The sequence below is a fragment of the Carassius auratus genome, chromosome 39 (genome assembly GCF_003368295.1).
Source record: "Carassius auratus strain Wakin chromosome 39, ASM336829v1, whole genome shotgun sequence".
Classification (NCBI taxonomy): domain Eukaryota; kingdom Metazoa; phylum Chordata; class Actinopteri; order Cypriniformes; family Cyprinidae; genus Carassius; species Carassius auratus.
In genome coordinates this window covers 6779323-6849029 of record NC_039281.1, presented here as the reverse complement: position 1 = coordinate 6849029, position 69707 = coordinate 6779323, and the positions used below count along the sequence as shown (strand labels likewise).

Below are 69707 nucleotides of genomic sequence, written 5' to 3'. Positions count from 1 at the left end.
CAAATGGATGTGTAATTTACAAGACCACTTTAGTGTTTGGAGAGCTGTGCTTGAAAGGATCTTCTGAAAGATGAGGAGTGCAATCACGTATAAACAAAATAGTCTTTGTTGTGAAGGGCGCATAAGTGACAGACCATGATCTTTTGTCAATGAAAATACAACCAAAATGTTTCAGTGTTTCAACCCATTCAATGTTAACACTCGTCATCAAAGAAAGCACAATGACGTACCAGTTCTGAGCACAAAAGCTCACTAATGGCATCACCAGAAGAAGAAAAGCGGATTAACATGAGGCTGTTCAGACTTTAAGTCTCTTTAAAAACCCCAAAACCAAAGCTTTATCTGCACACAATAGCTTTGAACTGACTCTTTTCAGAGGAGAAGCAACTTCAACTCTCAGCCTCAAACACAGCGACTTGTGTTGCCTGCTTAAAAATACGTCATCTACACACACACACACACTTTTTTGGCCAGTTGCAACATTTACGGTGTCTGTTTTCATGCACAAAATGACTAGTTTGTATTGGTCTATGATGCAAGCCTTCATTAACAAAGACTTCCGAAAGGACCTAATAATGTACGACCTTTACTTCTATTTTACTAAAAGGTGCATATTTTCTGTCACTGCACTGTCATTGACGACTGCTTTCAGCTGGCGTGCTGAAAACGCTTTGAACACCACAGGCAAAAACAATAGAGACACCTCCGTGCAAGAATGAGGGGAGTCGGGTGCAAGAATGTAAATAATGAGTTCTCCGCGGTTTGAAGGTGTTGAAAAGCCCTCCTTAAACCTTCCTCAAGGTGCGCTGAGCACCAACCAACCCGAAACCAACCTCAATGTAAAGTGGCAACTTTTTGAAACTTTCAAATCAAAGTGTTTGGTGTTTTCATGTGCGCTCAGTGCTGTCGGTCTGGCATCGTCAGCATGTGTCGCATCACCTCCGTGTCTGGCCAGAACACTGACTGAGACTCCAGCCTCCTGAAGAGATGCATGGGAGACCCTCCGGGGCTTTGGACTCAAACACACACTGGCCTATCCACAGCAAGAAAGCCCCCAACATGAGGAAAAGGGAACCAGATGGCACCCAGATCAGCTTTACTATCATTCCCTTGGCACAAACAAGTTTGGTCTTGTCAGTGCTGTTCTCATTAGAGGCAGGGAGAGGGGCGGCCTATAGACCGAAAGAAAGAGACTGGACCCTTTGGTCTCACCTACAGAATGTGTGTTCCCTGTGACGATGCCTCCATCTACTATTTTAATCTTGATGAAATAAAACACACGCACAAATCATATGCATATATATATATATATATATATATATATATATATATATATATATATATATAATGACATAGTTACATTATTTTATTACATTATGCTTAACATTCTACAGCATTAAAAATCTGATTACACTGTTTAAATGTCTCTCTCTCTCTCTCTCTCTCTCTCTCTCTCAACATATTAAAACATTTCCAATAAAATGACTGAATAAACGTTATTTCATATGTGTGTGTGTGTGTGTGTGACTTAACTGATATTATCTGTTATTATTATAACTATACGCATTATTACATTTTTATTACATTGTTACATTTATTACATTATGCAAACATATTTTAACAAACTTGTATCAAAATAATTATGTTTTTCTTTCATAATGTCCAAGAAAATTATCTAAAATTATATTATAATATGTATGACACATTAATCAAATTTACCTACTGCTGATGACATTGTTTATACGTTTATATATGTCTACACACACGTGTAGTTTGATTACACTTTTCGATGGATTTTTAATTAGAATAAAAATGCTTTCAAGAAATTTGAAAAACAAAGTAACCATTATTATTATTGTTATATAATTACATATTGTGCATATATCTTAACTGCTATTGTATTAGTGCATTATTATGAAATTGTTACATTATTTCACTACGCTACGCTTTGGAATGAAGCCTCTAAAAATGAAAGAGTCTGCTGATGACGGTGTTTATTCTTCTGGAGGATTTGTACTGTAACCTGATCGCACACAAATCTCAGAAAAGTGCATCTGTGTGGCACGGTCACAGTCTGTGAAACGCACCCATAACACAAACCCCTGTTCATGTACAACAGCAGGCCGCTCTGGGATCCTGTTTATCTTGTCCCGCATGACGGATCCGAGGACATGGACACATCTCTTCCCCATTCAGGAAGTATTAGAGTTAAAACCATGGACACATTAGGGCTGAGAGTCTCCTCGATCCTTTCCCAGCCAATCCCCACGGCTGCATTTAGTCTTGTCTAAACAGTAGTTTTCTAGGTTATTGGACACCATCAGTGAGTAGATCGTGTCTGAGTGTAAACAAAGAGGCTCTATCTGAACCCCGGATCTGAGTAATAGTGACAACAACCTCTGACTTGCACCAATTACCTGAGCAATGCCCTTGAGGACTGTGGAGCAGCTCAGGACCCTCTCAACAAATGTAGCTGGGCTTCCCATCACACCCCTCCAAGACCGGCCAGAGATACTGATAGCTGCTTTAACAAATTGCCTGGTAAACAGGACCTCCCAGTATCAGTTACACTGTTTAAAGGACTCTGCGAACAGGGCTATCAAATCTATCATATTATACCTACTACAATTTCATTTTTAACAATAATAATAAATTTTTATGAAGTTTGAAGAAACAATCCCATCTCAAACAATAATCTCACTGAGATGGTGATGCATTTACAAAATGTAAATCAAATTAAAATAAAGCTCTTAAATGAACAAACATTTCAAGGCAGATTTAAAAAAAAAATTGTGAATATAGTTACCTAATAAATCAATGAAGTCCTTTTCCAAATAATTGCTTAAAATATATAAATATACCCATAACAGTATTAAAAATGCTTGCATTTTATTATAGTAATCTTAAGAGATGTAAATGTTTATGAGCCTTATAATAACGAGACACAATAATAGCTGCATGTATAAATTGACCTCATACGAATTTCCACATTAACTAATTCATTTTTATCTCCCGAAATAATTTAATTATTATTCGTTTATTTATATGTTTTAAAAAATACGATGTAAAACTAAAGTGCATCTTTAAGAAGATAGATAAACAAATATTTACAAAATGTTTAAAGAAACAGTAAGATAATGTGGGTGCTTCATTAGATTTTACATATAAAAATTAGATTAGATGTTTAAATTATTAGATTAGATGTTAAAAATCACAACAAGATTTTAACAACAATAATCCTAAATGGCTGATCCAAGTTTAAGTAAAAAACTAATTAACAAGAGGCAGCAGAATTATCTGTATTATCAGTTTATAGCCTACTTAAAAATTATACAACTGCGGTGTTTTAATAGCCTAATTAATTATTTAGTCTAGCATGCTATAATAATAGTGTACATTGATGACTGAGAATATTCCAAACAAACGGAACAAAAACGAATTGTATCGAATGTTCACTTCTTTTTTTAATATGTGATCAAAACAAAGAGCGGTCTTTCGAAATATAACAATTATTATTTTGCAATGCGTGTTTATTGGATAGGCGACTGAGGTAAAAATTGGGCTTCAAATAAAATATTGCACGGCATAATTTTGAGTTTTTTTTTTTTCTCGATAAAATCAATACATTATAATAATAAGAAGAACAATCAAGACAGTGTTAGGAAAAAAGAAAAATGTTAGGTATGACCTGACCCGTGCGCATCACTAAGAAGGCCTATAATATTTTAATAAACCATTTAAATCAATATAGGCTAGGCCTTTGAACAACTGAATACATCCTCATATTTCACTTCAATGTTTCGATATTTTCTCTGCATCTTCAGTCTCCTCCTTACCTTGGAATCGATGTCCCAGATATCTGTTCCTCAGCACCCACGGGTAGAAGTTGAAGGTTTCTCTCTGATGGGGACTGAAGAAGGGCTGTGCGGGGATCTGGAGGTGCCGCAGAGACAGGCCGGGGTTGCTGGAGTGAGTGGCCGGGTCTGTGAACATCATCTCTGGGCTGCTGCTGTACAATGTCCTGCCTGAGTTCTGGAAGCAGCTCCCAAAGGGAGAAGGATGGATGGATTCAGTAAACCTCAGAGCAGTGGGTCTGATGGGCTCCTCCGAGGCAGAACCTGAGGAACTGGAGTCTTTACCAACGAGAGATTCAATGGTGAAGCACTTCTTATTGTGCTGGAACATTGTGATGGGCTATTAAAAAAAATACTCAATATCGAATCAACAAGTAGGTCACTGAAACCGATGCAACCCAGGTTTAAAAAAATAAAAATAAAAAAGATAGCATTTATATAGTCCCTCTACAATCCATAACTTCATACGGTTCCTGTAGTTCCTTAAATTTCTTGGGTTGCAATACACGTCCAATAGCTGCAAGAATGCTGAGTTCTGTCACCAGTTCTGTTCAAATGAATTCAGATCTCATCTGATGCATGTCCTTGTCAGAGCAGAGCTCGCGCACCGTCAGCTGTCTCACATGAAGCAGGCATCAGCTCCTCGGATGCAGGTCGCTGCGAGCTCTTATGATCGATGATCCGTCAGACTGTGGCTTGTCACGAGCCAACTTCAATACCTGCGCGCGGAGCTCCGACGGAGAAGAGCGGTGCGCATGCGCAGATCGGCGTGCACCGCACTCACTCGCTGTCAATTACAGCCATTTTGTGTTGTGTAAAGAAATTCTGGATTTGAAAACAAAACCAAATCTATGAGTTGAGTTGGTTATGCGGTGCTAATCTATTTTGTGAAATAGGAGTGAGCGTGCACGTGAAAGGATTTCATAAAATTTGTTCTGGTGACATTTTTTTTTTTTGTGAATTAATGCTCGCATAATTCGTCACAATATTCATTTATTTACTGTTATCTTATTGTCATATGAAACGTAGCCTACCCGTTTTAATAGAAATATGCCAATTTAAGCTATTTACGTTGATAATTAACTCACGTTTTATCTAAAAAATAAAATAATAGCCTAATAATAATAATAACGAAATATAGCCTATACATATAAAAAAATATTCTGATAGTTTTTATTTGATGATGTACATATTAACGTTTTTTTTTTTTTTTATTTTGAAGTGTAGCCAATTAAAATAAAAGCGCTAACATCGTCAAGTGATAATTAAAGGCTACAAATGGCAAAAATTCGTTGTAGTAAGAAGCAAATAATAATAATAGCTTAACAATAAAAAATAGGCAAATAATAATTGATATCATTAAAATCACTGCCAAATGTCATTATTAGCCTATTGTCATCATTCTATAATTGTCCTTGTTGTTTTATCAATTTATTATTATATTACAAAAATGCTGGGTTGTTTCCAACCAAATTTTGGGTTAAAAATTTAATAAAAAATTTCTATAAAAACTATATTTTACCCAAAGTTCGGTTGAAACAACCCAATGTATTGAGGAAGATCCTTTTATATTACAGTGAAGATCATATTTTTATTATTTAGTTTTATTATGAGGTTTGGATGAACACAAGGAACATTCACTTGTCAGCTAGAGGCCTGCTTGACACATCAATCACTCATTTCTATTCTATGGACAGAAATCATCAGGAGAACTCAGGAATCTGAGCTCATTTAGGGACTTTATGAGGGTGTCTTAATGAAGCAGACACAGATCAAGGGAAGCGGGCACTGATCTCACGGCTTGACATGTCTCGAGTGCCTCTCCTTGTCTCATTTGTCAGTTACAAACGCAATAAGTTGTCGAGAGAGGATGGAGGCTAATGGGGTGGATCAGAGTCTCGGAAACCCTGGACAGATGTCACCCTTTTGAGAAGGAACAATCGTGGCCCGGGAGCCACACAAAAGCCCCCCTGCTCAGGCCTTTCTCAACCCACCCGGCGGAAACCCATGTGAACCACGCAGGGCACAGACCCCATTGAGCCAGTCCCTCAGTCCCTCTGCATATAATTAATAGCTTTCTCTGGCCAATTTTGTCCCCTTTGCCTCAAATACAAATGGCCATTAACATCTATTAATTTCGCCTCTGGCAATTGATTGCAGATTGTGCAGAGCTGAAAGGCTAAAACAGTTGGAGTTTTTGTAAGCACTCTGGGTGTGAAGGCGAGTTAAAATGTGATTATTGTTCCCCTGTCTGGAACTAACTGGTGTTAAACCCTCTTTGAACACGGAGAAGCCAAGATTGGTTATTTTAGTACTCATTAGCTGACTCAGAGAGCCTTCATTAAATGGACGACCATCAATAGCTATTGACTTGAGGAACGTGATGGAAAAATAGCATGTTCATGAATTCAGCTATGCACAATAAAAAATAAAAAATAAATTACCGGACAAAGATACATTACAAAAAGGCTGAATGTGGCTGTCTAATTGAAAATATTCTTAAATTATGTATAGAACTCAAATTAGGAATGTTAATAGACAGCCACAGTAAACTCTTTTGTTATTGCTGAATAAATCATTTGCAGAAATGTTCAAGGACTGTTTTTTTTTTAAACAGAAGATTAAATGTTTTTGATATAATATGGAATAATGTCATTAATTTTGATGCAGTGTTTGGTTTTTAAAAAGAAAAAAAAAGAAAAAGTGATATAAAATATGTGATAACAAAGAGTGCCTTAGTAGACATACCACAATTTGTAAAACAGGACTCACTGTAAAACATGCTTGAGGTTTAATATAATCGTATTAAAAATTTTATGACCAAAATAAATAAATAACACATTCTGCAATGTTTGCATGATGTAGCTAGGCTATTGTTTAATACTGAAGAGAGCTACAGTTACTTATGCAATGGTTTAAGCACACAGTTATTGTTTATTGTGGCACTAGTAATCGAGCATGCAGTCCGTTTATTCAGTAAATTAATTGCAGGTCTCAAAGACCTGGTACAGGCTTTTGTTAATTACAGTATTGAGTGTGAACCAAGCTAAAAGGGCACAGGCAGATGTGTGGTGAGCCTCATACTGTACACATAGCGCCCTCTAGTGTACCAGCCTGCAAAAGACAAAGAGCACGTTCAATTAGCCTACATATATGGACTCTTTAGACATGATAAAACTCGATGGATTGAAAGACATTAAAAAAAAAAAAACAGATGACTAACTTTTTTAAGTCTACAGTCAAAGCGGTTTATGCAGCCCGCCCACGGTCTGCACTATAAAGTAAGATATAATGACTTAAAAATTAAATCAAATTAACAGTGTTGGGCAAGTTACTTTTAAAAAGTAATTAGTTACAGTTACTAGTTACTTCTTCCAAAAAGTAACTAAATTAGTAACTCAGTTACAAATTTTTAAAGTAACTAGTTACTTAAGAAAGTAACTATTGCGTTACTTTCAAGTAAAATTAAATTTTAAATGCTCAAACTTGACCCCACCTCTACCCCTCTTTAAAGGAACTTAAAATACATGTGCATGTTCAATTATTTATGATAAATCTGAATATTATAATGAAATGGACACTTAATACAATACATTATTAACAGAAACATGAAACATTGTACACACATCTAAAAAAAAAAGTTGCTGTGGGACAAAGTTAGACTAGCCTCCAATCAAATGGCATGTATGTAGATATTATGTTTATATAGTGGATCAATGCAAATAACACGATAGATTTTTGGGAACTTTTGATATTTCCTTTTATTGTTTCTTTAATTTCTTGAAGGAAAAAGTAATGTAGGCCTATATACTTCTATTTAGAGAAGGCTACTTTTGGATTATTTGGGCTCGTCGCCATACCTGTCTCTCGTTGACTGACTGGCTTGTGTTGTTCGTTGTGTGTCCTGTCCTGTCCGATGATGGGTCGTTCGCGAATGAGCGTTAGTGATGATGGATCGACTCGTTCGCGAATGAGCTTTTGATGAGTCGTTCGCGATTCGCGAATGAGCCGACTCTAAGAGCCGGCTTTTTTAGTTGAACTTCGGGAGCTGGCTCGCATATCTGAAGAGCCAACTCTATTTTTTCAAATTTAGCCTATAGAAATTAAATAATTATGTAATAAAAATTGAAATATTATAGTCAAAGTCATTTAAAGAGCCGTTTGTGAGCCAAAGAGCCGGCTCTTTTCAGTGAGCTGAGTCAAAAGAGCCGAATTCCCATCACTACTATGCGTGCTTTCGAAAACCCGCCCAACTCTACCTCTGATTGGCTTACAATGAAATTTTACTCTACCTCAGCCAATCGTCAGCATTTATGCGCTTGTCTCGTGCTCTGCCCACTAACCAAGGAAGAACAGTAAAAAAAGTATTTGCCTCTCGCTCAGAGATCTAGTTGGTCTGATGAAAAAAAAAAAACAGCTTCATCATCAGTTATAGTAACGCGCCGCATTTTTTGGCAGTAACGGTAACGGCGTTATTAAGATGAGAAGAGTAATCAATTAGATTACTCGTTACTGGAAAAAGTAATGCCGTTAGTAACGCCGTTATTTATAACGCCGTTATTCCCATCACTGCAAATTAACATGGCGTGCTATCCACATAATGAGTTCAGGTCTAGAGTCTTTATGTCGATTATTAGCCTATAACCTGTTCCAGAGCTTTACTGGGATGAAGTGCTGAGGCAATGAGTTTAATTAGCCTATCTCTGTTCATCTGCTTCTCCCACTTGCCCCGTTTACATTGCCTACTAATACAATCATCTACAACGATAATTTCTCAAATATTTATTACAATACATACTGATAAATAATGTAATATTCACTTTCATGGTATGAGATGATGGGATGCTTTCAACTGATTTCCTACTGAGCTGTCATCAGCTGAACTGCAGTGCTCATAAAATACAGAGTTAAGAGTAGTTCACTTCCAGAACAAAAGTTTACAGATAATGCACTCACCCCCTTGTCATCCAAGATGTCCTTCTTTCTTCAGTTGTAAAGAAATTATGTTTTTTGAGGAAAACGTTTCAGGAATTATCTCCATATAATGGACTTCTATGGTGCTCGCAAATTTGAACTTCCAAATTTTAGTTTCAATGGCCATTCATTTGCATAAAATTTAATTAAGCAACATCTCGTTAAAAAACAGCATCGTAAACTTCATTAACATCACAGCATTGTGGAGCTCATTTATGTACTAATTGCATATACACACATATAACTCGAAATTATTATTTTTTTTCATGTGAAATACTCCCCAAATGGGAACAATCAGCTGTGTAGACTGCAGGCATAACAGCGTGATTGACATTGCTCTGCTGGTGAATGTGAAGTAATAACATGTATTTTAATAAAGACACAGTGATTACAATGGAGTCAAATTCTCTTTATTATGTGTCAAACATGTTCTGTGCATTAACACAGCAGTTTGTTGCCACAGGCACAAGAACAACTTAGTTTGGACAGATTACTGATGCCCAGTTTAATTTCAGGCATTGCCAATAAAAAAAGTATGTTGACTCCGAATTTTATTAACATTTGACTGGAAGATGTTTGCATATAGCTTCATGCCTCCAGGTCATAAGATCTATGTATAATCCTGTGAGCAGAACTTGTAACAGCACTCCATGCATCTGAAACATGGGACAAAATACAACGACTGAAATGAGGAAACCTGTTTTCATATAAATACTGAATAATGTGCAAATACAATCTAAGTTCTCCCTAAATAAATTTAATATACATAATATTGTCCTTTTCAAGACATGACTTTAAATTCAAGCAAAAAAAAAAAAAAAAATTCTGTCAAGACACGGCTGAGCAAATACTCACAATTGCAGTAAGAGAAACACGCCACCTTTTAAGATTATAAAACTCATCATTAAATCAGACATTTGGATGCTCGTACTCGAAATGTTGATGATGCAAACTCAGTGCAGTACCTGACATTTGGCCATAGTTTAGTTAAAAAGTGAGGCAGTGTTCTTCATCATGGATGAAGCCAACAACACTGTCCTATAAAAATAAAACTTAGAGAACAGTTCTCTCCCCACAGTCACATCTTCAAGTTCTTTTGGTCAGCCGATCAGGGTGATTTTTTAAAGTGCACCAGTCACAGAAGGACAATGCATCTCATTCTGGCTTCATGGGTCCTGCTTCAGTACATTAGCTGGACTGGCACCATGGGGTCAGGCTGACGTCACACTCTAGAAAGGTGTTGATGACCGTACACGGAGCTCCACTGATGATCACTTCCTGTCTGGACTCCACCTTGTAGCGGACGTTAGTCAGGCCACCCTCTGGGTCCACCTTAAACTGCTCCTAAAACACATGCAGATATTAATCTAGACATTAGGACAGGGGTCTGCATGACAACGATGTGTCATGATGAGATAGAGATCCACAGATCGAAACAAGAAAACATCTGGCTTTGTTTAGTAAAGTGAAGTTTACTAATATTTTGGAGTGGACAGATCTACCTTGTATTAGTACTGTTTTCCAAAATTCTACAATAATAGCAAAAAGTTGTAAAAACCAAAAAATAAACCTAACTGAAATATGGGAGTTACGTAGTGACCAAAAATGCTCAAAACTGTATAGACTACCGTTCAAAGTTTTGTGGTCGATGAGGTTTTTAACATGTTTTCTGAAAGAAGTCTCTTACGATAAACAGAAATATTGTGAAAAATCACAATTTAAAATAACTTTTTATTTGAATATATTTTAAAACCTCATTTATTTCTGTGAATTCTCAGCATCATTTCTCCAGTCTTCAGTGTCACACGATCCTTCAGAAATCATTCTAACACGCTCACACTGCTAGTCATGTATTATATTGTTTTTATTTTAGATTAACTTATTATTAATATTACTGATAATCAATAACATTAAACAATTTAGCTTGTAAAATAAAAAAATGATAAATGTGCCACCACAGTTTATGTTCGTTTGCTGAATGGCTTCTAAAGTTTTCAGATAAGCAAAATTGAAATCTTTTTTTGAGGAAGGGACATTTATCAAACAATTAATGCATAACTATAATCTGTTAACACTGTTGATTTTCACATGAGGTATATATATATATATATATATATATATTTTAAAAGTACAGTTTTTCTACCTGCTTCTGTGCAGCGATCCGCTTCTGATCTCTCTTCCTCCAGGCTGGATCATGGATGTGTCGAAATGTTTTAGTTCCTGTAGTAATACCCGTTGGCCTAAAAAGCTGCAGATATTTGAATGGTAACAACTAAATGATGTATCGAATGAGAAATATAGTATAAGATTATTTTCAAACATTTCTGTGTACCTTAAGATCAGCAGCTTTCAGTCTCCTGAAAAACTCATCATCTTCTCTTCCCCATCCCCAGAAGCGGTTTGACATCCCATTGCACTCCAGAAAAGAAATGACAAGAGAGTTCAACTTACAAACAAATTCTCTTCAGAAACAGTGATCAGTACTCAGAAGTACTGGGGTTTCTTACCATCTGATAATGTTTCTTGGTGAGCAGCAGGATCCCTCCCACATATGTCTTATAATGATATAAGGGATGAAGCTCCGGCGAGGCCACATGGAAGGGTCCCTCGTTTGGGAAACCATAGTCCAGATCCTCATTTTGAGGCAACAAGTCCACATCATGCATTGCAACATAGTCCGTGTCATTACCGCTTTCCATAAACCCAACGTTAATAAGAGAGGCCCGATTGAAGCTGAAAAGCATGGGTACAAATTATGATACCGCTTTCAGTAAAAAGTATTATATTACACCTTTTATGAAATTCAAAGGGTTAGTTCACCCAAAAATGAAAATCTGCTGTTAATTTACTCTTTCACGTTCATTTTAAGTGATTCATAAAATGCATGTGATATTTGAGAATTAAAAAGTATATCAAGGAATACAAAATGAGTCTACTGATGTCTTATGAAGTGAAACGATCAGTATGTGCAAGAAACTGAAAATTATTTACGACAATCCAAAAGCCTCTGGTTACTCACCGAAAGTGATCCAGTTGGTTTATAATTAGTATTTTATGCCGTATTTTCTTTTTGTTGAGGAAAGTGTGAATGTAAGGGACAAATATAAGCAGTTCTTCAAAGCGCTCTCTGAATGGTACGATGAGGGCCATTTTGTGAGGGCCCCAGGATGGGTCATCAGCAGATGAAGACGGTCTCTCGACGGGACAGGGCTGGTGAGGGAGGTGACTGTACCCAACCGCCTGGCTCATGTCTCCTGAACAAGTCAGCTGCACTAAAAGAAGAGACCCCAAGACAAACAGCATGCAGAGCCCGAAGAGCTTCCAGACGGTGCATTTCCTCGACAGAAAACTGAAAGCATAAATACATTTGTGTAAACTTGACATAACTTCTTTCAAGCACTGAATAAATGGACAACAATAGACTCCCTACAACGAAAAAAAAACAGTGGTCAAGCTTATTGTTAAATTTAAACACTTTTTAAAGACCCCGTTAAATTGCCAGATGTGCACAACTGATGCATTTCCCTTTAAAACATGAGTTAGTGCCAGGATAAATCAGAATTGAAGTGTGTTCACAAATTTCTCCAACACTGTGACCTAATGGGACTGTACCTTTAAGCAGTATTAGTGGGAGGGACATTCATATTCTAGAGAGCATCTGATTGGATAAAACGAATGGGTGCAGGATGAGTCATCAATAATTTCAAGTTAGTTTTCCCAGAAGATAAATACTGTCTGCTAAATGTCATTATAGCTATGATTTCACAGGGCTTTGAAGTACATTATGAGAAACATTATTTAGCCACATAGGTTTACAAACATCCGTTGCTGGTCTTCAAGGACTTCGTGCATCTGTAAACAACTGGTCTTGCTCAATCAGACTTAACCCTATAAAGCCTACAGTATCATATTTGATACATAAAGCCTATTTTTAAGCCTCTCTAAAGTACCAACATGATTAAAGCGTTCCTTAAAAACCTGCTGTACACAATGTACTATAATCTTTCTGTCAAACGACTGATAGTCTAAACATTTTTAGCAAGTAAAAGGCCTTTGGGTGTAATTGTTACAATGTTCCCCTTCAAGTCATGGTGCACATGTCTTTTTGCTGAGAAATCTTTACTGATTGTTTTATGAGACAAACATAAGAATAACATAGGCTTATTGTTATTAATATTTCAAGATGCACATACATTTCTGATTTCTACTGGACTGATGCCACTGAGGTTTATTTGATTATCCATACCACATGTTTTAGGAAAATAAAATAAAAACACAATATAGAGCTTTGATAAAATAAATAAATGAAGGATTTAAATATAATTTTGCTCAGACATTAGATCTAGAGGGACAACAGATGTTTATATGCAAGTAGTCTGATTTATTGTTATATTGATCTAAATGTTTCACATTACAAGCTATAAGAATTTCATCCAACCTTTTTTTTTGTTCATATAAATAACAACTGCACAAAGCTGAATATTTTTGCTAATTTTTGGTTTCTGATTGTCACTTCTGTGTTTTTTGCACCTCATGTTTGAGTTCCACATTCACATTAAATCATACTGCATGAGCCATAAAGCCTGTGATGCATCAAAGATATGCAAACATGTATATGTTTTCTAAAAGTTGCACGTCACGTCGCAATCAACATGTTAACTGTCCGTTCCGCTTTTTGAGCACAGACCTAAAAATTACATTGTGCTACTTAAATTGTTATAAATTCTGAAAGTTTTGGAGCACAGACTTAAGGTTGATCTATTTTTAAACAAGACACTTGGCAGATTTTGTAGAGTGAAAATGTTTTTTTTTTTTTTTAGTTCTGTAAGTTTAAGTTTACAAAAATATAAAATGTCACAATTTTAATATTCATGTTTTATATAATATATAAATATATTACAAAACATGTTAAACTCTAAAACTGCCAGAAAATCAAAACCAAAAATCTGAACAAGTTGTGTTCCAAATTTGAGGATGATATCTCAAAAAACTAGCTTTCAGTAAGAGTCTGTTTGGGCGCAGTACCAAACTTTTCCACTAGATGACTATGAAACTCCTTTAGTAACTACACAATGGCATCAACATTTCCATATATGGTCTGAGTGATCAGAATTTTTTTTTCCATTCTTTTCACAATATTAATGAAGCAGACATCACATTCAAATGGGTTATGGGCAGTATGTCAGTATCTGATCTGAATTCAACCTCCAACAAACACATAAAAACATGCAGCAAGAATCATGTGAGAAAGTGAGTTATAGTTCAAGCTGCAGCAAAAATTTAAAATCTATTGTTTTTCTTTATATTCAAAACATTTTTAGACTTTAAGCTTCCAGATGATATATAGTTTGTCAAGACTGCTTTAGGTTTAAACTAAGATATTACAGTTACAGACATGTAATAACAAGTGGACCAGTGACAGTTAACAGGTTAAATAAATAAGATTATTTCTTATGTCAGGCTTTTCAGGGTTAAAACTCTTCACACTTTTTATCAACACATGCCATCATATACTCACTGAACCTCTCCATGTCTCTGTAACCTTTGACTTTCACCTCTTATGAAACACATGAAAAAAAAGAACCACTCATTCACATTCACACACAAGCTTTTACAAGCCACTTTCTCTATCGGAATTGGATCATATTGAGATAAAACGCACATCTTAGTGGTCACGTGTTCATATGCACGTTATGATGAAAGCGTTTACCTTCTATCATCTTTGAAATACAGCACAGGTTTTCTCCGTGAAGAGTACATCATCTTGCCTTTCTGTGCACACTTCACTGATGCAAACTTGAGTTTGAAACGATGTCAGCTACATATTAAAATCTAATTTCCAATTTGCAACAATGTCTATTGGCTCTTTCCATCACAAATGACTTCCAACTTTAAATCCCATTCTTCCTAGCGGTCGGCTTGAATGATCTCTTTCATAGTAAGTAACCCTATTTCGGGCTTGTTTTGTATGGTTACGTCACTCGTAGCGATACGTAATGATTTTAAAGCAACACATCCGTCTCAATTGTTACTTACAAGCCGCAAATATGTATACTTTTGTAGTTTCCGCTTGTTTTATACTGGTACAAAAGAGAGAGAAATCACACGCTGGCTGCAATCGTCCGTCTTTGAAATACTCCTCTGGAAACAACGTATGGAATAAAGTTCCTATGATTTTCTGACCTGGCCGGTACAATTCATTAAAAGACACGGTCAGAAATATATTAATACAGTTATATGGATGAAACAAAAGTAACCTAAGGGTAGTGGTAAATGTGCAATGAAACAATGCATTTAGAAATATGACTGCGCTAACGAGAAAATGTGATAGGAAGTTCGACTCTTTTCTACGAATCGGTTCTTTCGAACAGTTTATTTTAGTGAACCGTTTAAAATGATTCAATGACTATTTTACGCTTTCGCAGTCACCGACTTTCCAAATTCCCATAGAACATTACACGTATCATAACAGCTTCATAGTAGGCACAAAGCACATATTGCGCAAATAAAGGGTTAAATTTAGTTCCACGTGTTTTAAGTTTGTAAATGACATCTTAAATATGTTTTTAGAAAATAAATAAACTTTGTATTTAAACAATATAATTACCTTCATTAGCGGAATAAAGCAAGTTTTTGCACGTGTAAATAAAATTCGTAGACCAGCTAGGTGATACGATTCAACCGATTCACTGAAAAGATTCGAAAAAAAAGAGTTGATCACTAATCGGACGATGCTGATGTAATTCACATAGACAGTAAAATAAATAAAATTCAGTAATTCAGCTATAACAACACAATAGCTCTTTGCATTGATAGCCTAGTTAGTAAAATAATTATCTTACCTCAAATTAATTTTTTGTTTGAAGTTTAAAATCTTTATGTCTAACGATATCCTCCTGAGAACCATATTTTTTTAAAATTGTATTATTATTATTTATTACATATAGGTTTGAGCATATTAAACAAATGGAGAGAGAGAAAGCATTTTCTAAAATACAGTATTTTATTTTATTTATACAGTATTACCTATATTTTATTTCCTTTGTAGAGGACGCCAAGACTAGGTTACTTGAAAAATAAATAGAAATAACAGACATTTTTTTTATTTCACCAATCAGTTTTTATAGGTTTCAGGCTATTTTTAACATGATTATATTTCCCTAAGAGAGTTAATTTGTTAATTCTGTCAATATCAGTCATATTTAAAGACAAAGGAGAGATAATGTTTATGATCAAACCTCCAAATATTTGATATCCCTAAAAAGCCAAAATTGTGCTCTGTACAGAACACCCAGACTTCAAAATGTAGTCTAAAAATTCACTAAAACATACTAACTGGACAAAATAAAAATGGTGTGAACTAAGTAAATGTTTGTAATGTACTGTATGATGACTAGAAATAGATGTTTCATATCATTAGTCAATATGGCCATGGTGTGTAATTTTAATTCCTCAAATTTCTTATGTTACCCAAACAATTATGTAGACAACGTTGGGGAGAGTGGGAACCTTTATTTCTGAGTGCAATTATTGGGTATATTTCTCACCAACAAATCTTTCCCTCCCTTGTCCCTACATAAAAACTAAACCCATTTCCCTGTAGCTGCTTATAAACTAAAATGACAAAGAAAAAAAGGGTTAAACCATACAAAAGTGATGGCAAAGCAATGCAGTAAACAATAACCAAACAAAACAACATGCAGTCTTCTTTTTTTTTTTTTAAATACAACATTATGACACAGCTCTGGTAACAAAAGGCATGGTACCTTTTTAGATTTACAGTGTAATCTGGGCAGATCAATTTAAGAGTGAATAAATCATTGAAATCAAACATGAGTTCACAACAGGAAAAAATATGTGATAAATATGATCATATTTATGTGCAAGATGTCAACAGTTTTAAAGGAAACTAAGAAAAACAGTAGATAACAGGGATTTAAGCATTCATGGAAAATACAAAACCTTTTGATATTATTTATTTCAATGTGCCAAATACTCATAATTAAACATTTTACCTTTTGATAACTACATTTTGCCATTTATGTATATATAAACGTTTTAAACGTACATATTTATACACAATCACTGAGGTCAACATCAAATTGTAGCTATCAAAAGGGAAGAAGGCCTAATACTAACATGATCTGAGTGTTCTCGACCGCAGTGATGTTCAACCAAAAATAAAACACGGGTACAGAAGAGAAAACATTAACCAATCGTATAAAGAATACAAATTTAAACACCAAGCAACATTCACTCGGAGCAAAACTTTAAATATCATACTAATTACTGCATAACCAAACAACAGAATACATTTACACCTGCCACCAGGATAAACGTTGTTTTCTAACTGTTTAAGCAAATAATCCAAAATCTCATTTATGAAAAAAAAAAGAAATCATGCTTGCAGCCCAGTTTAATAATGTCTTCATCAGCTTTCTGAAACACGTCAAATATTCTTTTAGCAAGTTATGGGGCTATAAAAAAATGGTAAGGCAACCACTATGCATTAATATGCATCAAGTAAACTACTTTTGCTGAGTGTCTATCCCCTCTAAACAGTAACAAACTGTAATGCGTTTCAGAACAGAAACTAGGTTCACATTACATGGGGAGTGGCGCTGAAACGAGCAGCTTAAAACAAATGTCAATGCAGGATAAAAACGGGGCATTTAGGGAGGGAACTGAACTGAGAGCATGTTGACTTTTCAGCAGTCTTGACCACACATGAAGCAGGCCATCTTCAAAATGTTGTGTGTACTGTATCAACTGACAAGCACAACTTTAAAAAAACAACAAAAAAAATTCAAATACAGTTCTATACTAATTTCTTGGCCTCAAAGAAGCTCTTCAGATGTCTCATTTGCCAAAACCCGATGGCCACCAGGATCAGCGTCTGGACGATAGACCACCACAGCACTCTCTGATTGGTGCTCTCGCTGGTCTGTCTGAAGCGCTCCTCACGATACTAAAAGAAGAAAAAGATTCAGATTGGGATCACTCTAGTGCACAGACGACAGAAAACCCCATGTTCAGTCACTGGTGTCGACTCTCATACCCTCTGATAGTTCTGCTCTTTCTGGATCTGATCCACCTGCTCCATCAGCTGTCGCACTCTCAGCTGCAGCTCCGTCAGCTTGTCTTTGGCAGCGATTTCTGCGTAGTTGTTTGCATGCTCGCCAACTTGGATGTCCAAGTGAACACGCTATATTGAAAAGCGAAAGCTTTCTTAATAGGTAGCCAGTCAATATTAGATTGTGCATTACACCATAAATTATATATCTCTAATTATGTTTGAATAAAGACTTACATTTTTCATTCATTAGAATGTGCTGTGTTTAATACTTTTTCTAAGCAAAAACAAGGACTATCATACCTTTTTACCATGATTTACAGCAGTGACCCACTAAAATGTCATTCCGTGTAACAATAGCTCATATTTCAAAAACTGTCAGGCATGTTTAGCGAAAGAATCGTTAGATTAGATCACAATGCAGCCTAAATGCAGCAAACTAATTCATTCTTATTGTAAAAATGTTACCAATCTTCGCCACTATCCTTCAAACCACTAAGCTTTACCCATTTATCAGCAAGTTTTTAATAAATTAAAGTGTAATAAAATGTAGTATGATCACCTCTCCTTCTTTATATTTTAATAAATATAGGTCAGAAGTATGTTGCTTTATTTTTACATAGACATGTGTAGACCATACTTCGTTTTCACAAAAACTATTTGAAAAACTAAAGTAGACACTTTCCTTGAATTAGATACGTTTTCTATGTGTGTTTTTTATAATAATAATTCATATATATATAATTTAATTATTCAAAAAGTTTATGGATTAACACATTCAGTTCCATGCAATAATTTTTTGTAAGTTTGTGTCAAATAAATTTGCAGTGTATTCTCCAATATTTTACTTGTCTCAAAGCATATTTACAAATAAAGTTGAAGTAGACTAGAAGAAGCGATGCACAAAATGAACTCACAAGCATGCCTCCAGCAAACAGAGCAAACTTGGAGGAATTTGAGTGCAAGCAGATCTGATGCTCTCCAGGTGTGTGTGAGGTGAAGATAAACCTGCCCTCAGATCCATACTGGCGGGACAGGATCACCTGAAACAAACGCGCACACACACACAAAAGATAAGCAAATGAGAACATACTGCACATTTATTACAAAACCTTTATTACAAACAGACCTTCTCATCAGGATCTTTCACTTCCACAAACATCCCCAGTCCTTGAGTTGCAGGCAAATACTCTTCTTTCTGCTTGTCATAGAGCTGGGTTCGGTAGTTACCTGGTCAAGACACATTTACAACGTTGGAAGGAAAGAAACAGAAGTCATTTCATAATAATCCAGTGACACAAACACACTTAGCATAGTAAGTTATTATAGAGTAAGGAGTCAAATGCTCTTGGTGTTGCACTACATAATGTCTCTTGGATATTCAGTATATTTAAACATCAGATTGTTGTCTCATAATTCACAGTTTCATCTAATTTAGCTAGTCCAGCATGATGGATCACTGTGGTATTGCCTTAAGAACGTTATTCAATGTTTAAGAAAGGCTTATGAGTTAATATATCTGCTTTCTCAGTCCAGTATGCCTGGTAATGTCTATTAAAATGTTAATTTGTCTAAGTTATGGTAAAGCCAAGAAAAAGCTCTTTTTAACTTTATTTTTGTCTAGTTGAAGTCAAGCTGGTTGCTAACGAGTGAACTCTAAGTTACTTGACAAACCTGCTAGTTAGCATTAGGCTAAGCATTAACGTGCACTACAGGATTGGCTTCTTGTTTCTCCTACTCACCTATGATCATGGTTTCGTCCGGTATTTCTTCTATGAAGCATTTCTTTTCAGTCTCGCCGATATGAAAATACAACGCAGACACGAAACTGTTGTAAATGTTTAACAACAACACCAAATAAACTGTAAACTGCATTCTGATTGCCACCATCTTGACACTGCAGGTGAAACGCTCACTGCGCATGCGCAGCGCCAGTGCCACGTAACCCATCGTCGGCCACCGTCCAATCAGAAAGCGGAAAGTGTGTTCCCGCGGTTGGTCGTGGTCAGTGTAGTTTTTAACTGAGTGAATCGAATCTTTTGAAATTTTTAATATGATTTTAGTTCATCATGGACCCGTCTAAATCGTTACCCAAGCAAGTGACGACATAAATGAGCATTATCTTTGAGCTCACATTCTTCATAAAACGTTTAGAATGTGTTTTTTAACGGTGAACTCTGTTACGGTTTAAGTTGGAATTAGCCCCAAATAGGCCTATGAGTCTGCAAGACGTGTTTTTTAGAGTGTTTGCCACTGTGGTGTTTGCTCATTTGTGATACCTCCATATGACGTTTCCTATCACACGTCAAATTAGAATGTAGCCTATGTAAAACTGACGATGCTTTCCAGATCTTTAGCAGACATCTCGCAGACGTATGTGTGACATGAGCACCACAAAGAGTTTAAGAGTTCATTTGATTTATTTAATTTTCCTATTTTACTGTGAGTTGCATTTTTCGACTGTCAGTCAGGAAGTAAAACTGTAAAAGCTAAGTATTTTCATTAGGCTGGATGAAGAAAGTGAAAAAAATCTATATTTTCAAAAAATTGTTAAACATTTTGTTGACTGAAAAAAAGACTATTATATAAAATTAAGCTAAATTGAAAATTAATTCACATTTTCAGGCAGGAAATCCTTGACGTGTGAGCACACTGATAATTACTTCACACAAATTGTATTTTGAAATGTCTGTAATTTTGCAGGAAATATCTCAGACATGTATATATCAGTGACTAGACATCTGAATATAAATATTACAATACAAACTGGCACTATATTTACTGTATTAAAACTTAAAATTCACCATGCATCATCTTGCAAATGCTTGGAAATAAGTTCACAAGCAGTCTCTGAATCATTTGTGATTTTAATTTTCTTATGTTCTTTTATTTGCCAACTTCCACTTGAATTCTTGCATAACATGACACTACATGTTGAACCAGATGTTGATTTAACCAGTGTTTAAGTCGTTAAAACCATCAAAACAGTCAGTTTAATATACAGTATTCCAGCCATTCTGACCCATCAGCTCTGTTAAAGTGTGCAGAGATGGTCTCATGGCTATGGTTTTGTGACTTTTGAACACCACCCCGATGCAGGAAATACCTTAGCGGCTCAGAGCTCATGGACAAACCGATGTTAATCATGTCGGGCCAACACCAAAACATGATTATTAAGGTCCTGTCAAGGCAAAATGAAAGCAGCTCTCTTGACAGGCGAGTAGTAGACCGGACTGAATCCAGTGAGCAATCATGGGGGAAAAGGGTTGGCAAATACTGTGAAACTTATTTTAAGACAGTCATGACTCATGAGCAGCTCAGGTAGCTTGCTTGGCATCAGTCTGTTGACTCTAGCATGCACAGAGAGCTTTATTAAGAGCCTAGAGGACAACAATATGGCTCTAACATGGAACTTTCTGTCATGAAAAAAGACAGGATGGAGCACATCAATGACGAGCCCTGCGAAGTCCAAAACTGTGAATCTAATCACCACTAATATAGGACAGAAAGAAGAAAGGTGTGATTCTTCAGTTTACCTACATGGTGATTACTCAACACTGTACATATACCTATCCCTTGTGCAAAAAAGATAGAGAGATGATAAATAAAAAGTGGAATGTTGCATGTTAGACATGCAGCTGCCCTTTGATGTTTTTAATAATAAAGACTAATAATGGTAACAAAAAGTGAAAAATTATTCACTGCCCGACACACTTAGCCTGTTGCGGTAACTCTTTTATTATTATATGCTTGTATGTTTTCAAGCTATATTTAGTTCAATTCAAACATTAACGACATGCAACAAATGTATTTGTTATTCATGTGTAATCCCTTAAGTACTTAAAATGAAATTAATAATTAAATACAAATTTGTATTAATGTGTTATTTGAGTAGTGACAGTTTAAGATGTGAGAAGATGCTCATTTAATATTCCATTTACAGTCAACATAGTCCATGTTTTTTTTGTTTTTTTTTACAGTTTAAGATTTTGTTTAGCAAGATGTTTATATAGTTTCACATTTCTACTCACAAAAGTATATTTTGGGATGAAACTGAAGTTTCTTGAGACAAACATACATCTTAATACTGCTTCACAATGTGTATTCGAAAACTATTCGAATTTGTACCTCTTCCTAATATCGACACGTTGTCCAAAAACCTTGTTGATGACACTTTTTTTATTACACTAAAATATTTTGCAGGAGAAATAATTATTTTGGTCCATGAATTTATTTATTTATTTATTTTTTTGGACACTAGTGGTTTAATATAAGTAAATTGGGTCATAAGTGCAAAATAATTTACAAATAAAAAAAGGTACTACAAAAAATGAAAACAATGAAAACTTATATTTAACAAGTCGACTGTTATAACTGCTTTATTTTCTCACCAAAAACACTTTTAGAGTCTCTGCCCATTTAAACGTGAACGTCTTTCAGAAACAGCTGTTAATTAGTGCAATGCGATAATTTCAAACAGACGCGCAAAACATTAACAAAGATTTAAAAAAAAAAAAAAAAAGATGAAAAAAAAGGCTGAACTCGTTACACTGCAGTTATAAAATAACCAATGGTTCAATATTTTCAAAACGCCCATGGTTTAAAAAACAAGGCACAAACATTATCCTGTAGAGAGAAGGGCAATAACTTCAAATATTAACATTGATTTGATCAATTTCAGAGGATACCTTTCATCAGTCCATTAAAAATCCTCTTAAGTAAATCATACAGTTTCATCAGCACTCCAGAGCAGAAACAATGCGTGGATGGAAAAGAAACACAGATAAAGCGTTAAAACAATAAAAAAATAAAACCACCACGGATTTAGAGAATGAAGCTAAATCAAGTGTATAAAGTGTATACACAAAACTGAAAATGTACTACTGTAGTAGTATGCATACTTCAAATCAGAAAGATCAACTTAAAAAAAAAATCGTTTAATTGAAGCCACAAATCCCATTCTTTAGAATCAAAGCAGCATTCCTTCCAGTCGAGCATTTCAGTAACATCCACATGTACACAGCCGTTCAAAATTCACATTAATGCTTTTTTCTTTCGCCTACAATCTCCAGAGTTCTTTGAAATCCTAGTTTTTTAGTAGAACCTCTTGTTCCTCTCTTGACGCTTCTGAAATACCACGGCGCCAACAACGCCACAAACCACGATTCCCAGCAGAGCGCACAGCAGAAGCAGAAACACCTTCCAGCCAGTGAGGGGCGTGCTCCGGAAATTTCCTGTCGGGTCATCAATATTATCTGTTTTGTGGGAGAAGATGTGAACATGAAAAGCATGTGAATAAAAAATCCTCCTGCTAACAGTTTGAATAGGTCAGTGTTGTTACCTTTCGGCGACTTGAGGAGACTGACACTCGGCTCGATCTTCGTCCAGTCCTGGCTGTCCTCCTCAGGAGAGTGCTCCACCATCAGCTGGTACATCTTCATAGAGATGATGTCGTGGTTATCTGCACAGAGCAAACCGTATGAGTGAGGTCTGGCAAGAGGACTATTGTGGACATCTAGGGGAGATTTATTAGTAGCTCTTACCGGAAAGATCTCCTGTGGCTGCAGATGCACCAAAATAGTATCCTGTCGGGAGACGGACGCCTCCAAAATCAATGCACTCTTTCCAATCGTTCCTGTCATCCACATCTATCATAATCTGTGGAAAACACAACATAGCTGTCGCACACTTCTATACAAAAGGACTCGTATCATGAGCATCCACAAAAATGGTCATCACTGCTTCAGTGGCAAAATGAAACGGTCAGTAATCACTAGTATAAAACAATATACAGTTCAAGTATAAATTAAATTGATTCAAAATGATAGTAAAGATATCTTTGTTACAAAAGTTTTCGATTGCAAATAATCTTTCCATGAATGTTCTTCATCAAATAGGATTAATAAATGCTTTTAAAAATATTTTTGTTAGGTGAGAACTATTTTAAAAGTGGAGCCTAATTGTAAAGTTTTTATTTTTTCAGTCTTTAATTTTTTTCAACACCATGTCAGGAGAAATGCCATCTTTAGGGATGCACCGATCATGATTTTTCATGGCCGATTCCGATACAGATTTTTTTACAAGCAAACTTGCAAATTCCGATACGGATTTCAGATTGTTTTTTCTTTAAGCAACAAACAAGAAAGAAGGAAAGTGTGCATAAACAAGATGTTTATTTGGTATTTAATAGGCTAAACTGACTCTTGGCTATTGAAAACAATAACCATAACCATCTGAAATTAACGGCAGTAACTGCACAGTAAGTAGCCTACATTCAATACAAACATAAATGTTTCAGACGTCAGCATTTAGTTTTTAAAATGTGTTGAAACTACATTGAACTGGCCTTAAATAAAAGATTAACTGTAACCATGTGAAATTAAAGGCATTAACATAGTTCTACAATCCAAACAACACAACCAACACACATTCAATAAAATGTTTCTTAACCAGCATTCAGTATTTGTTTTAGTTTTTAAATTTGGTTTTAAATAAAGAAAGGGTCTTTACCTGCGAGACTAAATAAAAGTATGCTATATAAATACATTATTCCAAAATGTTAAAATCAAAGAATGTTGGTGCAAATAAAACAAAGATGCAAAGTATTTCATTCGTCCAATTAAAAAAAAAAATTAGGGTAATGATTCACATCTATATTTGTTTACTTGAGCCAATGAAAAATAAATAACTATTGGCTCAAGTTAAAAAAATATAGATGTGAATCATTACCCTAAAATGTTTTAACTGGATGAATGAAACACTTTTTTTCAGTGTGCTACAGCAGGTGATTTTTAAATCAAATTAAGTCTATTTCATTTTAAGGTAAAATAAAAAATAATCATCCTATACAGAACTGAGGTTTACTTCTGTTTTTCAAATGTGTAAAAAATGTTTCTTAGACTTTCAAAAACTCATTGTATTTGCATTTACAGAGTATCTTACCGTGAGTCTGCCTTTGGAGTATCTAATGGCCAGGTATGTGTCATGATCTTTGTTCCGGATTTCCACAGAGCAGCCTCCCAATTCAGTGGAGCGACCGTCTTTCCCGTGATCGTACGGCAAGGAGCCATTATTCACCATCGCAGAAATATAGGGAAACGAGCGCTAGAGGACCAAAGAATATGAATCAAGTTCATCACATTGACTTCTGCCTATATTTATGACAGAAAAAATTGATGTAAATTACTAAAGGATGGTATTTTGTACCCTTATCCAACTGTTCCTGAATCAGCTTGTGTGAAACAGAATGATCTTAATTCATAAAAGGTCACTGCACTCTACTAAACTCAAAACAATAAGCACTGTATGTACTTTTTATGAAATGCTTCAACGACAAATAATGAATGATGAGGGCAGGGAAATGACTGAACCATATAACGCAGGCAAAACAAAGAAAGCATTGCTTGTAATGTTTGGAAATAAAAAATAAATAAGGGAAGGGATAGTTCAAATAAAAAGACATTCTTCTCTACACCTAGGATTATTTCTCAGTTTGACATCAAATGCATATAATCATATTCAAACTATCCCTTTTAAAGCAGTTTCCACGCAAGGATAAGAGCGATGACCGGAAGCTGCACAAACAAGCCAAAAATCCAGAATTCCCATAAATACTAGCTTTTCTGGAAATGGATTTCTTCATATCTCAGGTTTATCTGACAACGACAAAGCAAAGCTTTCATTCAGATGAAGGTGCAAACACAAACATTTCACATCTCTCAACTCACATCCGGAGCCTCATCGTTAGGGTATGTGTCTATAAAAATGGCCAACCCTTGGAAGTTGGCACTACTGCCAAACACGGTGCCTGCAGAGAAAGAAGGACCCGTGAGTACGGCGCACTTACATCCATTCCTTGCAGATCATTACGGAAGGTATCCACAAAAATAGCCAGGCCTACAAAATGGTCTTGGTTTCCAAATACTGGGCCTAAATGAAAGCATGACACAATCAACCGCAGGGAAGACAGACAGACTTGCAGATGGATCACACTGGACTACACACACATACAGCAGACAGCATTATAACTCATTACATCACATTTCATGAGATGGTCGAGAAAGTGCTTCGAACGGGATCTAAACCTTCAGTTTTCCTTCACAGATTTACCAGTATGTAGCCTGTCTTTCGTGTACCAAATGGCAAAACCATCTCCATGGAGGAGATTCTTTCCTGATCCATGAATTTTAAATTGCACATGCATCTCCCAATCCTTCAGATGGCAGGGCTGCAGAAAGGGGAAAATGAACATTACTCAACTTTAGTTTTGCATTGTTCGGCTTAAGATTTTCAGTTCAGCTTTACTCACCACTGTATTCCAGATGGAGCCCTGTTTGCTCCTCTCATCCGGAGTCAGACGCACATACTGGCTGGTTACTAAAGTGCTTCCCCAAAAGTCCCACTGACTCGATGGACTCGTTCCAACACCTGATGCAAGACACAATGATTAGTCATTTCTGCAAAAAAATGTTTTATAGTGTATTGACACGTTGAGAGCGATGTGAAGCTTATACACACACACACACAATTAATATTTAATGTGTTATTTTAGTGTCATGTGTCTGTATATCGTTTCAGTTTTAATATACAGGCATCCTGCAATACTGGAAACACTGTCAGCATTTTTACACTAAGCTAATTTTATTTTACAGTAAGCTCTACTTTACAGTAAAGTAAATGAAATTAGATTTTTTTTTATTACAGTGCATCTGGAAAAACATTCAAAGTATTAGTATTGAATAAATTCTTTATGAGATAAAACGAATACAAAATATTTTGTATCTGTGAAACTGCTGCTGTGTGACTTTTTGTCATAAGATACTCTTTAGGTCTTCCTCGCATAATGCTGGAGAACGAGATCATCAGGTTTAGCACAAACTGTGGAGTAAACGTGTGCCTGATAATGAAATAATGTACATTTTCAGCTTTTGTTCAGATATTTGTACCCAATTAACTTTAAAAGAAACAAAAGATTTGTCAAAGTCTTAACTAGGCAATATTTTATTTTTAATTAAATACTATACTGACAGTTTGCATGCTCTCCCTGGGAAGCCGGATTTCTTTTCAACCTGCCCTATAAAAGCAAACTGTCCTCACCTGTTCAAATAAAGGCTAACTAGTTTTGTTTACACTGAGTTGTCACTGTAAAGACTCGACTGTAGTCTATTATATCCCGTGTTACACGTTCCCAATAAAAGACATGAAGCCTTACATTACAAAGTAACATCCTAATGTAACTCGTGCTCGTGTCTGAGCAGGGCTGAAGGAGATACTCACCCTGATAGGGCTTGATGAGCGAGTGCTCCCGCTTTAAGTGCTCCGCGTTCCCGTCCGTTATATCGGAGGAGACGCAGGAAAAGTGGAGTAGCCATAAAAGCAGCAGTATTCTGTGGCACACCGGCATTTTATGGGTTACACTTGTTTGAGGGTGAAGCCATAGAGCTGGGCTTCTTTCTCGTGCCATTTTTAACGTCTTCCTTCCTTCCTTCCTTCACTTCCTGCGAGGAGACGCGGGCTGTGTTTCAAAACCTAGTGCGCTGCCTGCCTAGACAGCATATCTGAGACTTATTAGCGCCATATTTGTGAGTTATGAACCTTTTACGAAAATTAACCACGACTGTATTATTACTACTACTACTACAGCCTACTACTACAATAAATAAATAAAAAATAAATAAATAAAATAAAAATAAAAATAAATAAAACCTTTATTTGTAGTACTTGTAGTATGTTAACCGTAGTTTTGCCACACAAACGAAATACAAATCAGTCTGCCAAAAAATAAAAAATAAATACAATTTTATAAAACCATGGTTAATTTAAGTAAGGAGCTCACTTTGTTTTAAGACAACGTTTTCTTTTCTTTTCTTTTTTTCATGTTAATTAATTATTTGCTGATTAATAAAATACTGTTTATTATACACACATTTGAAAGGAATTGTGTTGGAGTCCAACATTAACTTCTTAAATAATCAGTAAAACTGAACAAGTATCAGCTTTCAAATTTTGTAAGTTTGAATACTAAATAATAATAATAATAATAATAATAATAATAATAATAATAATAATAATAATAATAATAATAATAATAATAATAATACCGTTTGGCGCACATAATGTGGCGTAAATCGTAAAATGTACAAGTAGTGCTTCAGTTAAAGCCAGTCATATATAGATCAGTGGTTGCGACCAGCTTTGATCTCACAAATAAACAAACCAGCGCACAATACAGTAGAATGGGTTTAAGCAGGATAGACAACAGCTTCATTATTCATGCATTTAAAGCATTTTTTGGGGGTAAACATTACAGCATATTATGCAAACATTATTACGTTGATGACATTTATTCCGGTTTTCTTAACCCTCAGGTAGGCCTATTGCTTAATTTGACCATAGAGCTTAACTATTTTTAAGCTAAATAATTGTTGTATATTTTATTTTATATTATAGTTATATTATATACACATACATATATACACACACACACACATATAAATATATAAATACACACACACAGAGTATAAAGTACCTTTGAAAAATCTAAATGAAATATGAATAACATCAGAGCACAAGCATTTTCTTACTGAAAAGGCAGTTTAATTTGAAGACAAACTTTACTGTCATTACAGCCAAGGCACCTATTACAACAATATTTCATTTACATGCATGTTTAACCAGTTCAACATAAAAAAATCAGTGCTTGCTCAAGGATCTTGTCCTTATTCTGGCAAATGTCACATAATGCAAATATACAATAAATGCACTTAAAAAAAAAAAAGAATTTATATATGCCGCATTTATAACAAACATTAAAAATGCACAGCATCCTTCTGGCAAATACATAGATCATAAATAAGTTATCAGTAGGCAGGAATGCCACATGGATGGGTTTTTTGGTTTCTGATGTTTTTATTTTGTTGAAACATAGTGCATAGCAACCAATAAAGAGCGTGGTTTATTATGTAAGCTTTTTTCCGCTGCAGTGCTCCGCGTGAACATCAGTGAGGGTTTGAGCGTATTCTGAATGCCAATCCCTCTGGAAAACCTCCTGCATCTGGCTCTGAATGGTTTGCTGGCCCTGCCCTACTGCAGAACCTGTCTGATTCACGACAAGCCCAACCCCTGCCGTCTGGGTGAAGTAATTCTCAGACCAGTTGGAAGTTCCTATAAAACACAATATAACAATCAATCATCATAGTTGGATTATAAAACTGATATTCTCTTGATTCCAAAACTCATATTCACAGCGATTCATTTGTAAATGTAAACATTGGCTGTTTCTGTTGGCAGGGTTTTTATGATGCATCACCAAACCTGCCGTCAGTCAGGTTGCTGGACTATGAAAAAGCATGCAAGTGAGATCATGCTGTGAAATGGCGAGAGGAAACGGCGAACACACCAATGTAAACAACTCGGTCAGTCACCATGTACTTGGCATGGTTGACACGTGCAAACGGGATCCTCTGCTGCTCTCGGGTTGACGGCACCTCAAAAACTTTCTGTGAAATAAATAAAACATTTTAGACAGCTGGATAAAAAAAAAAAGTCATTCAGAAGATGTACAGAGCACACAGAAACGTACAGAATGAATGTTGCAGCTCAGAGGGGGCTTGTTGAGGACCGATAAAGACTGGAGGAAAACAAACATGGCACCAGGAGAATGACTCCAACAACTGACCAGCAGCTTCACCTCAACACCTCTCGTACAAGCTGCCTCCCGCAGGGCTGAGTCGATGACAGGCCAAAACCTACACGACATAAGACACTGAAAATCATGGAAAACATCACAATAATCTTTCACATGCTTTATAAACTATGTGCATGCAAATGTATTCAATTTTCAAAATTACATCCAGTGTTTTTTTATTTTTTAAATGTCTTAATAATTTGTATTCCTTTTTAGTTTTAGTTATCTTTCACATGCTATGTAAACTAGGTAAGCTATTAAACAACATGTACATGCAAATATTACCCCACTGTGTTATTTTAGTACAATTGAGATACTATTTTACTTTTTAAAATATATTTTGAATTATTTTTTATTTTTGTTTTCCATTCTTATTTTAAATTCTGTCAATTTTTCTGTCACTTTGTTGTGTGTTTTTTTAAAATGTATGTCATTTTTTTTTATACATTTTTGATTCAAATGTAATTTTATTTATTTTAGTACATCAAGAAAAAAAAAATTCTGCTTTTGAAACGAACTAAAACAAAATAATATAAATTTTAATTAACTATAATAATCCTACAATAACTGTAATAAACTACAATAAACAATAATTATCAATTGGTAAAGATTACCGAATGGGCTCGGTGAACTGAGACATGGGAAGGTAATCCATCACAGACACATAGATGAAGTGCTCAGCATCAGCGATTACTGACAGGATGCTTGAGAGATCGTCAGAACGGCCATGTGATGATAAAGGAGGAGGGGAACTCTACAAGAACAAGTCAAAAACCCTCATGTGATATTAAGAACACATTTCTGCACACGATAAAATGCAGGTGCCAAATGACGAACATAAACTGACCATGCAATGTATTCATTAAAAAGCACAATTGTTCTGAGGGATGAATATGACAAAAAGACAACATTTCTACACAATATGTTAAATGAAAAATAGACAAATGGAATAAACGACAATCAGTCAGCAAACAAGGCCAGAGAATGAGTGGAAATGTGAAAAGATTGAATAAAATGATTATATAATTAAACAAAAACCAGACCATGCAATTGAAGTCAACTCGTGAGAGAAACACAACTCACAGACAAATAGACACGTGCAGGGACACCGTTGAATTTAACAGCTAATGGGTACTTAGAACTGGAGAGGGCGGAGAAACGGCCCGGCCAGAAAGGAGGTAGAGATCCATTCTTCTGAGCTCCAATGTCCCAGTACATGTCAAATATCCGTGAGGCGTCCTGTGCCAGACAGCTGCAGTCTTCCACAGACACGCCAACCTCTTTCACCTATTAGAAACATTGATTATACTTCTATACTTTATGCATATATATTTTTAAGGACTGATTATTAATACCCATTGCAATATTACAAACGAATAAATTGCACTGGATAATAAATAAAATTACTTAAAATTAAATAAATGAATATATAAATGAAAGAATAAAATCAAGACCTGCATGCACACTCAGCATGCATATTTGCATGTCACACCAGAAACCTTTCGTCCAGTCAGATAATGCTGCACAGTGTCACTAGAGTTGGATGTACCTGGGTAAGGGAACGCCAATCCATGTTTGCGCTGCCTAAATACATGTGTTTCTTATCCACAACCCATAGTTTGGTGTGCAAAATGCCTCCAGTGATGCTTTGCAGGTCAACTCCCCTGACCTCAGCCCCTGAGAGAAAGCACAAAGCAAGAAAACTAAAGTATAAAACATCCATTCCAAACCGTTCACTATTCTCAGTGTATACGTTTTCAAATGCTGCATGCAAATGTGCAATAGGCACGCTGTTGTACCTGTTGCCACCAGTTCGTCTGCGTCTGCAATGTATGACTGAGGGGCGTTTACAGCAATCTTCAACTTCACTCCATTTGGTTCCAGCTGCTTTAGTCGTTCGAACACTTTTTTGCCCTATAGAAAGGATATCTATGAACTGCCTTCTCATATAATCAGAATCAGTATTTTCCAATCAGATCATATGCGATGTTTAACAAATGTTTTAAAGACCTCAGAGAACATTATTCAACACAGTAAAATGTCCACAACAAGACATACCAGAGCTGAGGAGGGCTCCGTAAGGCCTAGGTCTGAATCACGTAGAGTGAAATAGAAAGCACCGATGTGGACAGAGTGGTTTGCTTTGTTTAGCAGATGAATCCAAGTGTCTGAAATGCTCGGCAGGTGTGGCGAGCCGGAAGGGAAGCTGAGGCCCTCAGGGACACTCTCAACAAGAGTAAGCCTGATTAGGGAGCGTTTAGTAACACATTAACATCTCAAACTCACCATTTAAAGACTTCAAAATATGAAAGGGACCTGTTTCCTCACCTACAGTCAGATATGCATGTCTCTTGAGGCATCCAGAAACTTTCCAACCAGTGCAGCTCCAGTTGTGACATCAGGTGTGACACAGATTTAGGGACTCCATACTGCCAGACGTGCGATGCAAATCCACCCAAAAGGAGGAGAATGGTGGGCAGGAGACAGAAAAGGGAAAAGCTCCTTCCTTTTGTCTGCTAAAACAATAGAAAACTGGTGATATTCAATTAAAACAAACAGACTTACTGTTTACTTATGCAAACATCTTTCAAACAATATACATGTATATATATATAGTGTTTAATGTCACATATCCTCTGCTGAAATTCTGTCGTGTTTTCATGGTGAAACAAATGCTTGTCAAGGCAACTAGTCTCAGAAATTTGTTTACGTATGCAAATAAAAAAAATCTGAGAATCAAATCAGAGAAAGACATTCTGGTCTGTATACATGGGTTGTACTGCAATATTTTATTTTCTTCCTTATTATTTTTGCCTTGTGAAAACATCTTAACATTTACTTGAGGAGCAAAATGATATAACGATATTAACTCTTAACTTCAGAAAAATTTATTAAATTATGGAAGTTTATGAATAATCCAAGATAAATACCTGGGGTGTGACGTCGTAAGAAAAATGAACGTAACTATTGTATTTCATTTTGTTTCTCAGTTAAATGCATCTTAGATATTTGTACTGGAAAACAAAATTTAGAAACTAATTTTTTTTTTTGCACTTTGATTCCTTTTTTCAATGTAAACCACTGTATTATACAACAGGAGAAAATTGCATGTCTGTTGACTTAGAAATGTAATAACACGACTCTCCACAACAAAATAATGTTTTAGGTAGCACAAACGGTGCTGGATGAAGTTTAATAATTAGGATTAGAGGTTTGTTGAAATCTCTAACCCTTAGTATGAACAATAGTATTCTTCCTTTAGCAAACACCATTAATTTTGTACATCGCATGTTACGAAATATGATCCACCTCACCTTGGAGGCTGTACACGATTTGGTCTTGGTGTGTTTTGTGAGTGAAGTATCTGCAGTTTGGCTTCCCTGTTGTGCTTCTTTAAAGCCTTTTTTACTTTCTGAAGGTTCCTGGATCTTAGTAGTTTCATCTTGACCACTAAGTATGGATCCATCATCCTCATCTGGAACACGTTCCACACATTTCACATCATTCGCTGTTATGCTATTTTCTCCTGTCCAGTGTGACTGGGATACACCTCCTTTTTCAAAGTCCTCTCGCAAAGTATCTTCTTCACAAGCTTGATCAGATGCTTCATGCTGATCAACAGAAGAGCATGAGCTCAGATCCTCTACGACGGCATCCTGCGCCGACATCTGCTCATCTTCTGAGATGATTTCTCCCCTCGCGGTTTCAAATTCAGAAACAGGCTCTAAGACAAGATCAGAGGTCTCATAGACATTCCTGAGTGGGGGTCGTTTCAGTGACATATCAACCTGATCAGAGTGATCAGAGTCTTCTGTAATCTCAGGTGTTTGATCAAGACCTTGATTCACCTTCAGAGCTAAAACAGAGGAGGCGTGACCCAAGATATCACCTTGAGGGAGAACATCAGCGAGGCTTGTGTGTAAACGAACCGATGGGACGGGCAGGCCTTTTTCTCTCCCTCCAGATCCTAACATTTTCACTCTTCCAGCCTCCGTAGAGCCAGCTCCCTCTTTCTGGCCCGGCCGGATAGATCCATCCGTCTTCGGTGATGACTCTGCAGTCTGGACGGTGACTCGCTTGCGGCCCACGGAGCTTTGAAAGGTAGGGATGCGGGACAGCGGTGCTCTCCCTGATTTACGGTGCTCCTCCCCATCCTCCTTCCTCTCGAATGCTGCTTTCTCGTTCTCTTCCTCACCTATCAAATGTTCTGCTGACCTGAAATGTACATCTTCTGGTTCCTATAGCATAGGAATAATATAATGCAATATAATGCAAAACATTATATAATACACATGTAATGTATATGTAACTCATACACGATCTTCATATGCATGTTATTAGCTATTATTAAATGTAAAGAGTGTATTTAAGCTGCAGATAGATAGATAGACTGTATAATAATCTCTATTTCCCTTAATCTCTGGTAAAGAGAGTAACTTAAATAGCAATTACTGAAACAAACGGTTGTCTAACGCACTTTAAGATAGACTTTCAGATGATAAAGGAACCGCTAAAGGAAACTTTTTAAACACTTATCTAGCAAGTTTGAGACTTAAGTTAGCAAGCAAGCTACTCACCATGACCACAGACGAGACTGTACTCTCTCTACTCTCAACTTATCCGTGAAGAGTAACTATTTTTAAAATAAAAATGTGCGAGCACAATGTCTGACGAAACTGTACAGGGAGATAAACTTGTTTTTTTAGTTCAGTTGGACGGCTGCAGTTGAAGAGAAGGAGGTTTGTAAGGGCGATGCTGTTGTCTCTGTCTGCGACGTGGCTGCAGAACTACAGAACACAGTGCGGTACAGTGAAGAAAAGAGAGCGAGAGAGAGAGAGAGAGAGAGAGAGAGAGGAAGAAGAACCTCGCCTACTGAAGCTATGATATCATACGATACAAACCACCTCTGACTCACACCCTGTGAATCTGTATCTAACGTTACTGCTGCGAAACATAACAAATAACAAATACATTTTGTAAAGTGTTACTAATAAAGTTATGAAATGATATGCTCATCAATTAGCTTACAGAGGGGTAGCCTACATGTGTAACCAATAATTTTGTTAATTAAACCAGAATGCTGATTTGCGCGTCAGAAGGTTTATGTAATGAAACACATGTATAAAAGATGATGAGAGACAGATAAATTGAACTAAGCGCCGTTTCCTGTTTTCAGTGCAGCGCGGTTAAACAATGGGCGTTTTTTCATGATTTGTCTGCTTCCTGCACTGCAAACCACGCCCATTGTTTTGTAAACCACGCCTACGGTGTACTTGTCGCAGCCATAGACATATAAATAACTAGACGCCTCATTGGCCGCTCGACCGCACGTCAACGTCGCCGCCATATTGGAGCGGGCAACTGTCATAACTCTCACATCAGGACAGAAGAAAACATATCTGACTCATCGACAGATTGGACACCTACAAACCGTCACACGATAATAAAAACAGATCTCGGGGTGTTATCTTTCACAGGTAAGACTCAGCTGTTCTTTCTCGATGTTTTTGGTCATTTTTAACTTTAGGTTGACAGCTTAATTAACCACCAGTGTCAGACGATTAATAATATCGCTAGCGTAGTTAGCAGTGAAGGCTGAGACTTCATAAGAACTAAGAGTTTAAATTAATTCTTATTACGTTTTAACTTATATTGCCATTTATATAATAAACTAAATGGTGTTATGAGCACAATATACAGAGTGAGCCCTTTGACTATCTAGATTAATGATGGAGCTAAAGCTTCTCTCTTTAATTTCACTACCGTTACTTATTTACAAAGATGAAGTGGTAACACTTTAGAATACTAGTCCTTTAGTTAATGTTAGTTAATGTATTAATTAACATGAACAAACAATGAACAATACATTTATTACTGTATTTATTCATCTTTGTTCATGTTAGTTAATGAAAATACAGTTTTTCATCGTTAGTTCATGCTAATTCAGAGTGCATTAACTAATGTTAACAAGCACAGCTTTTGTTTTAAATAATGCATTAGTAAATGTTGAAATGAACATCAACTAAGATTAATAAATGCTGCAGAAGGATTGTTCTTGCTTAGATCATGTTAACTAAAGTAGTTAACTAATATTAACTAATGGACCGTTTTTCAAAAGTGTTACAGATTAAGTTTATCATCACTTGATTATAAGGATTTCATTGCTTTTCATAAAACTGTGAACTGATTCTATGTATTCTTTTTTCTTCTCTTTTAGCCATTTGCAAACAGGACAAGGACAGCCTTAAGGAAAGCTGAGGAAAGCTGTTCTCGGAGACAAGACTATACCTCCCTAGACTTGTGTTGTGTTTGTACTAAACCCAGAGCAGCCCTGAATGAATCGACAGAATGACCAGCTCATATTCTAATACTATAGACTGCTTTTAAAAAGCTTTGCACAGGCTGTTTAATGCTGATAATGTACTGCGTGTGTCTTTACACAAAAACTACATGATGTTAATAGCCTAGAAATGAAAAACACAGGAACTCATAGTGAATCCAGCTGCAATATCATGATAAACTCTTGTGATGTTGTTATAATTATTATTAATTTTGATTAATATCAAGTTTTTGAGGGGAGCATCTCATATTCTGGTCTGTAATAAACAACTATACTTTGAGATTTTGTTGTACAAGGTAAACCTTACACACTCACACCCAAACATTTATATGTGTTAACATACATGGAAAAATAAATCACTGTTTCAAAATGTGTGTGTTTTCTGCATGAGTGTGTGTAATGTGCATTATAGAACATATATATATATATATATATATATATATATATATATATATATATATATATATATATATATATATATATACACACACACATATATATATATATATATATATATACACACACATATATATATATATATATATATATATATGTGTGTGTGTGTGTGTACATGTATATATTATACATGTATATATTTTACTTAAGGAGCTCATTAATTAAACACAATCTGGAACTCATGTCCACAATTTTTTTATATTGTGTCTGAATTTGATTAATAATTATTACACAAATAGTATTTTAAAATTACATTTCAATTTTTTTATTTTACTCTTTAATTTACTATTAATTTATTCTTCATTTTTGTCTATTCTGTATTATTCCACCCTTGATATTACATATTCTTCTTGCTATTGTTAACCTATTGTTGTTCAGTTATTGTTAACCTATTGTTGTTCAGTTATTTATTATGGTATTATTCATATTATACAAATAATTGTATACTATTATAAATCTATTATATCGAATATGTTATTGTAGCGTTGTACTCGCTTTTCATATTATTCACTTTACTTTAAGTTGTACTACATATACTTTTTAATATAACATATCACTTTTACTATATTTCTACTGTGCACTGTATCAGTTCATATTTTCATTTTCACTGGATCCATAGCCTCATCAGTTACATGTGTTATTATTTGTTGTGGAGTTCATCTGTAGGCTAGTGTGTCACTTTTTGATTTGTATTTACTTGTTTTATTAAATTTTCTCAACAATAGTAAATTATTAGTGTTTAAAGATGTATTACTTAGATTTTATCACAGAATTTCAAAGGGAATGAGCTGTGTTCTGATCTGAGACACGAAAGAGAGAAAAAAGAGAAAAATGTTGGGATTGAACACAGACAAGGCAATAAAATCAAATACATTTAATTAAATGAATATTCAAATTAAATTACATTCATATGTCACAGTTATACTAAATTAACATTAGAATTGTAAACCGAAAATAATAAACGAAATCAAGAAGTGAGACAAATGTGAGCTTTCACAATTCCTTACGAAAATTAATAATTTTCCAAACCTAACTAAATAACTGGAGGCAAAGTTTTTAACTGCACGTAGATCACAAACCTGAAATCGGTTGATAAATGTGAACGTTATCGTGTTTTTATTCAGAAAAAACCGGAGCTCTCCCGTTTACTTCCATGTATTTTTAAGGCAGTCTTGCCCTCACTAACATGGCGGCGGCGTTGACGTATCGCAGCAACGGCTCAGAGCGGCCAATGAGGCGTCTAGTTATTTATATGTCTATGGTCGCAGCCTACAAAACCACGCCCACAAAGCCAGCCCACTAATGCTGCTATCAGTTTTCGAGATAGCGGAACTCTCTCCGTTCGTCTTTCCTCTCACGTTAAAACATTTTAATCTTTAAAACCCTTCAGTACTTCTAAAATGTAAGTGAGGAGGAAGTCCGAAAAGTGGGCGTTCCCTGTGGTGGGTGTGGTTTCGCAGGAGCAGGAAGACTCCTTTGTTTACGTTTTTCACATAGCATGTGACGTTACAGCTAGACGTCGCCAACAGCGATGAGTCGGTTTGATAACGCAGTGCATAAACAAGTGATGAGAAAAAAGGATTTATCGGCTTTGTTAAGTCGATTACATGGTTTTAGTCTACTGTAAGGTAATGTTGAATATAATTGAGTAACTTAATAATTGATCTAGCTTTTATTTATGTCAAAACCGGTCCGATCTGTGAACTAGCACATCGATTTTAAAATCAATCTAGCAACGTTAGCCACTCAGCTAACGTTAGCCACTTTAGATCACTCCAATGTCAGATTAACACAAATGTTTGACTGTAAGAATTAGTTAAACAGTTTAAAACAATTATTATTACTATTATGTGCGGTACAGTCTATCCGGTTGATGAACAACAGCTATAGCGAATAAATAAATATGTCATCGCGATTGTCAAAAATCATAGTCACATTTTAATAATACACAATAAATGAATGGTTTCAGACAACATATGCGTTTGTTTTCGTTCCGGGAGACGGCGTTCTTGATATCAGCGTGAACGTTTTTTTGTTGTTATGTAAAACCTGGTTGTGTTGACCTCAGCTCCATTTAATACTTTCCTTTTTATTTTGCAGGACTCATTGATTGATTGATTCGGGGAATTCTGAGAAAAGACACTGCAGACGTTTCATCGTGTAGTTTGATCCTGGCTTCATCATATGTGACAGAATATTACATAGTAACTGATGGTGCACCGGAATCTCGTTTTTCCTTTTTCTTGATATGATTTATCTGATTTTATTTCAGTTTTGCTTTATTTTATTTGAAAGCTTTGGTCTATTTTGATCATTTTAACCTTTTTTTTTTCCTTTTTTTTTCTTACATCTATCATCATAATGCACATTCCGGTTCCACCTTCGCCCATAAAACCCGCCGTGGCCCCATCAGTACAGCTGGGGGTCACGGTTCTTTACACTTGTCTTTATGGGGGTCTGTTTTTAGTCGTATACGTTCAGCTCTGGTTGCTGTTACTCTACCGGCATAAGCGATGGAGCTACCAGAGTATTTTTCTTTTTCTTTGCTTGTTCTGGGCAGCGCTTCGCACAGCGCTCTTCTCGTTTTATTTTCATAATGCCCTTGCGGCCAACCTCCTGCCCACTCCAGTCTACTGGCTCCTTTACTGCTTCCCAGTGTGCTTACAGTTCTTTACCCTGAGCCTCTTCAACCTTTACTTCACTCAGGTGAGACAAGTTATAAAGAAAGATGTTTGATGAGAAAATAGTCCACTCCTTAATACCATTGTTTCACTTTGACAGGAGCTGCTCAAAGTTAGAAGCGTATTCAGCGTTGAGCCCAGGAAAGGACTGTGAGTTGATTTCCATAATAGCATGTTAATGGAAATCATCTGATTATTTGTTTAATGAGAATATTGTATGTGTGTGTGTGTAAACTTTGACTTCTAGATGGGTGGCACGGTGTGTGTATGCCAGCATGAGCGTCATCTTCCTGTGTGTCAATATAGTTTGCGCAAGCCTCGGACAGCATGGCTCTTCCGATGGAGCTGGAGACAATACTTGGAGGCTGGTTCTGGTTCGGGTGCTGGTTAATGACCTGCTATTCATTCTAGAAGCTGTGTGTCTGGCCACGTCTCTGCTCCTCTTAACTCGGTCCTCGCACCCTACCACTCCTTATACACGCAGTAAGGTACTTAAAGAAATAGCACCCAATCCTCTGATGCTCTGCAGTGAATGGGTGCCGTCAGAATGAGAGTCCAAAACCGCTGATAAATCACAATAATCCACAAGTAATTCACACCACTCCAGTCCATCGGTTAACATCTGGTGAGGTAATAAGATGAGTGATTGTAAGAAAAAATCCATCATTAAAACTTTAAACCATGGCTTCTGGATAAAATACGAGTTTGTAATCCATAATAACGTGTCCACCAGTGAAAAAGTCCTTCACCTGTTGTTCTCTCACATCAAAATCCACTTTTTTTTCTTTCTCTATTGTAAATTATACTTGATCTGTGCATATTTCTCTCCTGGTTCAGATGAAAAGACTTCTTCACTGGAGAAAGCAATGTTATGGAGGACTCATATTTTATCAGAAAGCAATTTTACTAGGCTTAAATTTAAAATGCCTTAATGGTGCTGTATTTAGGATTGACACTGAGTGGTTGAACTAGGTATTACAGTTCAAATTCAAAATATTGGAGAGTTTTTTTCACCCGGTCCCTCCTCCTCAGATTTGAGGCACATGCATGTTGCCAGATTGACGACACAAACAGTAACGTGCACTTGACAATTAATAAAATGAAATACGCTGTGTTATCCGCCAATTTGCAACCCGGGATGCCGAAATACAGTTGGGTAAACTAGCAGTGGGTGGGTTTCACAAACCAAAACAGAGACAGACATTCTGGGTTGGAACGCACATTTTCAAAGGAGAATAACTGACTATAGCATTGTTTTAAAGATAAACAATTATTTTAATTTAGCATGTTGCTTAAATATTGATATGCAAACATATTATGGTATTTTTATGCTTTAGTAGAGTCAAAAACTTATTTACAGTACCTTTAATAATTAATTTGTTTCTATAAACTTGCAGCTTTCCGCTTTAATAGACATGAATTGATGGACTGGAGTGCTGTGGATTACTTGTGATGATTTTATCCGCTGTTTCAGCAAATTTTCATTTTTGTGTGAAATATTCCTTTAACCTCAAAGGGTAGTTGCAATCCACTTTTACTTCTGTAATATGAAATATTATGATATAGTTTAAAATTACTTGGATAACAGCTTCTGCTAAATAAATGATTAAATGTAAATAGAGTCAGTTTTGATTCGATTTGATGTTGACTGTAACATTTACATCCTTTATGATCTGCTGTATCATTTTGAATTTTATTTGCCACTCATGACAAACTTTGGGACCAAAACAGGTTATTTGCAGCTATTTATTTCGTCTTCTGCTTGCAGGGGCTTTGTCGGACTGTGGTGCTGGGGGCAGGTGTCATCTTGCTCTTCTCTAGCAGGGCATGCTACAATCTTGCTGTGCTGGTTTTGTCTCAGAATCATAAAGTCGAGGCGTTTGACTATGACTGGTACAACATCTCTGATCAGGTGGGCAGTTGCTCTTCATTGGTTGCTGATGGAAAGGTGTTCCTGTCACCGGTCAGTTTGTGATGTTCGGTGTTGTTTTCAAAGGCTGACCTTCAGAGTGAGCTCGGAGACAGAGGTTATATTATCTTCGGAGCTGTTCTCTTTATTTGGGAGCTGCTTCCTACCAGCCTGCTCATTCTCATCTTCAGAGTTCGCCAGCCTCCTCAAGAAAAGGTCTGCTGATTATGCATTTTTCATTGTCTATTCCATTAGTTTGTTAATACACTTCCGTTCAAACGTTCTAGGTCAGTTTTCTTTGAGAAATAAATATTTTATTTGATCAAGAATGCATTAAATTGATTAGAAGTGACAGTAAATATATTTAAATAGCTACAAAAAATATATTTCTTTAAAAAAATTGCTATTCTTTTGAACTTTGCTTTCATAAAATAAACCCGAAATAAGTATTAAAGTATATCAAAATGATTTTTAGTGTAGAAATGCAATCCACATATGAAATGCGTCACAAAAATGAGTGTCACGTCGTTTATTTCAGAACTGCAGCCCAGCGATGTGCAACACACGAGGCTCGCGCTCATATTTCTTTGACGATCCTCGTGGAATGGATGACACAGGTGCTCTCTGGAGTCACAGCATCAATCCTCACAGCAGGTAATCAGGCTTTACAGCAGCTCAGATAAGAGCAGCATGTGGAATCATTAATGATAAAGTTATTAAAACTGAGACTCTGGACCAACAGCTGGTTTGGATCCAGTGAGACGACTCCACTCCTCTTCAACCGGACTCCACAGAGCAACCAGCACCACTCTCTCTACTCCACTCCTCAGACCTGAACGCTACGCAAAGCTGCAGAGATCTTCTCTGACCTTCTCAGGCGATAGTACAGCATTACCTCTTCCTGTGGAGTAGCTCATTGGGTTTGTTTGCACTAATATTCATCAGAAGCATCTGTACTTCTGAAGTTGCACCTTGACTTTTGACTAGTTGCTTGTGATTAAAGGGACCAGTTGGCAATTTTCTTTAAGGAGTAAAGGAAGAGTTATAACATTTACCTTTTCATCATTTATAAGCGTAACCTTAATATGTATTAACATTATTTTTGTGCAAAAAGATGATATTCTATTTTAAATGGTGCATACAGAAGCAATACTTTTGGTACTAACCTTGTGCTCTGATATTTGTCAATTTATCTGAATAAAAAAATTATTTAAACAGTTGCGCTTGTTAATTTTCTGTTTACAAATGTATGGTGCACTCAGAATTTGTATTTTCAGAAAATACAGAAAAAAAAATCTGATTTTAGAAATTTTATATTTGTGAAAATAGATTTTGCTGTAAAAAAAGAAAAAAAGAAAAGTGATTTGGTCATAAAAGTCTAAAAAAATATATAGTTAATGTTCGTGATTAGTTAATTTATTTTTTTGTACTGTACAGTTTGACCAAATAATTTTTTTTTTTTAAATAAGTCATGCTCACCAAGGCTGCATTTATTAAAATAATTTACTCCAGTCTTTAGTGTCACGTGATCCTTCAGAAATCATTCTAATATGCTGATTTGCTGCACAAGAGACATTACTAATTAGTATTAAAAAAAAAAACATTGTGCCGTTCAACATTTTTGTTCAAGATTCAAAAGAACACCATTTATTTAAAATAGAATTCTTTTGTAATATTATTCATGTCTTTAAATGTCACTTTTAATTAACCAAGTAATAAACTCTAAACATGCGTCTGTTTCGAAAAATTTATTATGCAGTATGTACAGATCCTCCTATTAAAACATTTTATACATTATGTACAGCAAGTTAATTTAGATATTTGGTTAATCAAGAAAAAATCTATTATGTAGCGCTTGAAATAATGAAAATACACAAGGAAGGGGGAAACATCAAGTTTTAAGGGCACACAAGAAATCAACAGACCTTGTTCCTCTAAGACAGAAATCACTTTCAGAGAGGAAAGTCTCAGCATTACTTGAGTCAGACGTCACAGCGGACTTTAAAGGTGCAAGGCTTTTTTTTTTTTTTTTTAAATCCTAAATATCTTTATGCGTGGTTACCCAGAAACCAGTTCTCTGCCAGAGTAGCTTCCGTACACGCTACAATGACAAATCCTCCACACAGCGGGAAGTGCTTGATGTGCCTCACTTAAATGAACAGATAAAGAACACATGAACTCTCCTCAGATTATCTGACATCTCAACATGCCAAGAGTCCGTAAGAAGCATTTCTACTGTCAGAAGTCAATTCACAATTGCACGTTTAAACGGATCCCGTCATCAGTGGTCAGGAGTATTAGTGGTCTCCAGTTTACGCAGACGACGTCGTCTCAACTCGGCGGCATTTGGCTCGCTTTCATCCTCGTCTTCATCGCCCTCCTTCCTGTCTTTGTCCACACCTGTGGTTGAGTCTGGTGGAGAAAAGCCTGTCGCTCCATTTACAGATCCATCTATGAACAAGAGAATACAACGAACCTGGAGTCAACATACAACTTTATGCTTTCAGATCGAATAGAAATCTTATACATTATTACTCGATCTAAATCGGTGATTGTGCATTAACAGCTGTTGGTATGCAAATGAGCTGTCTGAGCTTATTTACCCAATGCAATTTTTATTTTGATCATCCTTCAAAAAGCATAAATCAATATGCTGATTTGGCACCTATTTTAATTATTAATAATAGTTTCTCGTTAACATATTTATGGAACCGGATCTTTTTTTTCCAGCATTCTCTGAAGAATAGAAAGTTCACTGAGCATAATTTATTTGAAATAGATTTTTAATGTAATTTTATACATGTCTTTACTATCACTTTTGAGCGGTTTAATGCATCCTTGCTGAATAAATGAAATCATTTTTCAAATAGAAGTGTATTATGATTTCTATAAAAACAAGCAGCAGCACAACTATTTTCAACATTCATAATAATTAAAAACATTTATCTTGAACATTAAATATGCATATTAGAATGATTTCTGAATGATCATGAGACACTAAAAACACATAATTCCTGTCAACCCTCCCCTTTTCCCCAGGATTCTCCCATATTTTACTATTCGATCCTGCTATCATCCCATTAAAATATTCTCCCGTATTTTTAATCTTTATCTACAAAAATAATATGGGTGTATTTTGTGTTCCGGGAAAACACTCATAATTTGTATGGCCCAAACCCCATTATATGAATAATAACATCAACAAATTCCAACATTGCCCTGTTGCCAGATCTTGTATGAAATGCATCCTTCTCGCACAATTGACACATACAAAATCCAACCCAATTGTCCCCTCAACCTGGCAACCTACAGCAGTGATAAGTACTGCAGGAAGAAACCGACCACTGGTAGAAATGGGACATATTTTGGGACCCAAATGTTGACGGGTATGCGCACACTCACACACAAATTAACTTAGACATTCAAGAAGTTGTGGCACCATTCCACTCACCGCTCTGAGCCTCGTTCTCCTGACTGGGAGTTTCGGTGTTGCCCGTGGAGGAAGAGGACTCCACATTCGCTGATGTACTCGTCTCACCAGCGTTGGTTTCTGATCTTGGAGGACTAAACGGAGTAAAAAAGAAAGACAATACAGGGATTTTAGAGGTAGGAACTGGTCGTGTCACTTTTTAAATCGAATCTCAAGCCATGTTTGCACACCTTAATGTGGCCACCGTGCTGAGGTAGTGATGAATGTTGAGCATGGCGGCATCCAGTAATGTGTGGATGTTGTGAAGGCACTGCAACCTGGCTTCCAAACCTCGCCTGCCCTCCTGCTCCAGCTCCCTGAGCTCGGCCTCGGACATGGTGGACAGAGTCGACGGAGGCGGTGGCATGGATGACACTAGTAAACACAGAGGTCACAGATTACTTAAAAATGCATGATATTATAAAGCTGCATTTGGAGCATTCGGACTTACTGAAGGGTGGAGGTGGAGGCATCGGGAGCCATGGAGCTGATGGGAAAGGTGGAGGCATGGAGAAGGGGAATCCAGGCATTGCTCCGGGAGCAGCAGAGGCGCTGTCTGCATTCGGCTGGGTCGAGCTGCTGGCTCCTGATTCTGTACAACACAACGTGAAAATTATTAAATGTGAGAATCTTGAGTTTTCCAGCTTTTCACAGTGAGATGAGATGAATAAGAGCTACTGACCTGCTCCCTGTGCCGGTGTTGCAGCGGCGCTGGTCTGTGGTGCGTCAGTAGCTGCCTGTGCTCCCGGAGCAGCAGGAGGAGGAGGCGCGCCTGGTAAGGGACCCCAAAATGGAAACAGACCCGGAGGAAACTGAGGCATCATTCCTGGAGCAACTGCACAGAAGAGTAACCATGCTTTACAGAGCACAAACAGCCACGTCAGCAGATTCATTGGCCGGGTTTTGATGTTTTTACCATTGACAGGTGGAGGCACGGGGGCATTAGCAGGAGCAGCAGGGACAGGTGCTTGTGCGGGAGCTGGGGCAGGAGTCTGGTTCGGCTGGGACGCTCGGAGGACATCCATACGACACGTCGGACACGTCTGCTGTCTCTGGAACCAGGAGCGAAGGCAACTACAATGAGAGGAACAAACCATTCAGAATGTGCCTGCGGAGGTCAACACCGAAGAAACGGGAGATTTGAGAAACCTGACAAGCAGAGGAACTGAACCTTGAGTGAAAGATGTGGTTGCACGGCAGTTTCTTGGCTCCGGTCACCATCTCTTCTCTGCAAATGATGCACACATTATCAGTGGCTTGCAAGTCTTCAGGGGTGGCATCTGGATAGCTGTGACAAAACATGGCCGACAGTAATTAGGATTACTAAAATTATTAACACATACTAAACATATTAAACACGGTCTGTACAACATAAAAACAACACTAAATATACAAAAAAAACAAAAAAACAACTAAAGTCATTATGACATTAAATTATATTAAAAAGCCCAATATTAAGGAAAACATAATATATATATATATATATATATATATATATATATATATATATATATATATATATATATATATATATATATATATATATATATATTTTTTTTTTTTTTTTTTTTTTTTCTAAATATAAAAATACAGATGAATGAATACTACAAATATTAAACATGGCCCGATAACTAAATTTTTTTAATAAAAAAGAAGTAAAAAATTTGAATAAATAAATAAGTTCTACAAATGTTAAACATGACAATACTAAGAACAGCATTAAATACACAATAAATAAATACTAATTGAAAAAAAAAAAAAAAAAAATTACAAATGACTAAAATTTTACACTGCATTATAATAATAAAAAATAAAAAACAACTCGAAAACTTGTACAGTAATACAAACTATAACTAAAAGATATGTGAAATCATTCCAGAGAGATACTCACAGAGTATTCATATTACGAATGGCTCGTCGAGACATGATGGCGTCTGTTACTGCCTTCTTGAATTGCCTGGAAAGACAAACGATTAAGACAAACTGTTCTAACGGTTGAGAAAACACCTGATGGTTTATCACTCACCTCATTGCGAGATACATGGGTCGGATGGCAAACAGAGGGAAGGTGTGCACCTTTATCATTATGGTCATGAACGCCATATACAAAATCACCTTGATGAAACCTGAAGGATGAATGCATCATCAGTCAATCTGTGAATGAATTATCTGGAAACATAAACATCCAAGCTCTGGCTTTCTGGGATGTACCTGTGAAGAGCTCTGTGTAGAGCATGTAGACGGCCTTGTTGTCCCACGGATTCTCACTCTGCAGATCAACTGTGTGCAAGGTGTACTTGATGAAGGTGGTGAGGACCATAGTCATCAGAATCGCATACTGAAAGACAAGCAGAAAGCATTTACTGTACATCCACAGCATTAAGCCGTTATTATTTTAAATCTCTAGTAGTATAAAATATGTTCAGCTGCTAAGATGACAAGCAACATAATTAATCGACACCATGTGAGAAGGTTTAGAGTCAGTGGGCTTTTCATTAGCATTCATGAAATTTAGTTCTGCAGGATCTCCTTCAAACTTAAACTAGAATTAAACTGACACTCACCTCAAATCCAAAAACCAGCTGCACTGACGCTCCTCTGGTTATAATGCTGTGACACGCATGATTGACAAACAGAAAGTCCAACACTCCCAGCAGCACCATCAGGGCTGCAGCAGAGAGACCCCAACATTAGTGACACGCTCATGAAATTATGCAATACCTCAACAGAGAGTTTAAATAAGGCGGTGTAAAGTCAAATGCCTTCAAATTCAAGATACAGGTGCAGATCCATAATTTGCATGTCCGAAAAAAATGAGTTAGCAAAGTAGTTTCATATATAAAAGGGAAGTAAGAGATATATTTGTTGCTACAGAACAAATCCAGTCATGAATTACTTACAGAGAACTCTGAAGTGGAAGACCCATGAGATATTGGGACTCCTTTCCATCTAAAAATATGATAAACAATGAAAGGCTTTTGTTTAAAAGCAAAGAAAAAAATTAAATAAATAAAAAAAATTCAAATGCAACCTCTTAATGCTCACATCTAAAAATAAAATATGAAAACATATTAATATGCATATTTTTAAATTAGACGTAACATCTTAAATTTTCAAATTTAACAGCAAAATATAATAACACTGTTCAAATGATAATTTAATTTAATAATAAAATTAAATATAAAATGTGATGAATAAATATTTTCATAATTAAGGTGGAACCTCCCAATGTTCATATATAACAATAAAATGACAATATATAAAAAGTGTCAATAAAATACAAATATAAACTGTAATAAAAAAAAAATTAATGATCACATTTTAAATTAAAATATGAAAACATTACATTTCAAAACAATAAATTAGATATTTATAATTAAATAAATATAAAACTATACCGATTTTGTTTCGTTTTACAAACTGTTCAGAATCAGAGCTTTATTCACTCACAAAGTCCACCCTGTCTTCAGCCAGCCAGTGGAAACACTTGAGGAAAAGCAACAGAGTGAAGAGGGCCACAAAGCGAGGAGAGAAATCATCCCTGAAGACTGTAAAGGCCAAACAGGTCTCGGTCACGGCGTACCAGGAGCGTTCAATCAGGTGCTGAAAACACAAACAATGCACAAATAAAAACGACAAAAAGAAAAGCTTTCTTTAGCCTTTGCACGCTTTGCAAATTTAGACACGAACCTCCATCTCAGCAGCTCTCAGTTGCCCGAAAAACACCTTCCGCATTAATTTCCCCAAAAGGAAAACCAAAACGAAAGCCTGAATGTATATAACCTGCCGAAGAAATAACAGTCAAATCACAGAGTTTACATTCCCTTTCCATAATGATGAGACACTTAATAAACCGACAGCGACTTACTGCCATGCTAGGACTGCTCTTAGTGAGGTACACCACAGTGGGGTAGAACTGGACCTTGAGGAAGTACGCATGAGCCACCACTGCACCAGTCAGCACCAAACTGGTGGCTGTCACCAGAGCGGCTCGCACCATCCTGCACTACACAAGAGAGAACAAACACATCAGGTATAACACCACCATTCAGACGCTGAACACAATGAATGCTAGTATTAGCATGTCTCAGGAATAACTTTCCAGTAAACTGAAGTGAAAGTAATGGCCTGAATAACACTATGTATATGCATTAAACACCAATGCCTATTATACATATTCCTAACAGCACAAATTAGTTAAATTAAGCCTTATTTATCAACTTGCATAGGATTCTGTTTGTATATTAAATGCTTGGCAACAGATTCTGTTTGGAAGCAGCACTAACTAGCTCAACATTATATGAAGGCTACCCTATGACAGTTATAATTAATCTACGATAACTTGAAAATAATAAACACTAACTAAATCCGGAGGAGGGTGTTTAATTAAGCCGAACATATGTTGATATGCATCAAGTCTGGCCGATTCAAATTAGCTAAACATTAGTCTCACCTTCAGTCGCAGGAACCCGCTATTTCTGCTTTGGAGGGATGGGTTACTGTTGAGTTCTGCTTATAATAACTGCGTCTTGTGTCTATCCGTCCATCTAAACCAATCGTGTCACTTCCAGTCTCTTGAAGTCGCGGCCGCCCGAAGGTTACGTGTTTATTTTTCGCTTGCTCCGAGAAAGGCCACCTCACTTCCGGCGAGCGTTCGATCCCGCCAGTGGAGTGAAGACAGCGCACCGATCACAGTTTCGGTTTCAAAATAAAAGCTTATGAAACTTTCAAAAATCCAGCGTGACCATTTTATTTGTTCCCACAAATAGGTTATTTCGTTACAGAGAAGATTTTTTTTAAAAAAATTGGATTTCAATACGCACAGCCAGGTAAAAAAAAATAACTGTGTAAAAAATAAAATGAAATATTAACACTATTGACATATTTTACAACTTTATATATATATATATATATATATATATATATATATATATATATATATATAAAACTATATATATATATATATATATATATATATATATATATATATATATATATATATATATATATATGAATAAGATATTGAATTTTCACCTTTAAAACAAGGCAAAAAAATAATAATACTTGAATGTATCTAGTGTTGTCAATATGCTGTGTGTGTGTGTGTATATATATATATATATATATATATATATATATATATATATATATATATATATATATATATATATATATATATATATATATATATATATATTAGTGCTGTCAAAATTAGCGCGTTAACGCATTCGATTAATTTGAAATATTTAACGCGTTAAAATAAAATAACGCAATTAACGCGGTTGCAGTTTTTTTTTATTTCCAGTTGTGGCCTATGTGTGTTCAACGTGCAAAGAAATATGGATAAGACCAAGGAAGGACTTTTAGACGGAAAGTTTCAGTATAAAACTCTGCCGGATTACTCTTCAGTCTGCCACAAGAAACATTACTCTTCATTTAGTCTGCCACAAGAAACAGCAACATTAAAATCATGAACTCAAATGTCATTGTTAAAAAAAAAAAAAACAATGACTGTAACAGTGCGTAAATCAGACCTTTCTGTAACGCTAACGTTAATAAGCTTAAACGAAAATAACAAAATAATTGTGTAGCGGAGTATTTTTTGTACACAGTGCCGCGAACTGTCAATCACTCCTGTACGCGTGCATCACTATCCTCCTCGCAGCTGCAGCAACTTGCGCTCTCTCTCTTCATCAAGCTTTAAAACAAAAAGGGGACAAAAAGATCATATTGTCTTTGTGCATAGGCTATAGATTAATTAGATAAATGAATATATAAATTTGTGCCTTGCCGTCTACGGTATTTTTTTAGAACTTAGAAAAAAGATGCTGCAGCCAATGAGCAGCCAGCGGGGGCTGCAGGACGACTCAACCTCCGCAGACAGTTTTTAATGTTTATCAGCAGGGGCGGAGCCAGAAGATGTAAACATTCGGGGCTTAGCCCAAACCTAGGGGGCTGCAGGGGTGTACTCCGCAGGGGAGATTTTTTTTCCCCCATTTATGTCAGCTAAATGCACTATTTTTCAGGCTGTTTGAGATAACAGAATGCCTAAAAATCTATACACTATCTGGGAAAATGATGGTTACTCAGAAAAAAAAATATTCACCCAGTAGAGCCTACAAACTATTTTGTATTTAATTGTTCTCCAGATATATTTCTCAATTAATCTATCTTCTTATCCCACTAATGTGCCGAGAACAGTTGTAAAACATGCCCTGAAATAACTTAGCATTTGATACATTGGGATATATTGCTTTTGAATCTCTCTCTGGCCGGTGAGGTTTGCTGTTACGAGTTCCTTTTAAAAAAAATTGTTATGTCCATAATGTTAATTTCAGGCGGTTAGTCAGTGAGCTCGCTACGACGGCGGTGAAATAAAAAGCCCACCAGCCCCTAATGACAACGACGAAGAAGATGATTTATATTCTTCTTCGTTAGTTTTTATCAGCAGTTGCCAAACAAGCGAAGTGATGCGTGATGCTTTACAGTCCGCCACAACGCACAGTAATAGAGCTTTTGTTTCTTTTTTTTTTGCCGCTCCAGTCTGAGAGACTGAGAGGAAATGAAACAAAGTTGAAATTATTTTAAAAAAGCTAAAAGATTCGGGGCTTTTGACAAAACATTCGGGGCTTAAGCCCCATTAGCCACCCCCCGCTCCGCCCCTGTTTATCAGACAATAAATACTCAAGATTTTGCTTTAGTATAACTCACAACGAGTTTCACACACCTTCTCCGGCCACGTTGAGTTGTTGACACTTAACAGTGGGAAAAGCGACACATGCGCTATTCACTTGTATAACTTAAGGGTGAATGGGTAATGTAGTTTCTGCTCTGGGTGGGATGAATTAGGAAGCTTGCAAAGTGAAGGGCGCTCTGAAAATCGGCAGTGCAGGTAAAAGATTAAAACCTCTATTAAAACAGATGTCCAAATGAGCGTACCGGTACGCTACAAGCACGTTCTGGGCACACGGAGAGGTGGCGGTACGCTCAAGAGCTGTATTTGGAAGTGGCGGTACTGAGTACCGGTGTGTACCGGCCCACTTAAAGCACTGGCAATGACTATACTTTGGAATTTTTTTGCAGTCCACTTAGAATTCAACATGGAAATCATTTTTGTTTTTTATTGGCATTGATTGTTTTGAAATTCAAATGGTACTTACATGCCTGTGTTTTTATTTGTGTAATAAATATGGCTTTCAAGCCAACAGTTAATTTGGAGGATATTGATGGTTTATTGCAGGTATGTTGTTTACATGAGAAAATCTGTGTTACAAGTTAAACAAAAATTCCAATAAACAATCATATTTTGAATTTAAATAGTTTCTTTGAGTTTACATTAATTATTTACATTTTACATTTACATATCCAAAAAGTTTCAGTCTTTTAATTGCGATTAATCGCGATTAATTTTAAAAAATTGTGCGATTAATTAGTTAATTTTTTTTTAATCGATTGACAGCACTAATATATATATAATATATATATATATATATATATATATATATATATATATATATATATATATATTAGTACAGATCAAAGGTTTGGACAAATCTACAATTTTCATAGTCATGAAAATAAAGAAAACTCTTTGAATGAGAAGGTGTGTCCAAACTTTTGTTCTGTTCTGTACTATATATATGAAAAAACTAATATTATCAGTAATCTTTAATAAATGAATACAATTCTGTCCAAAACCAACCCGAATAGGGTATACTAAAAACATCTTGTCCAGTAGAGGGAGCCAAATAACAGACATCACGGTCCAGTTTAGCCTCCACTTGCACGGAGTCCAGAGATCTGCATAAAACAAGTACAATCATGCCACAGCATATGATCACATGTACTCTAAAAGAGCACCGGCTTTCATTTATCATCACAAAAACATATCAAATAGGCACAAATTTATCAGAAAAAAGAATTTTATTTAAAAGCAGTAACTTTGACTTGCCTTAAGGCAACAGATGCTAGAAAAAGGGAACATTTGTAATGAGCTTTGATTCGAACAGTAAACAAAGGAAACTATGCCCTGCGAATAACAGGGATTAGAAAACATAGCAATTAAAAAGATTCTCATAGAACTAGGAAATTGCAATGTGAATGCAAGTGAAGTAGAGATACATGAAAGTATGTCAGTTTCATCTAATAGATTACCTACAGTTAAGAGAAAATCGGTCATAGAAGCATAATTTTACAACAATTTTATGCAAAAAACAAACAAACAAACAGGAAGGCAATTGCTAAAGCAGTAGTTAGTTCATTTTGTGTCACTGCCTTGAATTTTCCTCGGCTAGATGTGCTTGTAGCCCCAGTTCATTCTTCTGGTTCTGACTGCAACAGGATCCAGTCACCCTTCTGCAGGTAATGTAAACAGTTCAGCCCTTAAGATCTCATTTTCTTTCAAAAGTAAAGAAACAAAAAAAGAAAAACAACCAAAAGAAAAAAGAAAAACTTAAAAAAGATCCTCCCAATCCAGCAGGGCCCATCATTATGAGACTGAAGAGATAGGGTTTAGCGGAGAACCCATTTGTGTTAGGACTTTATCCAGCCATTGGAGCGGACCGTGAAGATGCACTTCTATCCAGCAAGGGGTGCTCGTCACATCCTGTCTGTGATACTCTGCACCCCAGCCCTAAAAGAAATGAATAAAAAATTAAGGTATGAAGTTACACAGGAATAGATTGTCTAAGTTTTTACTCCCTGAGCTGTTAAAGGTGAATAACCATCGGAAAACGTTTCACTGGTCGTGATACTCGTACCTTTACAAAGCTCATGCGGATGGTGCACATCTTGGTGAGCTCGTAGACCGCCTCGAATCCGTGGTTGACCGACTGAGCGAGCAGCTGAGCGAATTCTTGGTTGTTGAAGATCTTGAGGCTGCAGCCGCTGGGGATTTTACAGACGGTTGTGGGGTGGAAGCCATGATGGTAGTTACAGTTTCGACTCTGGACAAAAATGCTGGTGTCACTCAGACACTCTGCATACACTTCTCCTCCAACGTAATACAGGTGGACACCTGAGGGACAGGAGATCATCGTAAATGGACTTAAATGGAGAGTATTTAAATCACTTTCAAAACTATTTTTATCCAGCTAAATGCTAAAAAAACTGCCAATCAGATCTACCCCAATTTAAATGAGCTGACAACAAAACTACAGCAACATGCTTATAATACACCATTAGACCATTATGGTCAGTTAGTGATAACGCTGTATAGTTATCTCTACTGTTCTCTTATTTGGTGTGAACGGGCCTGTCATTTCAGGTCATGCTGACAAACCTTTGGTACGGTGTTATTTTAAGTATTGTTATGCTATTATAGTTTTAATCCATATTCCAAACTAGCTTTTATTTTTAGGTTTTTAGTTTTCGTTTAAATTTTATTTTGTAAATTTTTTTTGTAATTTTATGTGCTTTGGTCATTTATTATTCTTCTAAACAGTTTTATTTATTTCAATTAGTCATTCTAGTACTTTAAACGTCAGATAGTTGACCAGGCAACATTACTAATTTTTTATGAAGTTTCCCACCTAATATTTATCTTTTTTTTTTTTTTTTTCAATAAAAAAATGTTTTGAATAGTTTTAATTACTGATTACAACCGTTTTTCTGAAGGTTAAAGTCACCTCCCACTGGGTTTCCAGGGCTGAGTGAAATAAAGCACAGTCACAATTTACAAGATCTTTGTGGATAACAACTGCATGCATACCTTTGCCAATATGGCGGCGAGTGTTTTCAATAGTGGAGTTGCGATTGACGTTGGAGAGCAGGCCCAGGCAGAAGCGGTTCTTGTTGTTGGATGGGTCAGTGAATCCATCAACTAGTACACTAGTGGAGGAAGCGTGGTAAGCCTCTCCCACACGATTATTCAGCTCATAGTACACAATAGAGCACCAGTGACTGGGCTCCTCATACTCCACTGGCTGCACATCTGAAAGAGGAAAATAAAACAAGACCTTGAGCCCAAGCCATCTATTGTTTCAACTTGCTCAGATACTTCACCACATCAGCTAGATAAACCTTCTGGAGAGATTAGACGGGGATACCGGGCCAAAAGGATTTAAAGATTACAACAGGTAAACGGTGTTAGAAATTCAGGCTCAGTCATGATGACAATGTTTTTAACTACAGAGGTTGTTAGTGTGATTGCTTTATAAAAAAAATAAAAAAAAAGATTTCTCAATGTTGTCTAATCGGACTGTCTGGCTTTACACAATTGCCATGCACAGGTTTCATTTTGGTTTGCCACAAAACAAAGTTGTGTTTCCAAAGTACCAGGTTGCTTAGTCATTTGATTTGCTAAACACTCCCAAATGTAATGTACAAAGAGTGAACTGTTGTTGGCCATTTTACTACAGTAATTTCTAAGCCTGGGTTAAAATATTGATTTCTTGAATTTAATTGACTCATTTTGATGAACCAATATCGATTCTTTAATCTCAAGACTGATGTTTTAGTTAGTGCGGTTTTCTGCTGATATATGAAAAACACTTCACTAAGAATCATTTGTAGCATGGCAGCCATCCACTAGTTGCAATGTCACAGAACATTCTCACATGGTGCAAACTCACAGAATTCAAACAATAAATGTGGTTTAGACACTTCAATATGCCTTGAAAAACCCCCAGATAGACGTTAAAACAGTTTGTAAACAACATAATGCAATGTAAATTAACCCGAAAGATGATTTTGCTAAATATAGGCATATTACATATTCAGTTTATTTTTGTCTTAATGTACATGTTTGAATAAATCCACGACGGAAACATGTTATGACGCTTTAAACACCGCTTAAATGTTTAAAACCAATTGCAGTAGAAACAGTTTTATCATAAACAGTCATCATTTTTAATTGTCTTTAAAATAGCAATTTAATTTTATGTTAAATTTAACCTCGTATGTATTTATAGTTTAAATGAGTGGGGCTCTTGGCAAGAATGGCCAAAATGTTTTCACTTTTATGCATGCAGTCAAAAGTCAAATATTTTCTCTATAAAACAACCCATAGACAGACAGACAGACATACTTCTGTAATGATGATGCTCAGATTTGAGGGAGTTTTTTTTATATATGTTCTGTGACATCACACCTGGACCACTTGGATGTTGATAGTTTCTTACCCCCTCTGGGCATGTTCTGAGGAACCATGCTGCTGCCAGTCTCCATGGACTGAGACCCATCCTGTCCCATCTGTTCATCTGGAGGCATGTAGGCAGGAGGAGGGGTATCAGCTGGTAAAGAAACACCACAGAGAGATAGCAGTCAGACATTGAGGCCTACTGCAAACAAATGGGCTTCCACTGCAATCCCCTGGAGTCTGAATTCTGATGATTCTTTACAGGAAGCCGCTTCGCATCTCATAAATCCTTTTAGAGTCAGATTTCACAATATTCTTATACCAAACACCCACCTCTGTACAATAACAGAGAGATTCACGATGTGGAAACAACAGCTATTTAAAGCAGACTTTTTGTTGACAGTATCATCAAGGCAAGTTTAAGTATGTGGCATGGCTGTTTATTATTTGGACACTAATTGCTTTAGAAGTATCTGTTTTACCACTAAAGGGCAAAAACAGAACAGCAAAATATATTCAAACACAATATCTTCCAGAAATGGTTTATGACTAATAAAAGAAAGCAACTCCGGCTCGAAAAAAAAAAATCCTTGGAAGATGTTATCTAATGCAAGAAGAATTTTAAAAAGGCTCAATGTTATTACTTTTGAGATAAATTTAGTGAAGCTAAAGAAAAAGAGCGCTGTCAGATTGCTAGTCTGGTGGATCAGCCCTATAAATTTAAATAAATAAATACATTTATGCATTTAGCAGATGCATTTATCTAATGCAACTTACAGTGCATTCAGGCTAACATTTTTTACCTAACGTGTTCCCTGGGAATCGAACCCACAACCTTTAGCGCTGCTAACACAATGCTCTACCACTGAGCCACGGGAACATATCAGATTAGTTTTTTATTTTATTTTTTATTATATGAACATACAAGAAACAAATTTTTGTGGCATTTCCTTTGGACTTCACTGTAGAAAAACAAAACATCTGAATGAATTATTTTGAAAGAAGTCTCTTGAACAAATTGTAATTTATTTCTGTGATGGCAATGCTATTTTTTTCTCAGCAACACTTGCTGAAATGATCAAGAAGCATTTCTTCTTATTATTTAATAATTACCATCAAACTGTTGTGCTGCTTTATATTTTTCTGGAACAGAAAATTTAAAAAAGGAAATACTTTTATTAATTTAATGCATCCTCAGTAACACAAGTAACACCAAACTTTTACAACGTAGTATTTAAATGTTAATTTGTTGATACTATTGATTATCTGACACAAAGGAGCTCATATTGTAAAACATATTGCTCGTTTACAATGTACATGCCACATTCGTTATAGCTTCAAGTGCTTCCATCACTTAAATCATTGAGGCAGATCTGATCCTGCGAACAAGCAATTTCTATGAATAAAACCAGCTTTAGTTCTAACCCACAGTGCTATAAAACATTTGCTGTCCTTCTGCCTGAGTGCACCGAGCCTACGGATGTGGGCATCAGCAAATCACTCGATACAGAATAGAGGAAGTGTGGGCCGGTGCCAAGTGATGGGCACCCAGCAGCAGGGCTTTGGTGGGCTGCTTAGCTGGCATTTCCATTGTTTACTACAGCGATTGCCAGTGCACAACTCACCGTCATATCACAGGTTTATCATTCAGCGTCACATATCCATTTGCCATCGCAGCAGCAAAGAAAAATCAACACATCAGTTTGCCACTGGCAAAAACATCCCAAACGATAGATCAATTTCATGAGTGGTGTTGTGTGTACCTGGCAGCTGGAAGGGGCTGGATGGCCCAGAGCTCGCAGGAGAGTTGGGGTAGGTGCCGCTGCTGGCGGGAGACGGAGGGTAAGGCGAGTTTGGAGAGATGGGGAAGGAGCTTCCTCCGCTGTGCTGCTGGAAGGACTCTGGGAAGGTGGCGTTGAGAGGCATGTGAGGCTCATTGTGACTCAGGTTGCGGAACTGAACCAGCAGACTGTGCTGAGGATTGAACTCGCTGTGTCGTGGCACCAATACTGGAGGAAGCACTGGGAAAAGATAACAGCATTTTAGACATCCTAACAGATCATTCCGATTTAAATATTCATGGCAGGAAAAAGATTCCTGCATCCTTGAGATCTGTGTGCCGATTGGCCGGCTTGGGCTCCAAGGCACAACAGATCAGTTTTCCGGCTTCAACAGAAATGAGTTTTCTCTCCTGAGTGACATGTGATATCTGCCCTTGAAAAGCTCAATACAGTGTACATCTCAATCTAAGCAGAAGGCAACAGAGGCTACAGAGATTAGAAGGCCTCCGGGGGCAAAGGATATCTGATAGTCAACACGGTCTTTACCGCTCGATATGCAGAGGAAATAATAGGCCACATCTCCCCACAGGGGACATATATGTTGACCAATTCACTGTTATTTTGTCTGTTTTTTGTTTGCTATAGGGCTGTGCGATATGAAAAAAAAAAAAAAAAAAACTATCGCAATCTCTTTGATCAATTTTGCGATTTTGATTTTAATCACGATTTTGATACACACAGACATGCTTTACAGTCATAAATGCATTCAGTATGAACTCGAAACATATTTCCAAAAGAAAACCAATTAGAGCTTTATCAAAAAGTTGTAACATGTCTCTAGAACAGACATAATTCAAAATAATCACTAAGTAAAGCTGTGACAAAATGTCTAGACACATAGCAATAAATAAATAAATTCCGTGTCCATGGATTTGTTTTTCTTTTTTGCCATGCATTGGTCATCGAGGTCATTGTAGCAGTGCCTCAGGTGTTGAAATATATTTGTTATACATTATACAGGTCCACACGTACTCCGTCTGCAGTGCGTATACAATATATGTATGCAGTGCAGAAGCAGCAGCGAGAGCGCGTTATTGTAACAGGCGAAAGCACATTAAAATAAATGTCACAAAACCAGACGCGTGTGCTCAGATAAATGCTGCTCTCGCCCAGAGAGAGTGCGCGCACTTAAAATGTATGTGTCATCTAGCTCAAATTGTATCCTGTGCACTCTCTCTATGCTCATGTGCTAGATATGAATTATTTTAGCACCCTTCTATTTCTAACCTGTTCTGTTCACATCTTTCTCATATTTTAAGACATGAAGTGTGAACGCTCTGATCCGTTAACATGGGCTCAGAAAAAATACCTATCCCAGATGGAGTGTGTGAACCTGGAGTTACGTATGTATATTCCCAGTCTGTTCTGTTCTCACGCTCCATTAAGGCGCGCTGCATTGTGATTGGATCAGAAATCATACTGAGGGAGTTCGGGGCCGTGGAAAATCGAACTATAAAGCGATTTAGAAATTGCACATGCTCAATCTTGATTTAATGATGATTTTGATATCAAAAATAGCTTCGCAGGAAAACACATTGGTGACAAGACCGATGAAATCAGTTCACAAGGATTTAATGTGTGATTTGACCCCCAAAAATATATGTATGTATGTATATATATATATATGTGTGTGTGTGTGTGTGTGTGTGTGTGTGTGTGTGTGTGTGTGTGTGTGTGTGTGACGAGAGGGACTGGGTCTCAATCACCATTTACAATGTAGTTAAAAAAAAATTGGTCATTGTTTTTTTTTTTGAATCGGACATTAGCTAACTCGGATGCAATGTGAGCTAATCCCAGCTGTTACGACACTGCAAAAAAGATTTATCAACATGGAAACACCATCACTGGATAGGATTTTTTTTTCTTGTTTATTGAAAGTATAGTTTTATGTCAGCTGCATGTACATCTTTATGACCCCAAACATTTGAACAGTAGTGTACCAGTGTTATTTTAGGGTCACTGAGATACTTTTTTCTTTTTTACTATTTGTGCTTTTTTCAATGCCTATATAGTTTGTATTATTTATTTTATTTCAATTTTAATTTTAGTAATTTTCGCACAAACAAAACTAAACAACTTTGTCAACTAGCTGAAATAAAATACATTTCAAGGTTTGAACTTATTTATATTAAATATTTTATCATTTTATTTTATCATTTGTTTTATTTCAAGCAAAAAAGTTTTTCATGGTTTTAGTTATATTTTTTATATGACAACATGTGTTTTGTAAAACTTGTGTCATGAGAACTACCATAAACACATCAGTCATGTCTCACCTGGACTTTCAACTCGTTTGTAGTGATACGGGTTGATACACACTTCTTTCTGTTTGGAACCGAACGGATACTCGCACACCTCCAGGGGTTTGAGCTCGTGATGGGACTGCAGGTCAGGCCAGCGCCACACGCGGCAGTAGATGACATGAGGCAGGCCCTTCCTGTGGGACACCTGCAGCCGCCCGTCCAGCGACCGTGGGATGGTCACACATTTACTGGGCTGTCCAGGGCTGCTCAGGGCCTTCTCCAAGTCCTCCATGGCACCCTTTTTCTTCTTTAGCTTCTTCACCAGGGCATCCACAGCCTTTTCTGCCCATTTTTCCTCCTCGTCGCCCTGCTTCCAGCCCAGCAACCTCTTCACCGCTGGGCTGGTGAAGGAGAACAGACTGGACATGGAGGTCATAGTGCTGGGCTGCACCAGGAAGCGGGATCTGAAGCGCGCTCAGCCTGCAGTGTGCCAGGAAGATGATTATGTGTGTGTTTGTGTATGTGGGGAGGTAGGGGAGTGGACGAGCTTAGTCTTGTATGTCCAAGGACAGGAAGTCAAGGCAGGACGCAGCTGCTGGTGCTCAGGGCTCAGGAAGGCCTCCAGTGAAGCAGGAAGAGGGGTGAAACTGGGTCACAACCACTCCGAGAATCAGTGTGAAGGGTAACGGAGGAATTAAGACTGAAAACAACGATGAGACGGCTATTAGATACAAGAGATTTACACTTCGAGAAGGGGCACCTGCAAAAAAAAAAAAAAAAAAAAAAAACATCAGTAAAAAATAATAATAATGTGTAGATGATACAAAATGATGAGCGGCCTTGAAATGTTTTATCTCCTAGACAATATATCTAAAACAAGATTAAAAACATTTTGCTAATTACTTTATAATTTGTATGCATGTAACATGTTCATGACCTTAGTTTATATGACAAGATACATAGAAAATTAGTATATATAAAAAATTAAAGGGGAAAAAGGTGATTAAAATTGGTTAAAATAACACGGGGTGGGGGGGTATGAAGATTAAATATCAATATATAATTTTGGCAACAGCTTACAAATTGTTATATATTGTTATATATGCATTTATGTGACAAAGACAAAGCTAGCAAGCAAATTATAGGCTGTAGTAACTAACAGTAAGGACAGTAACTCACGATTGAGAGGGACTGATGCTAATGCATTACTAGGTGTGTTCGATTTGAAGCAGTGCTGCACAGACTGAACGGTATGACATCAAAATACCACGAGAGCGATCCGAAAGCATAAGGAGCTATCTGCTCTCTGTAACTTTCACAGTATTGTGATGTCCTACAACGATCGGCCTGACATGGACTTTAATACTGAATCTTTGGATAATACAACTAGACTAATAACAAGTGAGCAACCATTTAAAACACTACATCAGTGCAATTTTACAATGTAGACAATTTTAGACACCTTAAAAAACTATACATAAATACAAAACAGTGTCCAAAGGAAGTGTGCAAAAACATTCCCGCCTATTCAGTTATAAAAACACACTTACGCACACATCTGAGGTCTTGCAGATAACTGTTAGGATGTACCCATCTGCCATGTGTTATGGTGAACTACAACAGACTCATTGTGTTGGATCTGTAAGCAGCAGCCTCCCGCTGCCACACCCAGGGAGCTCCCAGAGCGAGACCAGCGGAGCACAGCTGCTGAACAAGTTGCAAGTGTAACCAGGACAGAAAGGATATAAGACCTCTGAGAGGCACTTCCTGTAGCCACATCCCTTCCCCTTGACCTCTACAGCTGCCAAACATCAGCCCATTGGCTCTTCAGGACAAAATGTTACTATTCAAAGCACTTCCCACTCCCAGACCACTACAGTGTTTGTGCTGTCAAAACCACCCCATGCTTTTTGTAAAATGAGAATGATGGATCGGTAATCATTATTAGTCAAAAGCACAGTTAAGATCATCAGCCAAACAGTAAGTAGGTCGTCTCTTCTCACTTCTCCGTTGATGTCAGTACAACAGAGCTTCCCAGATATTGTTCAGACCTTGTTTGTGTACAAGCACATATATACAACGGAAGCAGGAGCAAATCAAACCAGCCCTGACATTAATAGCACAAGCTGTAATTGACATGTCATTGTCTTTCACCAGGAGTACAGATCTAATTTTGTAGTTCATCAGATAAATGAAATGTAATGTTAGGATTTCAACATACACTACCGTTCAAATGTTTTTTTTATTTTTTTATTATAGTAACATTAGTAATGTCTGTGTGTCACTTTTGATTAGGGGTGGTTGAAAAATATAATATCTTTTTTTTTTCAGGAAAATCAAGATTTTAATCACAATTGATGTTCTCTATTTTAAAAACGAAGCCTTACAAGGTAGCAAAATATTAAACAAAAAAAAGAATAGTAGACAATTAGCCAAAGTGGGTGAAGATAAAAATCTTTGTTATTTTGTATTTGTTATTAAAAACAAGAACAATAGACATGCATTAAAAATACACGTAATATACAAATAAAACAAACAGCACTTTAATTTTAAGGTACAGTATGTGTATTTAGCAGTAGCTTTCAAGAAACTGAATGAACAAATAAAAGTGGACACATCACTGTAAATATAATAAATTATGTAAATAAAATTATACACTGATTCTTTTTAAAGCAACTATATTAAAGTTCTTCAGGTCAACAGCAGTCAGCGATTTTCCTCTCTGTGTTTTGTTGTATTTACAACCCTGATACTTACATAACAAAAGCAGTCTAATAGTGGTATAAGCTGAAGTCAATATGTATATTAATGACAATATGGGATAAATATAATGTAATTTAGTGGCAGCAGGTGCTGTCCGCTGCCAGTACATGTACAGTCAGACAAAACATTTTGCACAGTTATCAAAGGCGCAAGTACGAGTAGTTGTGGAAAACGATGTGTTCATCAGTAAAAGATGCGACACATCTGATGAGTGTGCGTCACTGGAAACAACATGCAAACTAATTAAAGAGGCAGGGCAGCTCACAGCGCTTAGTCATGTGTTGGACCGTTTTTGGAACTGAAACTTAGAAATTGCTCACGGTTCCAGTTCTTAAAAAAAAAAAACTGAATAATAAGAACCGGTTTTCGGTTCCCAAACCTAGTAATCATATGGTTTTAATGAACAAAATGGTTAATATAATATAACATAATAATAATGCACAATATAAATAATGTGCATTATACATTGGGATTGCGCTATAAAATCGCATGCCATTAGCATGCTCCTTTCATCAGTAGGTTCATAAATCAGGTTCTGTGATTAGTAGTAAATTTCTATCACATGCTTTCAGATGGAGCGCCATTTAATACACAGAGCTGTAGATCACTGACAAGCTACGCAATATACCTTATAAATAATGTTCTTTTTAGCAATGTCATATGACCCCTTAAAAACTGCACAGCATATATTAATTTAAATGAATTGTAGCATTTGTGAATTCCGGTATTTTGCTGATTACTCAACATAATTATTATTGTTTTTAGAATAAAGTACTTTAACTGAATCGAGAAATCGTGACGGCGCTACAGCACATGAATAAAAGGCAAACTGGCAAAGCTTTAAAACACATGCAAGTAAAGTACTTTTGTGATTGCGAATAGGCGCAGTGTCCCATGACCACTGAGTTAACATTTGACGTGAATATATGCCATGTTGTACAGTATTTTGAGAAGGAGGCGCCAGAACTGCAACTGACAGATTGTGTGCTGTTGCGTGATACAACAATATTTCTTCAAAAGCAGATCATGGACACATTTTATTTGTCTACAATCAAAAATAGTCATACTGCACACACCTACTTTGATCAATTTAATGCATCTTTGCTGAATAAAACCAATAATTTCTTTAAAAAAAAATAAAAAAATTGGAAATTGAAATTTTTGATTGGTAGTGTGAATTTGGCTCTGTTGACAGCGTCTGTTGGAAGAATCTGCTAGGCCTTAAATAATAGCAGTAAAACCAACCACATACTAAAGTATGTGGAGTTATATACTAAAATGGTTTAACATGCAAAAAGCATTCAAATGCATTTCTTTTTTGTCTTAATTTATATTTTATGTTCTATGAAATGTGCACTTTAAAAGAAAAAAAAAAAACAGTAAGTGTCAAGTGTCTTTTTGACTGAAGAAGTCACCCCTGATTTCACTGCAAAAGCAAAAAAATATTTACTGTGGAAAAAGTACCTGCATTTCACTGGGGGTGGGTGTCAACTTCATACAGTTTGTCACTTACGTAATTCCTGTTTTTGTCTTTTCTCTATGTATAAAGTCCTGTTCTTGGATCCACACACTTATGCCAAAGTTGCATGGCTATGATAGAAGCTGTTCTGTATGTTTTAAAAGGCTGAGTGACAGGTATTTTATGTGGCAATCAACACGATGCCACCAATATTGTCAATAGAGCATAACTTTTACTGAAACTCATTTCTTTAATCTTCTCTATTCTGATCAATGACTAACACTGTGAATGGTAAAAAGTCAGAGGCTGAATTCCTAAAATCTTCCTACGATTATGTTCAATGAGATGGCACACACCAAAACACCTTGCATATCAGCAAAAACAACAAATCAGCTTGTAACAGCACACACTGCCATAACTGCTGAGGGATTGATGATAGCGAACTTTAACAATAGGAAGTACAGGACTCAGATCAGCAATATTGAAGCTCAATACACAAACACACACTTCCCTGCTCCATATCTCCATCCTGCTTCTACACTCCATTTGCAAAATGAGAAGCACAGAAAGCATTACCCATATTGATTTTTCTAGCAATCACAAAAGCCTCCCACTTAAAGCTTTTACTCTTTCTATGCTCTTATTTCAAGGGGAGTGAGACATTTTGCTTTTAAGTACGGCGTGAGGCTTATATGCCGCAAATTGGAAAAAGACAGTCATCTGTTTCATCCCAAATAATGAAAATAATGTTAAGACGCTGACCACAACATGATTATTAGAAAATCTTGATGCTGCTTTATAATTAAGATATATATTCAAGAACAGTGCCATTTGCAAAATTACTCATGGAACCAGGTTTCTAAATCATAAGGGAGTCACATTTGACACTAATAGAGCTCCAGACCCAGAAAGAGGTGCTTTTATGCCTTACTGGATCAATTGATTTATTACAAGGACTGTCAGGCAGTCACAATGCCTCTAGTGGGCTTCAACTCATGCATTATTCTTAAAATCTAATTACACACACAATTAGGTTTAATAGCCAGATTGAAAGAGCCATCTAACATTTCAGTGACATTTAAGAGCACGGCAGATGCAAGACAGAAGCATGGCCATACAATTTTATCAGAAAAATATGGCTTTTTTTTTTTTAATAAGCCTTGAACAAGATAGCTTTTTTTTTTTTTTTGCTTGACACCATCCAGTTTCTCCATCCCTGGGCCTTACATCATCGAAACAAATATGGATAGACCCTCTTTATGCTGCACATAAACAACCCCCCCCCCATTGTTCTCCATGCATGAAACGCTACAAAGAAAAAACAAGCTATAAAAAAAGGTATACATCTGTAACATAACTTTTAATCATTATTATTCAGGATCAGATGATAGATCAAGATTCACAACAGATGTGAACATCTATGTGACAGATGTTAGATGTTGGCAGATATTCAAAGGCTCTCGATGGAAACAAAGCCTGATATTGAAACTTCAAAAACAACCAGTGCACAAGCAAAATATGACTTATTGCCATATTTCAACCAAATAAGAAAAGAATACAGCTCCTACCATTGAAAAATATATATTTTAACATCTCATCAAGACTTGAAACATCAAAATGTCAGAACAAACTGGTTACAATGTGTGTACAATCAAAACTTTTTTAAATTACAATGATAAATCCACTATGTGAAACATAAGATTTTTCATCATATTAATCAGCTACTGAAATAGTAACATTGTGATGCTGCTCTTTGAGGGCACTTCATCTATGACAACATGTTACAAGCTGACCATATCTAAACCTCTCCTCAGTCAAGGTCAAAAACAAGCCAAATGTCTTTATAATGCATTTCAACAATGGACTGATATTTGTTACAATGTTGTTGTTTTTTATTTGGAATGAAAATGTCATTTAAAGTGCAGCATTTGTCTCTATGCACCAAGGCCAGGGAAAACCTAAGATTGTAAAGCTCTTTATCCATAAAATTAAACAAGTAGGCAAATAAAAACAAGTCACAGGCCACATGAACAATAGTTAACAAGCCCCAAACTCTCTTTACATCCTCACAACATCTTTGTCCAACTGTTTCAAGGATGATCGCAGCTCTGAAATCCTTGTGACTATGGATATTTCCAAACACTGTGGACAGAGCTGACTGTCAACAGCTCATCACATCAACTCAAATTTAAGATGATTACTATCAAACATATAAACCTTAACCCTCAAGTAGACAACACAGTAGTCGCACCATAAGCAACCATCTGTGAATGTGTTTTCAGGGCATTTAAATGAGTGTTACTGAAGACAGACTCACTGAATGTCCGAAACCTAGCGAGCTGCCCATCTATTCAGCATTTTGGCCATCACATGCACGTTCAGCAAGTCCTAGGCAAGACAGGACACTTGTTTTTAGCCTTTTTAGAGACTTTAATGACCTCAAATGCTGTTTGAGTGGGCAGCACACTTGGTTCTCCTAGAAAATAATGTGAACAGCCTCTTTCTGCAACTAAACACCAATTATTATTAAAGCACACGGTTGCTTATTTCATCCCCGTGGGATTTTTATTACGTAAACGAGCGGTTGGTGTGAAATCATAAATATTAACTCAATAAACGAGGGGTGAAGCTAAGCTAAGTTAGCCGCAACTTTGTGGGATTGAGTTCAAAACATCGGCATTTTTCTTTTAAAACTCAAAACCACTTTTTACTATTAAACTACCAGTTTTCATAAATCTCGGAAATCACAACGACATATTTCTGGATACATTCTTGTCACATTTTTTTCTTTATTGTGTGAAAACTTACTGCTAGCCGAGTTGTTACAGAGCCAGTTAGCCATTTAGATTTGTAGTTTGCGGTTTAATTAAAAATAACTGTCTGGAATGTGTTTTAAATATTTTCAATACTGCTCAAATCAAATGTAATTAAATCTCGTTCACGTGTTTTCCTCACCTCATTCGCACAAAAAGGAAAGAAAAAACAGCAAGGAAACTTTTCAATCACTTCTCAACACCCCCCTGCGGAAAACCACCATCCCTGTCGGAATAAAGTTGATAAGTGACCGTTGAACCGTCTTTATCGGCTAGATGTATTATCATTAGATTACATACCTTTTATGAAGTGGTGTAGCGTCTGTCGACCTTTGCTCTGTTTTACAGACACCGACATGAAGGAGTTTTTTTTATTTTTTCCCTGCCTCTCTTTTCCTCGTCTCTCACAGTCCTGGCGTCAAACAGACTGGAGGCGAATCACATTAGTGCATATCCATCCGCCCTGTTGACAGCCTACTCTTTTTCTTCCTCTAGCAGCATATAGTGCCTGCAGAAGCAATTGAGATCATCAAAAGATCTCCGTGATAAATAGAGTATAGTATTATATTATGTTAGTATTATGGATTCTCTATAGTGGTTGTCAGATGGACAACATTAAAAGGCATTTACTAATAGTCAAATACTTTCACTTCCACTTTAATAAGATCAGAGGGCCCTATATGAAGGTTAATGTAACTGTAAGTGAATCAATTACCTCTATATATATTATTATATTAAAATTTTACTATTTTCCTATTTAGTTATTTACATTTATGGATGTTTTGCCACTCTCAAATCATTATTACATCTAAAAAACAAATAACAACAACAACAACAACAATAATAATAATAATAATAATAATAATAATAATAATAATAATAATAATCCAAAATGCCCAACTTTGCAATGCGTATGCAGCAGAATGAAAATAGACAATGCAGTTGATTCAATCTGCTGTAACGATGTATTAAATGTATTCCTCGTTTTAATGGCAATTTGTAAAACCATTTGTATGAATACAATTTAGCCAACGGTTAATTAAAACGGACTTTTAAAAACGTTTTACATAACATTAGGCGGTATGCTTTTTTATATACTGTAGGCCTATCTATTTATGTCAATATTATCTTGGAATCAAACTGCCTGATTTGTGTACTTGACACAACGAGCGACTATCTAACACACTTAGAACTAGTCTAGATATAAAGGCGGAAGGATACAGCTGGTTGTCTTGTTATACACGCGCTGTCCTGAAGTTGTGCTACGGTCATGTGACGTCACGAAAGTTGGCTCCACTCTGTCTGGCTTTTAAAACTTCAGCAGTGCAACAGCCAATAGAGAGTGAGTTACGCGGTGCTTGCTTACTCGCGCATAAACAAGAGGTCTTATTCAAATTAATTAGTTCGCTCATCTGTATTATTGTGCGAATAGAGACTATCTATCTATCTATCTATCTATCTATCTATCTATCTATCTATCTATCTATCTATCTATCTATCTATCTATCTATCTATCTATCTATCTATCTATCTATCTATCTATCTGTCTATCTGTCTGTCTGTCTGTCTGTCTGTCTGTCTGTCTGTCTATCTATCTATCTTCTAGTGGATGCATGGGTTTATACAATCAATATATAATCATTGCATACATTTAATTTTCATTATGTTTAATCGTTGTTATTGTAACACTTGGAGAAAGTAAATAATATGGAGATTTTTAACAATAAGTTTCAGACTATATGATGCTTATTCAATTGCATGACTGTGCAGATTTGAAAACATCTTCATTCAGAGTTTTTATCTTAAGGTTTCTCTCAGGTTTTTCAAGAAGTGAATGAGGCAGAATCTTATGATATTGTCATAAATGAACCAAGGGGGTAAGTGTGTAAACACATATGGGAGGCAGACTCTCAGACTAACCATTACACTTTATCCTTATAGCCCCTCCAGCAGATTATGCTTTTATCTTTTATAATAAATTAACATTCATTCATTCATTCTTTTATTTATTTATGACAATAACTGATAATATAAATGTGATAAATATTTATGTAACACGTTTATATATTTATGTAAGTTAAAAAATATAAAACATTTTTTTGCACTTTTTTTGGTAAATGAAACATCCAGACATGCTTACTTCATCCTGAAGTAATCACCAGGGGTCAGTCTTTCTCTTTATAAAAACCCCTTTACCTTTTAAGGTCTTTAAAAATATTCTACCTTAGTTTTACAACTCTTTAAACAATTCTGGAAATTTGTTTTTTAAACTACAAATTACAAAAATGCATATACAAGACACAATACTATTTTTCACATTTACTTTGGAGAATATATATATTTTTTTAACTGCTGAAGACACCTGAAGTAACAAACAATGTCACAGGCCAGTACGTTTATTAAGTAGTATTAAATGAACCATTAGTCTTCCTGAATGGAGGTGTTTTTTGTGCAGTTTAAGGTGATTAAGTTTAATTTCTGTTCCAGTTTTACTTTGTGTCTCCAGCTTGATTTTCAAGAGATCTTCACAGGTTTTGTTCATACAAGGGTTAGTCTTTCACAAGCTGTGAGTTTTATGGATACTGGAAACCTGGTTCTACAATCTGTTCACACTGGGTGTCCTGCATGTGATATAAGAGAGCTATTGTGTGTTAACCCACACACAGAAAAAAGGGTTAATTGGGGTTCTATATAGAACCATAGGGTTCTTTACTCAACTCCAAATAACCTTTTATGCTAAAAAAGTTCTATAATGAATAGAAAGAACCCTTTTGGCACAAATGTTCTTATAGGCTATTATTCATTCATATATTACGGTTTTCTGCAACATTTTGTATTTGTAATTAAATTATTGTTTGTAGTAACTTAATATCACATTTTAATCATGCTGACTTTTGGAGAAAAACTGAAATGGCACTCTTCATGTGATATTGATTAACTACATAAAATGATATAAATATATACATTTTCTAACCCCCATATCTTGTAGTTTGTGATCATTCACATGCATTCATAAATGCATTTGAATACACCGAATAATGCAGTGAAAGAACGCACTTGAAATGCACA

At 36.2% G+C, this 69707-nt stretch overlaps 8 protein-coding genes across 15 annotated transcripts in view; 1 reads left to right on the top strand and 7 right to left on the bottom strand.

Moving 5' to 3' along the window:
- The window catches only part of LOC113057814 (homeobox protein EMX1-like), an 8627-nt gene extending 4051 nt beyond the window's left edge, over positions 1-4576 (bottom strand). The window contains exon 1 of the mRNA XM_026225342.1: positions 3837-4576. Coding sequence (XP_026081127.1) covers positions 3837-4185 — 349 coding nt within the window. The 5' untranslated portion in view covers positions 4186-4576. The remainder of the gene's footprint in view (positions 1-3836) is intronic.
- Positions 4577-9216: 4640 nt separating this feature from the next.
- LOC113057813 (beta-1,4-galactosyltransferase 7-like) lies at positions 9217-15132 on the bottom strand. 3 transcript variants are annotated; one of them, XM_026225339.1, is made up of 7 exons: positions 14539-15132; positions 14347-14385; positions 11848-12177; positions 11336-11561; positions 11161-11244; positions 10972-11076; positions 9217-10172 (listed from the first exon to the last, which is right to left on the bottom strand). In XM_026225339.1, the coding sequence occupies exons 1-7, from the start codon at positions 14589-14591 to the stop codon at positions 10017-10019; spliced, it is 993 nt and encodes a 330-aa protein (XP_026081124.1). In that variant the 5' UTR covers positions 14592-15132; the 3' UTR covers positions 9217-10016. The 3 variants fall into 3 exon arrangements, with proteins under 3 accessions (XP_026081124.1, XP_026081125.1, XP_026081126.1); XM_026225340.1 differs by lacking the exon at positions 14347-14385 and having other exon boundaries at positions 14539-15125; XM_026225341.1 differs by lacking the exon at positions 14347-14385 and having other exon boundaries at positions 14865-15123.
- Positions 15133-16320: 1188 nt separating this feature from the next.
- Positions 16321-19866, bottom strand: LOC113057812 (transmembrane emp24 domain-containing protein 9). Its single transcript, XM_026225338.1, has 5 exons — positions 19644-19866; positions 19031-19131; positions 18819-18944; positions 17887-18033; positions 16321-17796 (listed from the first exon to the last, which is right to left on the bottom strand). The coding sequence occupies exons 1-5, from the start codon at positions 19849-19851 to the stop codon at positions 17647-17649; spliced, it is 732 nt and encodes a 243-aa protein (XP_026081123.1). The 5' UTR covers positions 19852-19866; the 3' UTR covers positions 16321-17646.
- A 2387-nt stretch (positions 19867-22253) lies between these two features.
- LOC113057811 (vesicular integral-membrane protein VIP36-like) lies at positions 22254-27417 on the bottom strand. Of its 2 annotated transcripts, none has more exons than XM_026225334.1 (8): positions 27178-27416; positions 26210-26328; positions 26011-26128; positions 25748-25830; positions 24844-25005; positions 23445-23559; positions 23243-23362; positions 22254-23156 (listed from the first exon to the last, which is right to left on the bottom strand). In XM_026225334.1, exons 1-8 carry the CDS (start codon positions 27362-27364, stop codon positions 22996-22998), a joined length of 1065 nt encoding a protein of 354 aa, XP_026081119.1. In that variant the 5' UTR covers positions 27365-27416; the 3' UTR covers positions 22254-22995. The 2 variants fall into 2 exon arrangements, with proteins under 2 accessions (XP_026081119.1, XP_026081122.1); XM_026225337.1 differs by lacking the exon at positions 25748-25830 and adding an exon at positions 25629-25708 and having other exon boundaries at positions 22743-23156; positions 27178-27417.
- A 1058-nt stretch (positions 27418-28475) lies between these two features.
- LOC113057808 (phospholipase D3-like) lies at positions 28476-34710 on the bottom strand. Of its 2 annotated transcripts, none has more exons than XM_026225330.1 (11): positions 34165-34710; positions 32902-33825; positions 31916-32103; positions 31646-31829; positions 31387-31501; positions 31137-31264; positions 30671-30874; positions 30202-30341; positions 29483-29648; positions 29300-29399; positions 28476-29064 (listed from the first exon to the last, which is right to left on the bottom strand). In XM_026225330.1, the coding sequence occupies exons 1-11, from the start codon at positions 34165-34167 to the stop codon at positions 28859-28861; spliced, it is 2358 nt and encodes a 785-aa protein (XP_026081115.1). In that variant the 5' UTR covers positions 34168-34710; the 3' UTR covers positions 28476-28858. The 2 variants fall into 2 exon arrangements, with proteins under 2 accessions (XP_026081115.1, XP_026081116.1); XM_026225331.1 differs by having other exon boundaries at positions 31916-32100; positions 34165-34708.
- On the top strand, positions 33552-42192 carry LOC113057810 (integral membrane protein GPR137-like). 2 transcript variants are annotated; one of them, XM_026225333.1, is made up of 8 exons: positions 33552-33688; positions 38484-39089; positions 39165-39214; positions 39312-39552; positions 40833-40976; positions 41061-41189; positions 41512-41627; positions 41716-42192. In XM_026225333.1, the coding sequence occupies exons 2-8, from the start codon at positions 38745-38747 to the stop codon at positions 41807-41809; spliced, it is 1119 nt and encodes a 372-aa protein (XP_026081118.1). In that variant the 5' UTR covers positions 33552-33688; positions 38484-38744; the 3' UTR covers positions 41810-42192. The 2 variants fall into 2 exon arrangements, with proteins under 2 accessions (XP_026081118.1, XP_026081117.1); XM_026225332.1 differs by lacking the exon at positions 33552-33688 and adding an exon at positions 37821-38011.
- A 661-nt stretch (positions 42193-42853) lies between these two features.
- Positions 42854-49113, bottom strand: LOC113057807 (E3 ubiquitin-protein ligase synoviolin). Of its 2 annotated transcripts, none has more exons than XM_026225328.1 (16): positions 48896-49113; positions 48311-48448; positions 48133-48225; positions 47893-48045; positions 47343-47391; positions 47007-47110; positions 46654-46780; positions 46469-46568; positions 46334-46399; positions 45614-45730; positions 45359-45516; positions 45125-45277; positions 44894-45034; positions 44634-44817; positions 44425-44537; positions 42854-43424 (listed from the first exon to the last, which is right to left on the bottom strand). In XM_026225328.1, the coding sequence occupies exons 2-16, from the start codon at positions 48440-48442 to the stop codon at positions 43255-43257; spliced, it is 1860 nt and encodes a 619-aa protein (XP_026081113.1). In that variant the 5' UTR covers positions 48443-48448; positions 48896-49113; the 3' UTR covers positions 42854-43254. The 2 variants fall into 2 exon arrangements, with proteins under 2 accessions (XP_026081113.1, XP_026081114.1); XM_026225329.1 differs by having other exon boundaries at positions 48311-48443.
- Positions 49114-52346: 3233 nt separating this feature from the next.
- Positions 52347-67091, bottom strand: LOC113057806 (mothers against decapentaplegic homolog 5). Of its 2 annotated transcripts, XM_026225327.1 has the most exons (8): positions 66939-67087; positions 66781-66864; positions 59637-60363; positions 57283-57540; positions 55563-55673; positions 54152-54373; positions 53202-53458; positions 52347-53074 (listed from the first exon to the last, which is right to left on the bottom strand). In XM_026225327.1, exons 3-8 carry the CDS (start codon positions 60037-60039, stop codon positions 52931-52933), a joined length of 1395 nt encoding a protein of 464 aa, XP_026081112.1. In that variant the 5' UTR covers positions 60040-60363; positions 66781-66864; positions 66939-67087; the 3' UTR covers positions 52347-52930. The 2 variants fall into 2 exon arrangements, with proteins under 2 accessions (XP_026081112.1, XP_026081111.1); XM_026225326.1 differs by lacking the exon at positions 66781-66864 and having other exon boundaries at positions 66939-67091.
- Between the last annotated feature and the right edge of the window lie 2616 nt (positions 67092-69707).

Bases quoted from the DNA above. Each gene is read 5' to 3' on its own strand.
- LOC113057813 (XM_026225339.1), bottom strand. From the start codon at position 14,591: ATGATGTACTCTTCACGGAGAAAACCTGTGCTGTATTTCAAAGATGAT. The intron at 14,386-14,538 runs GTAAACGCTTTC...GTGTTTCATAAG, and splicing joins TATTTCAAAGATGATAGAAG to AGGTGAAAGTCAAAGGTTAC. The intron at 10,173-10,971 runs GTAGAAAAACTG...CATGTGTTTTAG, and splicing joins GGATCGCTGCACAGAAGCAG to GAGCAGTTTAAGGTGGACCC.
- LOC113057812 (XM_026225338.1), bottom strand. From the start codon at position 19,851: ATGGGTTACGTGGCACTGGCGCTGCGCATGCGCAGTGAGCGTTTCACC. The intron at 18,945-19,030 runs GTCTGTTTGTAA...CGTTTGTTTCAG, and splicing joins TGAAAGATCCTGATGAGAAG to GTGATCCTGTCCCGCCAGTA. The intron at 18,034-18,818 runs GTGAGTTCATTT...TTTTCAATATAG, and splicing joins TGTTTGCTGGAGGCATGCTT to CGTGTTCACTTGGACATCCA.
- LOC113057811 (XM_026225334.1), bottom strand. From the start codon at position 27,364: ATGGCACGAGAAAGAAGCCCAGCTCTATGGCTTCACCCTCAAACAAGT. The intron at 26,329-27,177 runs GTGAGTATCTCC...GTCTTGCATCAG, and splicing joins GCTCATCAAGCCCTATCAGG to GTGTTGGAACGAGTCCATCG. The intron at 25,006-25,747 runs GTAAGTGCGCCG...TTGGTCCTCTAG, and splicing joins ATGATCTGCAAGGAATGGAT to CGCTCGTTTCCCTATATTTC.
- LOC113057808 (XM_026225330.1), bottom strand. The intron at 30,342-30,670 runs GTGAGTTGTGTT...TTGTTCTTGTAG, and splicing joins CTGCACGTGTCTATTTGTCT to AGTTCCCCTCCTCCTTTATC. The intron at 29,649-30,201 runs GTAATCTTTACC...TATGTCGTGTAG, and splicing joins CAGTTCACCGAGCCCATTCG to GTTTTGGCCTGTCATCGACT.
- LOC113057810 (XM_026225333.1), top strand. From the start codon at position 38,745: ATGCACATTCCGGTTCCACCTTCGCCCATAAAACCCGCCGTGGCCCCA. The intron at 39,553-40,832 runs GTACTTAAAGAA...TTCTGCTTGCAG, and splicing joins CTCCTTATACACGCAGTAAG to GGGCTTTGTCGGACTGTGGT. The intron at 41,628-41,715 runs GTAATCAGGCTT...CTGGACCAACAG, and splicing joins AGCATCAATCCTCACAGCAG to CTGGTTTGGATCCAGTGAGA.
- LOC113057807 (XM_026225328.1), bottom strand. From the start codon at position 48,442: ATGGTGCGAGCCGCTCTGGTGACAGCCACCAGTTTGGTGCTGACTGGT. The intron at 46,400-46,468 runs GTGAGTGATAAA...TTGTCTTTCCAG, and splicing joins CCCATGTATCTCGCAATGAG to GCAATTCAAGAAGGCAGTAA. The intron at 45,278-45,358 runs GTAAAAACATCA...TCTTCTGTGCAG, and splicing joins CGTGCCTCCACCTGTCAATG to TTGCTCCAGGAATGATGCCT.
- LOC113057806 (XM_026225326.1), bottom strand. From the start codon at position 60,039: ATGACCTCCATGTCCAGTCTGTTCTCCTTCACCAGCCCAGCGGTGAAG. The intron at 55,674-57,282 runs GTACACACAACA...TTTCTTTACCAG, and splicing joins CAGCCCCTTCCAGCTGCCAG to CTGATACCCCTCCTCCTGCC. The intron at 54,374-55,562 runs GTAAGAAACTAT...TTCCTCTTTCAG, and splicing joins TCAGAACATGCCCAGAGGGG to ATGTGCAGCCAGTGGAGTAT.